The sequence below is a fragment of the Nicotiana tabacum genome, chromosome 19 (assembly GCF_000715075.1).
Source record: "Nicotiana tabacum cultivar K326 chromosome 19, ASM71507v2, whole genome shotgun sequence".
NCBI lineage: Eukaryota > Viridiplantae > Streptophyta > Magnoliopsida > Solanales > Solanaceae > Nicotiana > Nicotiana tabacum.
The window spans coordinates 11,934,539-12,006,627 of NC_134098.1; the positions used below are offsets into that span (position 1 = coordinate 11,934,539).

A 72,089-nucleotide genomic window follows, 5' to 3' on the forward strand; every position below is an offset into this window, starting at 1 on the left:
ACATAGGAGTGTTCATGGTTCGGTTTGGATCGATTTTTTTTCTATAAAGAAATCAAATCAAGTGAGTCGATTTTTAAATATTGGAATCAAACCAAACCTTTAAGTTGGTTTTTTATCGATTCGGTTTTGTCAGTTTTTCGATTATTTATCGGTTTTTCATAAATATGAGATATACACTACCAAACACATTATATTTTCAACATAACACTATCAAACCAATTGCTCTTTGAGAAATCAATCATTTACCAAGATATATTGATGATAATTGAACTAAATAGTAATGAATAATTTTAGGACTCAATTAATACTAAATTATTTTTAACATAAAATAAATTCTTGTACTTAGCAAAAGAAAACTACTGATCAAACTAGAATGTAAATATAAACGACTAATATGTACCATAACATTTTAAAAACTTTATATAAAAATATACATATATATAGGTGTAATAATAAATTTAAATACCTACTTCTATAGTCGGTTTGGTTTGGTTTTTTCGGTTATTTTTTTATTAAAACCAAAACCAAACCAAATTTGGTCGGTTTTTAAAATTCAAAATCAAAACCAAATCAAGCAAAATAAGTATTGATTTTTTTAGTCGGTTTGGTTCGATTTTTTGGGTTTCTATGAACACCCCTACTTATACAAAATAAACTTAAAGTAGTATCTTGTTATAGCCTGTTTGGCCAAGATTCTCCAAGTTGAAAATCTTTTTTTTTTCAAAATTGAAGTAGTTGGCCAAGCTTTTAGAAGAAAAAAAAGTGCTTTTGAGTAGAAGCAGAATCAGTTTTGGAGAAGTAGAAAAAAGTAGTTTCTTCCTAGAAGCACTATTTTGAGAAGCACTTTTGAGAAAAATATACTTAGAAGCATTTTATAAAAGCTTGACCAAACACTATTTGTTGCTAAGAAGTGCTTTTCAAATTAATTAGCCAAACACAAACTACTTTTCATCAAAAGTACTTTTGAAAAATGCACTTTTGAAAAAATAAATCTCAAAATTAGCGGATTTTTTCAGCTCGACCAAATAGACTATTAATTTCCAACTCCACTATCATAATGGCAGCTGGCATTTGATATGTTAAATATGAGTTTCAATGATGAAAAATAATATATCACATTTGGTGCAGGATCACAAGGGATAAAACAAAGAAATCAAGATTCCCTATCATTCAAGCATGGACTAGGAGAAACAATCTATCAACGAAAATAAAGGAAAGGAAAAGTATCAATGACTAGCTATGAAAAAGGAAGAAGCAGCAAAAATTCGGAAGAAGAATCAATCAATGATTTGATAGATAATTGACGGAAGCTAGTATAGGAAGGTCCCAAAATCAAAGGAAAATAAGAATGTAAAGTTGTACAATGAAGATCGTTAAAGCCCGAAATCAGGGATCCATCATCAATCACTCAAGTAATGGAAAGATCTGCCCAGCGGAAGAAAAGCCCGTGAAGGACACAAGTCAAGGAAGATCAACGGAAACCTAACTTTATTCTTGGAAAGAATCAATTTGTAATTCGGTTCAAGGATCAATTCCATTAGGTTTGTAATCTCTCAAGATTTGCGTCAATTAAGGGTCAAGAAGGCCTCACAAAGTATATATACATCTGTTCCAGACTTGAAGCAGATATACTTTGAACGAACCATTATCACTCTTTTTGTTCTACTCCAAACAAGCATTGTACTTCATTTTAGATCTGTTGTGTAATTAGTGAGAGAGAAAAAAAGAGATAAACACTGGTGAGGTATTGTATCAAGAAGGTAAAAGTGACATAGAAACTAAGTTGTTGGTGTAAATCTACATCAACCAACTTGTACTCGAGACACTTCAAATACTAAAAGAGATCACCCTTGCAATCCAAGGGGACTAGACGTAGGAGTCACATTGAATCCGAACCAGTATAAAAATCCTAGTGTCTTTATTTCCTGCACTTTATTTCTGCATTATTATTATTATTTTGTTCTTATCTCTAGTCGACTAATTGGTAAACTAGTCAACTATTTAGAATACTGAAAATAAAAATCGACAATTCAAAGGAATTCGCTAGTCTTATGCAAAGTGAGTTTGAAATGAGCACGATGGGAGAGCTTACGTTTTTCCTTTGACTTCAAATTCAACAATCTAAAGAAGGAACCTTTGTGTGCCAGACGAAATATACAAAGGAATTAATTCAAAAGTTTAGCATGAGCAGTGCTAAAGCAATTTGTACACCAATAGGCCCGTCAACAAGTCTCGACAAGGACGAAAAAGGAAATCCAGTTGATGAAACTAAATATCATGGAATTATTGGCTCTTTTCTTTAATTAAATGCCAGTCGACCAGATATTATGTTCAGTGTGTGTAAATGTGCCAGGTTTCAGTCAGCTCCTAAGGAATCGTATCTGACTGCAGTAAAGAGAATAATTCGTTATCTCATCGAAACTATATCATATGGACTATGATACCCACATTCTAACAATTTTAAGCTTGAAGATTTTTCAGATGCTGATCTTGCAGGTGATAAGGAAGACAGAAAGAGCACTAGCGAAGCATGTCAATTACTGGGAAAGACATTAATATCATGGAACAGTAAGAAACAAGGCTCAGTTGCATTATCCACAACTGAGGCAGAATATATTGCCATTGGGCAATGCTATGCACAGTTACTATGTATGTCTCATCAACTGGGTGACTATGAACTATTCTTTAAATCTATTCAAATATTTTGTGATAACTCTACTGCTATATGTCTCTCAAAGAATCATGTGCATGATTCTAGGGCTAAGCATATAGATATTCAACATCATTTCATTAGAGATCATGTCATTAAGGGAGATATAGAATTATCATTCGTTGGCACCACTGATCTATTAGAAAATATTTTTACAAAGCCTTTAGTTGAAGATAGATTTTGCTCCCTAAGAGAACTACTTGAAATTATTTCGCTTGATAATAAAAATTATGACCTATGTGTTAATTTTAATTCTTGCATGTCTAATGTTTTCAGTTTTATTTTCCCTGTAAGTACGCATTAATTAAGCGCCTCCAATTTCTCTCTCTTTTCCCATCAGTCGCAGCTTTCAAGAAAGGAAAATCAATCATCATGACCCTTCACTGACAACATTTCCTTTCCTGTACTCAACCGTCAAAATCCTTTCTTTTTAATCCTCTGGTCCATCATTCCTTGTCTTCATTGTTCTTATCGCTCAGAAACCCTTCTTCAAAATTCTCCAATGGCTAAACACTCCAAGAATCCTTCTTCCTCCACTAGCAAAAGTACTCGTTCTAAGAGAAAACCCTCTTCTCAGCTTCCAGAACAAGTAGACCTAGGTTCTAACCACTCAGAATGGTTTGCCTCTTCTTAGGCAGAACCATCTGACCACTCTCATCGAATAGGAGAAAAAGCTCTTGGCAAAAGGCCCATGGAAGACCCCCTTAAATCTTTTACCCCCATGAAATCCAAAGTAGACCTCTCGCGTTCTCTAGAGTCCGACCTCAATTTCTGGGATAACACAAATACGGGTTTCTTTGTTGCTCTCAAAGACAATCCCATTGCACACAACAGAGTAATCAATCTTGATGACATGGAGATCCTTAATTGTAAGGTAAATGATTTGTTTGTTTTTCAAGGATGATCTAAATTCTTCTCTGCACCCCCTCCCAAAGTTTATGAAACTTTAGTGAGAATGTTCTATGCCAATCTTTGTTCTAGCAAGCTTGATAAGTTAGAATCCCTAGTTCTAGGAAAATGCATTTTCCTTGTTTGTGCTATGTTTAACTCAATTTTTCAGTGTAAGTGCTCTGACTTTCCCATGCTTTTCAAAAATACTTGGCCTGATGACTTTGAAATTTCTTTTGATCAAGCAAAACATTATATTGCTGAGTGTCCATTTGATTTCCTTCCTAACTAGTTAGGTCCCAGTGATGTTAGTTTCGAAACCGGAGTTCTGGCCCACAGTGTTGCAACTACTCTCTTTCCTCGCACTGGCCCATTCTCTACCATCTCTCAACGAGATGCCTTTTTTGTCTACTTTTTAGTGACCAAACTTAAGGTTAAACTGTCCTCATGGGTCATAAACTTCATGATTGAAAGTGTTGATGATCGCACCAGTCTTTCCTATGGTATGGATATCACCCACATCTTGGAAGCCCACAACATCTCTATCTAAGAATACCCCTTTGTCTCTGTTTCAAAGTCCTACAATTCTAGAGCCTTTGCCAGTATGGGGTATGTGTGTACTAAGGGTTCCTGGGTGAAAAAACAGGAAGGTGAAGTCAAGAATGTTCAGCCTGATTCTAAGATCAAAGTCTCTGTTTCCCATCATAGTGTAGGTGATCCTGGTCTTGTAGAGAAATTGACTATTATTGACAACACGTTGATCATCATCAAGGACCTTCTTGCTACAACTCAATCAATGGTTCGGGACATCCATGCCATCTCCAAAGAGACTGGATCCGACGCTTCAAATATAAGGGCCAAAATTCTCAAACTTACAGAGAACTCAGTCAAAGCCTTCAAGGAAGTACATGATAGGATTGATGGGGTGACAATTTCAGCTAATGCTAGCTTTCAACGTCTAAAGGAGTCGATTTGAAATACTCTCACTTATTTCTTGCATCATTAGTTGAGGATGTTTCAGACAATTATTTGTCATTTTGCTGTTTTGGATTGGATAACCAGTCACTGGATACTTTCTTTACTTTTGCTAAACTCTACATGCCTATAGTTTGCAAATATTTGCCTATGATGTGCCTGTTTCTACTTATTTTCAACTATATATATGCATGTCCCCTCTTTGCTGATGTCAAAAAGGGGGAGAAAAGATAGTCATACATTGCATGACAAATAGAAACACTTGTTGAGGGGGAGTAGACTGAAGCATATGCAACACCTCTTGAGGGGGAGTCGACTATAGCAGAGAAAGCCAACAGGGAAGTAAACTGTTGTTTATATATATTATTTTTGTCATCATAAAAAGGGGAAAATTGTTAAATATGAGTTTCAATGATAAAAAATAATATGTCATATTTGGTGCAGGATCACAAGGGATAAAATAAAGAAATCAAGATTCCCTATCATTCAAGCATGGACTAGGGGAAACAATCCATCAACGGAAACAAAGGAAAGGAAAAGTATCAATGACTAGCTATGAAAAAGGAAGTGTCACGACCCGAAATTCTCACCTTCGGGACCGTGATGGAGCCTAACATTTCACTTGCTAGGCAAGCCAATGTTAGAATAATATTATCCAATAATTTGTGTCACAAGTGCACGAGCTTCTAGAATAATACAAATAAAGGTCTGAATAAAATAAAGTTGTCTGAAAACAAACACACAGCTAAAGTAAAGTAGACGGGGACTTCAGAACTGCGGACGCCATGCAGTTATACCTCAAGTCTCCTCTGGTAGCTGAAATCCGAGCAAGTCTATGGTACGCCGCAGAGACCAACTCCGAAATCTGCACATGAAGTGCAGAGTGTAGTATCAGTACAACCGACCCCATGTACTGGTAAGTGCCGAGTCTAATCTCGACGAAGTAGTGACGAGGCTAAGGCAGGTCACTTACATTAACCTGTACGCAATAATAGTAATAACCACAATAATAGAATTAAATCAGGTAACTCATTTCTAATAGTTGAAGCCAACTCAACAGTCATAACCAATTATTATTTCAATCAAATTCTGTTGCAGCATGCAAATCGCTCCCACAACATATCCATTTTCAATCCTCCCATATATTTATTTTAATCAAGTATATATAGACTTTTAAATAAGTCTGTTGTAGCGTGCAACCCGATCCCCCAATATGAACTTTTTAATAAGTCTGTTACGGCATGTAACTCGATCCCCCAATATAGACTTTTTAATAAGTCTGTTGCGGCGTGCAATCGGATCCCCCAATATGGACTTTTTAATAAGTCTGTTGCGGCATACAACCCAATCCCCCAATATGGACTTTTAATACATGTCTGTTACGGCGTGCAACCAACTCCTCCAATATATTCATTTACCAATTCTTATAGAAGAAATTACCCTAATAAATACAACAATTAATATAAAATTTTTAAGACAACAAGCATACAATAATTATGATTTAATTATGAAACAAACAATGACAAATAATAATTTATTATGAAAATCAGGGAGAAAATAGACAGTTTACTATTTAATATGCTAAATGTCAAGTAGCAATTAATGCACATAAATCAAATTAGCATGTAGCAATTATTGCAGGAATTCAAAAAATAATATTTAACAAAAATAGAAGAGAAACAATTATCATAACAATTAATTCGTGTATTAAAACAAATTTAGGATTTTCAAATAATTATGCAAACAATTAATTTGACGACGTATAGACACTCGTCACCTCGCCTATACGTCGTTAACATGCATTTCACATAACAAATAATTTAAGGGTTCTATTCCCTCAAGTCAAGGTTAACCACGACACTTACCTCGCTTTGCAATTTCAATCAAATACTCGACCACAACTTTTTCTTTTAAATTTGTCTCCAAAATCTTCAAATCTATTCATAAACAATTCAATATACTCAATACGAATCGTAGGGATTAATTCCATATGAATTTACTAATTTTTCGGATAAAATCTGAAATTTATTTTAAAAATCGACAGTGAGGCCCATGTCTCAAATCTCGGAAAATCTTACGAAATCCGAACACCCATTCCGAGACGAGTCCAACCATACAAAAATTATCAAATTCCGATGTCAAATGGACCTTCAAATCTTAAATTTTTGTTTTTGGAAGATTTTATAGAAATCTGATTTTTCTCCCAAAACTTCACGGATTCATGATATAACTGAGTATGAAATCATGAAATATAATCAATATAGGATAAGGAACACTTACCCCAATATTTTTCCGTAAAAATCGCCCAAGAATCGCCTTACCCGAGCTCAAATTTTTCCAATTTTTACCCTTCGCGAACGCGGTCAGTGCCTCGCGTTCGTGAAGCACAAATTTGTGCTGTCCAATTTTACCCTTCGCGAACGCGAGGGCTACCTCGCGAACGCAAAGCTTGCCTAGCTTGGCCTTCGCGAACGCGAAGACAAATTTCTCTCCGGTTATTTACCCTTCGCGAATGCAAGGCTTCAATCGCGAACGCGAAGCTTTGCACCTCGAGCCTTCGCGAACGCGTTCCCTCTTTCGTGAACGCGAAGCACAAAACGTGCCAGTCCAATTTACTCTTCGCGTTCGCGAGAGTACCTTGGCGAACGCGAAGAAAAACACATCAGAATCCTGAAGTCTGCAGCAAACACAATTTTTCTAAGTCCGAAATCATCCCGTAGCCTATCCGAAACTCACTCAAGCCCTAGGAGCTCCAAACCAAACATGCACACAAATCCTAAAATATCATACAAACTTACTCGCGCGATTAAATCGCTAAAATAATACCTAAAACTACGAATTGAACACCAAATCGAATGAAATTTTTTAAAAAAACTTTAAAACTTATATTTTCACAACCGGACATCTTAATCACGTCAAATCAACTCTGTTTCTCACCAAATTTGACAGACAAGTCATAAATATTGTAGTGGACCTATACCGGACTCCGAAACTAAAATACGGATGCGATGTCAATAAATCCAACATCAGTAAATTCTTAAAAATTATTAAGCTTTCAAACTTTTAATTTTTTATCAAAATTCCATAACTCGGGCTAGGGACCTCGGAATTCGATTCGGGGTATACTCCCAAGTCCTAAATCACGATACGGACCTACCGAAATTATCAAAATACTGATCCGAGTCCGTTTGCTCAAAATATTGACCAAAGTCAACTCAGTTGAATTTTAAAGCTCTATTTCACATTTTAATCTATTTTTTACACAAAAACTTTCTGAAAAATTATACGGACTGCGCACGCAAATCGAGAAATGATGAATAGTGCTTTTCAAGGTCTTAGAATACAAAATTAATTATTAAATATAAAGATGACATTTTGGGTCGTCACAGGAAGAGGCAGCGAAAACCCGGACATTTGATAGATATTTGAGGGATGTTAATATAGGAAGGTTCCAAAATCAAAGGAAAATAAGAGTGAAAAGTTGTACACTAGAGATCATTAAAGCCCGAAATCAGGGATCCATCATCAATCACTCAAGTAACGGAAAGATCTTCCCAGCAGAAGAAAAGTCTGTCAAGGACACAAGTCAAGGAAGATCAACGAAAACTTAACTTTATTCTTGAAAAAAATCAATTTATGATTCGGTTCAAGGATCAACTCCCTTGCGTTTGTAATCTCTCAAGATTCGCGTCAATCAAGAGTCAAGAAGGCCTCACAAAGTATATATACATCTGTTCCAGGCTTGAAGTAGATATACTTTGAATGAACCATTATATTTCCTTTAATTCTACTCCAAACAAGCATTGTACTTCTTTTTAGATGTGTTGTGTAATTAGTTAGAGAAGAAAAAGAGATAAACATTGGTGAGGCATTGTATCAAGAAGGGAAAAGTGATATAGAAACTAAGTTGTTGGTGTAAAGCTACATCAACCAACTTGTACTCAAGACACTTCAAATACTGAAAGAGATCACTCTTGCAACCCAAGGGGACTGGACGTAGGATTCACATTGAATCCGAACTAATATAAAAATCCTGGTTTCTTTACTTCCTGCACTTCATTTCTGTATTACTATTATTCTGTTCTTATCTCTAGTCGACTAATTGGTAAACTAGTCAACTACTTAGAATACTAAAAATAAAAATCGTCAATTCACCCCTCTTGCACTTTCATGATATTCTTGCAACCCAACTCCTGACAAAATGACCAAATTTTTTTTGGGTTTAATATATAGCTTCACTATGATTACTCGATATACTAGGTATATCCGGATTGCTGCAGAAAAGACTCCACTGCAGTATGCAGAAGGCTAACCAATTTTTCTTCTCCTGCTCCTCTCTCAAATGTTGCTTAGCTCAGATTACTCAAAAATGTTGTTGTGTTCGTACAGAATCCTTCAAAAATACTTTTGGCAATACACGCCGGATGATATTTTTGAAGAGTTCAAGTAATATAGACTTTTTCTCCAAAAATTATCCAAAATCGAGTATCCATTTCGTAAACCATAAAATATACTTCTTTTGTTTTAATTTATGTGTCTTATTTTGACTGGACACAAAGTTTTAAAAAGTAAAAAATACTTTTAAATCTTGTGGTGTTATACTAAAAATGTGTGTAATGTGCCAAAAAAACCCTTGAATTTTGTGGTCTTAAATAAGTTACGTGAAAATTGAAGGGTTACCGACTATAGAAAAAGACATTCTTTTTTAAACAAACTAATAGATTGAAAAGTAAGACACATAAATTGAAACTAATAGAGTAGTACTTTCTCCAAATCTACCGGTCATTTGTTTAGTACGTTCTCCCGCTCTACCCGTACTGTTTAACGAGAGATAAATCATAATTTAGATGAATTTTCTTATACATGATTAAAGCTATTATATACATTTCTTAAAGAGTATGTCCAAAATTTAAAAGACACAAAATATAGTCCGAAAAAATATATTTTTTGTGATCCATCTTCATTCATAAAGTATGTACTTCCTTCTTTATCTTATAAAAAAAATTACGTTTGTCGAGTCTCTTCTTCTCCGGCGGATCTTCTTTTCCTCTTGATCTGATACTTTTCAATCATCTTATTTTGTGAACGTCTCCTTACCAGTGTTTTAAAAGGCTTTTTTGGGACTCGCCTCAGGGCTTGCTCCGGGACGGGACACTATCAAAACGCCTTGAGACTTATGTATGGAACTTAGTTCTGTGAGACTTACGTCCTCAAGCGCTCGAATGTGTACCCTAAACACGCCTAACGCTAAACGTTCAGGACTCGCCCAATAATTCTTATGCAAATCATGTGTTGAATTTACTAATTAGCACTGTTGACTTTCAAAATTCTTTAACAAATGAATAATTAAAGTTCTTTTTATCTATTGGAATATGAAAATTGGGAATAACTCAAATAACGAACCATAGTATTGCATATTTACTAATTGAGAACATCGTAAGGGTGAATGTCATTTGAATATTTCTTCTGAAAATGGATAACCAAAATTTATATTTACTTGATAGATCTTCATGTCTTAGTTATATGTCTCTTCAAACTATCATACATTTATTATTTTACTATTTAAAAATAATTTTATATTTAATCATGAAGGAGTAATATTTTAAATTACAGCGTTAATAAATTTTATTGAGTATTTATTTTTAAGGAGGTAAAATATGCAATTTGATAATAGTTTTTAAGAAATTATTATTTTTAATTGTTTGAAAGTTAAGACGTTGTAGTTAATTATATTTCATAGTAACTTTAACAGTATTACATTATTTATACTTGTAAAACATGCGAGATGTTTTATTTTATATGAGCTTCTTTACTTCTTTTTTGTTTTCTTGATCTTTTAATGTATCTTTTATATTGTTTTGTGTTTTAATGTTATATTAATTATTAATTCATAAATTGAAAAATTTAAAGATCCATAGGGCTTACGCCCATGTCTCTAGACTTTCATCTCACCCCGTATTAAGCAAAACGCTGCGTCTTACGCCCTTGCCTTTTAAAATATTGCTCCTGACTAAGCTAGATATTATGATACGTTTGTGTGATCAAATTGATTCTTAAGTTACCATATACAATTGAGACAATAATAAGTGTAGGAAAAAAGACTAAATCTTCTCACTCAAGGGCGTGGTCTAGTGATTAAAGAAGTGGTTGAGATTTTCTATACGTAATAAATATGGGCCGGTTAACTTATATTCTATACTAATTTCGCCGGTTAATCAATTTTCTATACTAAATTCGCCGGTTAACTCATTTTTTATACGTTTTAAATATGGGCCGGTGGGATATTTTATTCGTTTTTTTTGCATTGTCCATTTTCAACCGGCTCATATTCGACCCAACCCACGAATTTGCCACTCCTATTTCTCATTGTCCGGGCCAAAATTATCTAATACTTGTGTAGATGAGAGTTAACTGGTACCTTGTGAAATTAGTTGAGATGTTCAAAAACATAATTAAGAAGCCTTTAAAATTAATTGAATTGCATGTAAACTAACTCGAATACCATATAATTATAAAAAGGGAAACGAAAACTTGATAAAATTTTATTAGGTAGACAAAGGAAAGTAATCTTGGAAGCAAGACTTACACTAGAATCCATAACAAGAATTAAAAGTTTCCAGGAGACGTAGGAGAGAACGCCGGGAAAGTGCTCATGTCGCCTCGAAATGGAGCACATGCAAAGGCTAACGTTTTTTAAGCAACTAAGCTAAAATAACAAAAAAACGCGCGTAGTGTTGGTACCAAACTTCTACCGTAAATGAATATAAGAATGCGTTTTGCATATAGACTTTTATTAGCACTTAATAATAGCAAGTGTAACGACCTGGCTGGTCGTTTTGAGAGTATTAGTCCCGAACCTTTATTTATTTCTCTCTCTATTTCATTTTGTGGTTATGTAACTTGCCGGAAAGATTTATTTTTGGTTTGAGAGTGAAATGGGACACATAGTCCCTAAAATGGAAGTTTAAGTCGTAGGAATCAACCGTAGTTTGAATTGTATGAAGAAGACTCCGGAATAGAGTTTTGACGGTTCCTATAGCCCCGTAGGGTAATTTTGGTCTTAGGAGCGTGTTCAGATGTTGAATTGGAGGTCCGTAGGTCATTTTAGCGTCAATTGGCAAAAGTTGAAAAATTGGATGATTTTTGGGAACTTTGACCGGGAGTGAATTTTTTGATATTGGGGTCTAATTCCGATTCTGAAAGTTGGAGTAAGTCTGTAATGTCAATTATGACTTGTATGCAAAATTTGAGGTCAATCGGACTTGATTTGATAGGTTTAACCGTCAGATGTAGAAGTTTAAAGTTTTAAAGTTCATTAGGCTTGAATCGATGTGCAATTCGTATTTTTAGCGTTGTTTGATGTGATTTATAGGCTCGACTAAGTTCGTATAATATTATAGGACTAATTGGTATATTTAGTCGAGGTCCCGTGGGCCTCAGATGAGTTTCGTATGGTTAACGGATCGAAATCGGACTTAGAGCAAAGCTGGAATTTTTCTGCCTTCTGGTGCAATCGCACCTGCGAAACTATTCTCATAGGTGCGCTGCCACAAGTGCGGCTGGCAAGGCGCAGAAGCGGATTTGGGGCTTGGCCTGGGGCTATGTCGCATGTGCGTGAAGGCTTCCGCATCTGCGAGCCCACAGGTGCGAGCGAGGCTCCGCAGATGCGGAGTGAAGGAAGGGCAGCCAGTGTCGCAGAAGCGAAGAAGCGACCGCAAAAGCGAGGCCACAGAAGGAAGAGGGCCGATAGGAAGTTAAAAGCAATTCTTATTTCTTCTTTCTCGAAAACCTGATGTGAGGGAGCCCACTGGGATGTTCATAATTAAAGCATTTTTCTTCATCGACTGTTGGTTTTTAATTAGGTGGCCGATGTCTTTGATGCTTTTGTTTTCGCAGGAAAGGGTAAGGGTTCCAAACTTAGTGTGGATGTACTTTCCCCTTCCCCAGCCATTACCGCTCATCCACCACTTTTTATGTTGAAATCCTGTCTTTGTCTTTCCAGGCTATCTTTTGCGTACCTCTTGTTCGCAGAAGCGGGGAGAAACTCAGATCTGTGAGACCGCAGATGCGATTAGATTTCCGTAGAAGTGGAAGTTCTAGCAGAACACTTAAATACAAGGGTTCGCGATTTTGCTTCATACATTTTGAGCTCGGGTCTTGGCAATGTTTGAGAGTATTTTCGAGAGATTTCTTGAGGTAAGTCTCTTGTACTCATTTTTTATCAATAATCTTGTTTCCTCATTGATTTTTCCACCTAGTTTGTGTGTATTTAAGGTGGAATTTGGGAGTTTGAGGCTAGGATTTGGAGAATTTAATTTGGAGATTTGAGTGGCAACTTGGTGTCAGATTTTGGTAAAATTGGTATCGTTGGACTCGTGGTCGAATGGGTGTTTGTATTTTATAATTTTTACCCGATTCCGAGATGTGGGCCCGGGTCGACTCTTTGGGGTGATTTTTAAATTCTTTGCTAAAGTCGTTATTTTATTATTTAAATTAGTTTCTTGTAGTTATATTTATAGTATGTAATTGTTTTGGATAGATTCGAGTCGATCGGTGTCGGAAAGTCGAGGGAAAGGCATTCTTATTGATTGATTGAGCGAGATTTGAGGTAAGTGACTTGTCTAACCTTGTGTGAGGGAAATCGCCTTAGGATTTAGTACTGTTCTAATAGTTTGTGATATGTGAGCGCCGTGTGCGCGAGGTGACGAATGCCTACACAGACTAATTGTGAAAAATCTGGTTCTTGCGGAGTAGGCTTCTTTTAAATTCCTTAACTAAGCTGCCTTAACATGGGACTACGAGGCTGTACCTCGGGACATCCACCTGTTGCATATTTACTTTTGAGACTACGAGACGGTATCTCGGGAGATCCTTCTGTCATGTATTTACTTTTGAAACTACAAGGCAGTACCTCGAAAGATCCTCTATTGCATATTTACTTTTGGGACTACGAGGCGGTACCTCGAGAGATCCCCCTATTGTGTATTTACATTTGAGACTACGAGGCGGGACCTCGGGAGCGCCCCTATTGTTTAGCTTTATTTGTTGTGTTGTTACCTTTCTGTAATCTCTTGTTGTTAACTTCTCAGTCATTTCATTATATTATTATATTTTCTACCTCATTTCCTTTTATTCCAGTAGGGCCCTGACCTGACCTCGTCACTACTCTACCGAGGTTAGTCTTGACACTTACTGGGTACCGTTGTGGTGTACTCATGACACTTACTGGGTACCGTTGTGGTGTACTCATACTACACTTCTGCATATCTTTTTGTGTAGATCCAGGTTCTTCCTACCAGACTAGAAACCAGTGAGCTGGACCGTACGTGGAGACTTCAAGGTATATATGCCAGCGTCCGCAGACTTCGGAGTCCCCTTCTATCCTTATTATGTTGTTTCTCTTATTCTCTTTAGACTTTGATATATTTATATACACTTAGCATTTTCTCTTAGAAGCTTGTGACTAATTTCTACAGGATTTTTAGAATTGTAATTATTTAAATCGCAGTTCTTGTTTATATTTCATATGTTGAGATTTGAGTTCAGTTTTATATTCAGTTATTTCGCAAATTATTAGGCTTACCTAGTCTTAGAGACTAGGTGCCATTATGACATTTTACGGAGGGAAACTGGAGTCGTGACACTAAGTGATATGTGTTCTCACCTTAATTTGATTTATCATATTACTAAAATATTCGATTTGATCTAAACTCAAGGCCAGATAGTATAAGAGGGTGTTTGAATTGGCTTATTTTAAGTGCTTATTGGGTTTTAAGCAGTACTTTTTAGTTTATGTTGTGTATGGTAATGATAAAAAGTGCTTAAAACACTTACTTTTAGGCATGAAAAATACAAAAATAAGCCAAAAGTCAAAAGTTGGGCATTACCAACTTATGGCTTTTGACTTTTAGCTTATAAACTACTTTTTAAAAACCAATCTAAACACCATCTAAATTACTTTCCTGCTAAAATCCCTTAAAATGTTAACTTTTAAAAATAGGGTAGTGTTAGAGGTTTAACATAGCCCGGTGCACTAAGTTCTCGCTATGCACAGGATCCGAGGAAGGGCCGGATCATAAGGGTCTATTGTACGCAGTCTTACCCTGTATTTCTGCAAGGGCCTGTTTCCACGGTTCGAATCCGTGACCTCCTGGTCACATGACAACAATTTTACCAGATACGCCAAAGCTCTTCTTCCCGAGGTTTAACATAGGAGACCGATAAATAAAATATAAAAAGTCTTTGTTGGAACATTTTGTATTATATCGTCATATGAGATTATTTTCTCATTATTTTCCATTTGCTATATCTTACACCCTTTCCCGTGGCTTCGGAGCTTTTTAAATACGAGAAATTTAAAGTATTTACTAGCGCCTACTTTAACGAGTAATCCATTTTAGATCCACAAAATTTTCTTCGAGAATAAATTTGAAGAGAATACGAGCTACTTGAAATGATTATGGCCTAAATTAAAGCATATTACCATGTAGCGGTAGTAGTTCACTGGTAGATAAAATTTGTATATTTTACCTATATGCAGGTGTTTGGTACTCGCATTGACACCCAAATTGATCTGAATTTATGTTGCATAAGATCTATTAAAGGGAAAAATGCTCCTACCAAAGTTTAACCTAAAACCTATGATTAAAGATAAAATATCATATCCATCCCACCGTAACCTTTGGTGGTGACAATTTCTTTTTTCGAAATGGTAAGAATAGGTGCTGTCCTAAATCGCACACGTAAATATACGCGGTCAATCAAATAATAAAGAGTGAGTAGAGTATCGTTCCCACTGGTACTTGTGATCAATTATCTACTAAATCAAGTAAATTCTAATTTATCGAGTTAAGAACAAGTTCAAAGTGATTATTATTTAATTAATTATACGAACTAGACTTGCGATTAAAAGAAGAACTAAATAACTAGCACACTTAGCACAAAAGGTTGAATTCAATGAGAAATAATATTTCAGGGTCATGGTTTAATAACAATCGTGTTGAATTCTTCAATCAACTCGACTTATTAATTTATCTAGGTTATTAACCTGCCAGGACAAGAATACTCGTAGAAATTTGACAACTTCTACTCGCCTATGTAATTTATTCTAACCCCTAAATTCCTAAGAGATTAGGGATAAAAAGCACGCATTAATAATTTGTTGCACAATTGGCTAAGCACGACAAATAGGTATATTTCTATCCGTATTCGCAAATCAATTTCCTTATGACTAGGTTCAAGATCACACTCTATTCAATCCTATTGCAATCAAGAATTACCTCTTTTAAGTTCAGCTCAAGATTCATATACAGTATTTCACTATTAGATAGGCAGTAAAATAATTAGGCTCAGGATATGAATAAATAACCCAATATGATAAATTAAATCGTCAAATCAATCTTCAAATATCAACATTCATGTAAAACCATAACCCTAAAATAAACGAGTTTAGTAACGCATAGTTATGGTAACAATCTCAATCAATATCCAACAATACATAAAAATCAAAAAAAGAAGGGAAAAAGAAGAACTCAAGACAAATTTCGTGGTTTCCAAACTCAGTGATGGCATTTCTCTGCTTCCAAGTGTGTTAGATGATCTAAAAGAGGCATTTTTGACATATATATTGCGTACAAAAGTTGTGGGCCAAAGTTTTTCTTTGCCTTTTCCGAGTCAGCTTCAGGGATTGATGCTAAGCTGGATGTTTCGCGTCCGCCTCAGCTTGAACTTCTCAGCATCGGATGCTAGGGTGGATGCTTCGCGTCCACCCTATGTTCCTTCAACTTTGTTGTGCCCAGGTACGAATACTGAGGTGGATGCTTTCTTGAGACTTCACTGCTAAGGGTTCTTCAAATGGTATTTTTTTCGAGGTTGGATGCGACTCCAAACGTCCTAAATCATCACACATAATTTAATTAGTCGAAAAACTAATAATTAGCACACGTTGGAAATTTTCAACACCAAATATCACCGAAAAGAAGTTAAAAATATGGGTAAAATAATATTAAAACATATAGAAATATGTCCAACATCACCACTCCACACTCAAACCTTTGTTCATCCTCGAGAAAAATAAAATCAACGTATAATAGACCGAATAAAATTAAGCTCATAACTATCAAGCCACAACTTTTCAAATAAGCTCAAGCACACCCATGACTTTGGTTGATACCAACAAAAACCCTTCACATATTCATTCTTTACTTACCTTCCCATGTTAAAAAATATTCCAAGCACAATATTAAATAGTTTAAAATAATCAAATAGCAAATTCGGGACACCTCAACCTCATAAACTGACTCCCTAGCATAACTACTTTTAGGTCAACTTACTTACTATGATTGATGTAACGATTCAACCGGTTTTTTTGAATTTAGCATTTCGTTCAGTTGCTTGAGGTCTTAAGTGGCTTCATATTGTGTATTATGACTTGCATGTATGGTCGAATTCGATTTTTGGATGTTTCGGGATTGATTAAGATATGTATTTCTCATTTTTGAAGCTTAATTTAGAAATATTAACTGAGGTTTGACTAGAAATATTGACTAAGGTTTGACTTCTGTGAAAACGACTCCGGAATGGTATTTTGATATCTCCAATAGGTTCGTAATGTGATTTTGAACTTGGGCGTATGCTCAAAATTGAATTCGAAGGTCTCTAGGTTGATTTGGCATGTTTTACCAAAGGTTGGTAATTTGAAGGTTTAGAAATTCCTTAGGATTTTCTATGGTTTGACTGTATAGCTACCGGGTTCGAATTTTGGTATTTGGGACTTGGAATAGGTCCTTTTTATTATTTGAACTTGTTTGCAAAGTTTAGTGTCATTCTGAGTTGATTTGATAGAAATCGGACGCGTGGTTGTGTTTTTAGAAGTCCTTGAGTTTCAATGTTAATTTCATGTGTTTCGATGTCCGATTTATGGTTCTAAATATTATTTTCATATTTTGATTACGAGCGAGTTTGTATGATATTTTTAGACTTGTGTGGATATTTGGCGTGGAGCCCCGAAGGCTCAGGTGAGTTTGGAATGCGTTTCGAAGTGTATGAAAGATTTTTAGTTTTGCTGGTTTTTGAACATGTGCTGCTGGTCTTGCAAATGCGAGATTTTGTTCGCATTTGCATCCTTCGCAATTGCGAGGTGGGTGTCGCATTTTGAAAGATCACTGAAGTCTATCAGGTTCGTATTTGTGATGGGGGGCTTGGGTAAGCTTGTTCGCATTTGCGATCAAAAAGGTCGCTTTTGCGATGGTTCATGGTTCGCATTTGCGACTAAAATACCACATTTGCATCTAAAATATCGCATTTGCGATCTTAGCAGGATTGTGATGGATGTCGCTTTTGCGATCAATCTTCGCATTTTGTGGAGTTTGCATTTGCGAACCCCAGGTCACATTTGCGACCCTTGCGCCTGAACATAAGGGCTGGAAGACGGAATTTTGGTCTCATTTTTCATATCTTTGAACCCTAGACTCAGTAGAAGGCGGTTTGGAGAGGGGATTTTCACACAATCATTAGGTAAGTCATTTTGACCATTTTCTAACTAAATTACATGATTATGTATGAGATTTAACATCAAATTTATGAGAATCAAAGTGAAATTTCAAGAAATTTTGTCTACGTTTTGAAAAAATAAAATTTGGGATTTAAGAATCGAATTGAACTCATTCTGTTATGAGTAGTCAAGACCTACCTTTGGACCCATGTTTTGACCAGGCGGGCCCGGGGTTGACTGTTGTTGACCTTTGGAGAATTGTATAAAGATCATAGATTTACTTATTGGAATTGATTTCTCTTGCATTATTTGATGTTATTAAGTCGATTTTGGTTAAATTTGTGTCGAGCAGAGGTGAATTGTAAAAAAAATGACTTGGCCTAGTTGAGGTAAGTATCTTGGCTAACTTTGTGTGGGGGAACTACCCCGTAGGGATTGGTTTGATTGCACTATTTGATTATGTGAAAGACATGTACATGAAGTGATGAGTGTGTCCATCTAATATGTGAGAAATTGACCAGTTTAAACTCTTAGGCTTCTTAGGTGAATTTAATTAAAGTTGTCCTATCATGTTATATCCTCTATCGATACATTTACCCTTACATGCTTTAATTGAAGTTGTTGCCTCTTTTATTGTCATGCTATCTCTTTCATAGTTGAGTCATTCTTATTTGAAGCCGTTGTTATATGTCATCTTTTTCATTGTTGACTTATTCTTATTTAAAGTCATTGTTATGTGTTATCTCTCTCATTGTTGATTTATGATTATTTGAGATCATTATAACTTGATATGTCTTTCATTGTTGAGCTTATTCTCCCATTTTATTGTGTTGTTATAATTCTTGTGTTGATTTACTTGTTGTACTCTCGTGTTATTGTTGTTCTTGTACCCAGTATTGTTGAGTTGTGGTCTATGTGTGGTTGTGGTATTGGAATTGTTGTTATAAAAATGTTGTGGCATATGGGCACATGTGGTGCAAGTTGTTATATTGTGTTGTTATGTTCTTTTTGGTACGTGTGAAATTATTGAGAGGATTGTCGGGGTGTTTGCACATGAGTTGTCCGTGCTATTGTTATTGATATTTGCACATGTGGCATGACAAAGAGGGCTATATATATTGGGTATGCACATGTGGTGAGACAATGTGGGATAATCATTATGCGCGTGTGGTGAGACAAGGTGGCAATTACTTTATTGTTGCGCACGCAGCGATACAAGGTGAGCTATGTCGGAGATGATTTGTGATGGCCTGGGGGGATTTTTATTGATAATATTTGTGTGGTGGTGTGACCTTTCTATGTGTGTCATGCATATTACAGATTGTTTTATATTATTTTCAATGTGCTACTCGGTGCCTCTGATTTTATCTGTTGACTTGAGTTGTGATAGTACACTTGCACAAGCATAAACCGAAACATGTCACCTATATCACTCCAGGAGTATGAATATTGATGTTTATTGAGCATGTACATGTATTCTTGTATACCTGTCTTCTGTGCGTGGATTGGACTATTGGCACGTGAGTTGTCCGTGCGGATATGAGATATTGTTATTGTTGGCACGTGAGTTGTCCGTGCGGATATGAAATATTATTACTATTGGCACGTGAGTTTTCTATGCGGATATGAGATATTGTTACTGTTAGCATGTGAGTTGTCCGCACATGTATGGGGTTATTGTTAATGATATTGCCACGTGAGTTGTCCATGCAGCACGTGGATTGTCCGTGCAGTTGTGATTGATAATGTGTACCCGAGATACCTTGTGATTATGGTTCGTAATTTGGGGGACTTGTGAAATATGAATGTGAGGCGTTGTACTTCAATATGATTCTTGTTGTACATTTTATGATTGAAAAGCTTGGTGATTTGAATGGTTGATGTTCTTGTTTTTCTTATTTCCTTCCATTTGTATTTTGATTATACGTGGTTACCTATTAGCCTTGTATTGATAAATTGCTTTATCGTCCTTTATCTGCCTTTATTTTCTATTGTTAGATTATATCAATACCTTGCACAGGATTCTATGTCTAGTAGGTGTCTTGACCTGACCTCGTCACTATTCTATCAAGGTTAGGCTTGATACTTACTAGGTACCATTGTGGTACACTTGTGTAACGTCCCGACCGGTCATTTTGAGCTTTAGTATTTCTGTTTGGTGGATTAAGGTCTTGAGAAGCTTCGTATTATATATTTGGACTTGCGTGTAAGGTCGGTTTGGGTTTTCAGGCAATTCGGGGTTGATATGGAAGGATGATTCTCATTTTGGAAGCTTAAGTGGTAAGGGTTGATCGAAGTTTGACTTTTGCAAACAACTCCAGAATGGTGTTTTGATGATTCTAATATCTTCATATGATGATTTAGGCGTATGTTCGGATTTGGATTTGAAGGTCCATAGGTTGATTTGATACATTTTGGCGAAAGTTGGAAAGCTGAAGGTTTGGAAGGTTGAGAGGTTTGACAGAGAGTTGACTTTATTGATATCGGGTTCAGATTGTGATTACGGGAGTTGGTATAACTCTATTGTGTTGTTTGGGACTTGCATAAAAATTTGAGATCATTCCGGGTTGATTTGATATAATTCGGCGCGAGATGCCGAAGTTGAAAGTTTATTAGTTCATTAGGCTTGAATTGAGGTGTGATTCGTAGTTTTGATGTGATTTGAGGCCTCAAGTAGGTTCGTATTATGTTATGAAACTTGTTGGTATGTTCGGACGGGGTCCCGGGGGCCTCAGGTGTATTTCGGATGGGCTACAGACTATTTTCTCCTATTTTGGATTGTTGTTATGATATCTGGTGCCTTCTTATTCACGATCGCGAGTCGAATGTCGCGTTCGCGTAAGATAATTTGGGGGCAGGCAATATTTGTTCTTCGCGTTCGTGAATATATGGCAGCATTCGCGGAGCTTGGGAAGTCACTTCTTCGCGGTCGCGAAAGGAGCTCCGCGTTTGCGTAGTGATAGAGACCGACTGTGCAACATGCAATTTAGCCTTCGCGTAGGCACAATGAGGCAAGTCTTCGTGTTCGCATCTGATCTTCCGCGTTCGCGTAGCATATTTTTGGAAGCTGATGATTTTGTTCTTCGCGATCACATAGATACTTTCGCGATCGCGATATATATTACCTGAGCAGAATATTAAAGTACCCTATGTCGAGGGTTATGATATTTTTATCACTTTTTGAGTAATAGAGCTCGGTTTTGGGCAATTTTGGAGGGGATTTTCACAATTTAGATTTGGATTCGAGCCGTCCGAAGGTTGTTTCACATGGGAAGGTCTTTTTAGAGTATTGATTTAGCTTCTTTGAGGTAAGTATCTTACCTAACTTTGTGTGGGTGAGCTACCCCATAGGATTTGGTTTAATTACACTATTTAGATTATGTGGGAGACGTGTACATGAGGTGACGAGTGTGTACACGACCTTATATATGGGAAATCACCGGATTAGACTCGTAGGCTTCTTATATGCATTTAATTGAATATGTCATTACATGTTTTACATTCCTTTGTTAAATTTATTCTTACACGATTTAATTGAAGTTGTTAGCAAGTGTTCTTTCCTTATTTGTCAAGTTTACTCTTATATGCTTTATTTGAAGTTGTTACCTTTTATCGTCACATTACCTCTTTCATTGTTAAATTATTCTTATTTGAAGTTGTTATTACATGATATTCATTCGTTGTCAAGTTATTCTCATGCATTTAAACGTAGTTGTTAGTTCATGACATCTCTTTCATTATTAGCTTATGCCATACACTAGAATTCGAAGTTGTCATTTCATGGAAATACCTTCATTATTGAGTTTATTCTTAAGCAATTCATTGAAGTTGAAGTTATTGAAAGCCATTAACCTATTTTAGTTGAAGTTGTTGTTTAATGGAGTGTTGTTCATTGTCGAATTATTTTCCCTATTTCATTTTGTTGCTATTGAGATTCTTGTACACATTGTGGTTGAGCCGTGGGCTACGTGTTATGGTAATATTGGTATTATGGGCACTTGTGGTGCGAGTTAATATGTCATGTTGTGTGGATTGATTGTTGTTATGTGGATCATAAGGGTGGCATCTCACTGTTATTAATTGTGTGGATTGATACGGATTGCTATTGTGTTCATTGTCTTGGCGGAATGATATGGGTGGCTATTATGTTATTGTCTGGTCAGAGTGATACAGATAGATATTATGTGTATTGTTTGGGCGGAGCGATAAGGGTGGCTATTATGCAGAGTGATACGGGTGGCTATTGTGATTTAGTATACGGGTGGAGCGATAAGAGTGGCTATTATGATGTTGTTAACACGGAGAGATAAGGGTGGCTATATCAGGGATGATATTTGTCGGTCTGGGGGCATAAAGTTGATGTTATTCGTGTGATGGTGTAATTTTCCTTGTGCGTGTCCCGCACCTTACGTGACTTGTTGTGTTGTTTCCAAGGAGCTACTGGATGTCTTTGATATTACTTGTTAACTTGGATTGTAATAGTACACTTGCACATGCATACAACATAGCATGTTAGTTATACCAGCTCTGAAGCATGAAACTTGACATTTGTTGATCATGCACATGTATTCTTGTAATATCCTCTTCTATTGTGATATTGAGTCTGTGACCACGCCGGACAGATTGTCATATTGAGCTTGTGACCACGCTGGGCAGATTGCAATAGTGAGCCTGTGACCATGTCGAGTGGATTGAGATATTAGCACGTGAGAGGTCCATGCGATTGTGATTTATAATGTGGGCACGAGGTGCCGTGAGCATATGATTTGTGATTTGGGACTCATGACTTATGATTAGTAGATAAGGTATCTCGAAGCAATTTTGTTGTGAAAATTATTATAGAGCGGTTGATTATTTGGTTGTCATTGATTTTCCTTATTTGGTCTCACTGATACTTTAACGGTGTTTGGATTACTTTACTATTTATATCACATATTTATTCCTTGTTGCCATTTACTGATTCTTGCTTCTATTATTAGCTTTATACAGTTATACTGCACATGTTATTATGACTAGTAGGTGTCTTGACTTATACCTCGTCACTACTCCACTGAGGTTAGTCTTGATACTTATTGGGTATCGACCGTAGTGTACTTATACAGTCATACAACACTTTTGCACATTTTTGTGCAGATCTAAGTATTGGAGATAACGGACTCAAGCAGAGTTAGCTTCTTGATCGCTAGGATTCAAGGCAGAGCTACTTCGCTGTTCAGTCCCTTGGAGTCCTTCTTCCTTTGATTGTACTGCTAAATCGTTGTCCGAACAATATTGTATTTTGAATTATTCCTAGGTATTCATTTAGAGTTCGTGACTCTATATTACCTAGTCTTGGGAGGTTGTTGTGATTATTGCCGCATAGGTTTGTTTCACCTTTATTATAGTATTTATATTAAACTCTACTTTAAAATATCATTGTTAAATTAGCTTAACTGTTGTATGTAATTGTCTTACCTAGTCTTAGAGACTATGTGCCATCACGACACCTAAGGTGATATTTTGGTTCATGATGAGTTGGTATCAGAGCTCTAAGTTCGTAAGTTCTACAAGTCACGAGCACGTTTAGTACAGTCTTTCGGATCGGTATGTAGACATTTGTACTTATCTTTGAGAGGCTACAGAACTATTATGAAAATTTCACTTATTTCATTCCTATCGTGCAGATTGAATGATTTCAAAGTTTGAGTATTTGTATCTCTATTCTCTCACAGATTGTAAGGACACGCACTACCAGATCCGTCGAGCAGATACCTGCTCCCCCTGCAAGATCCGCGAGAGGTCGAGGTCAGGGTAGAGGGCGAGGAGGGGCACGTGTCACAGCTAGAGCACCTGCCAGAGCAGCAGTTGAGGAGACCAGCAGCTCCGATTGGGGGATAAGCACCAGAGGTGCCAGTTGCTACCCCCGGACTTTAGGACACTTCAGCGTAGTTCCTGAGCATGTTTGGTACATTGGCTCAAGCGGGATTGATCCTAGTTGCACCAGCTACTTCACAGATTGGGGGAGGATCTCAGACTCCTGCCACCCGTACTCCAGAGTAGCAGGATCATGCTGGTCATACGCCAATTGTGGTGCCAGTAAAACTTGTTATTCCGGTTCAGCCTGAGGTCAGGCCAAGGGCATTAGAGGATGAGTAGAAGAGGCTTGAGAGGTTGAAGAAGTATCGTCCACCTATTTTCAGTGGAACAACTACCGAGGATGCACAAGGTTTTCTAGGGAAGTGTCAGTATATTCTCTGCACCATGGATATTGTGGAGGTGAGCGAAGTTGCTTTTACTACATTTTAGCTGTCGGGAGCAGTGTATCCCTGGTGGCAGGCTTTTCAGGAGGATAGGCCAGCTGATGCAGCACCACTCACTTGGACTCATTTTTTAAAGATGTTTTTGAGGGAGTTTGTTCCCTAGACCCTTAGGGATGTGTGGCACACGGAGTTCGAGTAGATGTGCCAGGGCACTATGACAACGTCAAAGTACGCCATCAGGTTCAGCGAGTTATCCCGACATGCACCTACCTTGATTCTTACAATTAGAGAGCGAGTCTAAAGATTTATCGAGGGGCTCAGTTATGGTCTTAGAGTCAGCATGGCTCAGGAGTTGGAGACTGATACTCCATTTTAGTAGGTTGTGGAGATTACTAGGAAGTTAGAGCGTATTTGGGGTGAGGAGAGGGAGGATTAGAAGGCCGAGAGGTCTCGAGGTTCTAGAGAATTCAGTAGATTCTACTCTTCAGCTATGACCCATCATGGCAGAGGTTCAGGAAGTCGGCCAGTCCAGTCCTCACTTTGTACTACTCGTGGTGCTTCAGCTAGTAAGGGACCTCGGGGTACTCATATGAGGTAGTCGTCTTTTAGTGCACCACCTGAATGAGGTTCCTACAGCAATTATCCCAGTCATCTAGCACAAACTCAGTACTAGTAGTCGCGCCCGCAGATGAGTTGTTATGAGTGTGGCAATACTAGGCACATCATGGGGGATTGTTCTAGACTCGGAAGAGGTAGATTTCATCATAGCACTCAGGCTATGGGCTCCATTCCAGTTGCTACTCCACATGTACAGCCAGCTAGAGGTGGAGGACGGGCTTGTAGATGGCGTCCTAAAGGGAGAGGCTCGGCCCGATCATATGCTTTCCTTGGTAAGGTTGAGGCCGCTACACAGGATAATGTCGCTATAGAGGGCATCAATCTTATTTTGTTCTGGTCTTATTTGTCGGCGTGAGTCCTTCTATCTGCCTCACATATGGGTAAGTTCTGTGATTCACGTACTCTACTTATGTGTTTACCTCTATTGAGAAATGCTATAGTGGTAGCCTATGTCTATCATTTCGGTTTGCATACTATTGAGAGCTATGAGACTAGAATGAACTTTCTGTTACTCATTACGGTAGGTTTTAATGTGATTTCTAGATAGTTTGGTTACGATTAGTGATTTAGGTGCTCTACCGGTATGGGAAGTCTGATACGTGTTGTGATTTTGTTTTGCGGAGATTGAGTTAGTGGAATGTTTTGATTGGTGTGGTGTGTATTCTATTTGTGATTCAGAGCTAAGGATGGGATCCTTGTATTTTCATGTGGATTGATATGTTCAGACCGGGCTACATGCGGCGATTGAGTTATATTAGGATCAGATCCATGTGATTAGTTTGTATGTTTTGTTTCTCCCTTGTGGAATGGATTCGTAGTATGATACCGATGGGGATTTATACATGTTGTACTTGTTCGATAATTTTCTCATGTGTTCTCTTTCCATATTCAGTCATATTCGAGTTGTGCATGTTGCGTTTAGATTGCGAGGTATGTGCCCATGTGGCATTGGGTGTGACTTGTTGGTTGGGTGAGGGGTTATGAGATCTTCATATTTCTCGCATCGTTTTCAGTGTTGTGAAGGTTTGGAATGGGATTCTAGCTGATAGTAGGATATTTATTGGTGCTGGATTTGATTATGGGCAGCTGGTGTGGTCAGAGTTGTTGCTATGGGCATATGGGCGATGTATTACATTGTGTGGTTATACCTTGTGGGTGTATGCATGAGTTGTTGCAGTTGGTTGAGGTTGATACCGTGTGTTAATGTGGGAATCGGGTCTTTGGGGGATGATCTGATGTTGAAACTTTGGTTCTAAGGCCTATCGGTATGGGTTGACGGAATAATCTTCAGTTGAGATGGTGTCTTCGGGCCTATGTGGATTGGGGTGACATGGGATCACCCGTGAGTATGTGCATTGTGAGTTCATTTAGTGATTTGATAACTTCGGAACGGTTCTTAGCATGTTCGAAGAAAAATGTTTGTTTAAGAGGGGGGAGAATGTAATGACCCGACTTGTCATTTTGAGCGTTAGCATTTCCGTTTGGTGGTTTAAGGTCTTGAGAAACTTTATATTATGTATTAGGACTTACGTGTATGGTCGGTTTCGGTTTTCGGACGATTCAGGATTGATATAGAAGGATGATACTCATTTTAGAAGTTTAAGTGGTAAGAGTTGATCGGAGATTGACTTTTATGTAGAGACTCTGGAATAGTGTTTCTATGATTCCAATAGCTTCGTATGGTAATTTTGGACTTAGGCGTATGTCCGGATTTGGATTTGGAAGTCCGTAGGTTGATTTGATGGTTTTTGGCGAAAGTGGGAGAGTTGAAGGTTTGGAAGGTTGAGAGGTTTGACCAGGAGTTTACTTTGTTGATATCGGGTTCGGATTATGATTCCGGGAGTTGGTATATATCCATTATGTCATTTGGGACTTACATGGAAAATTTGAGGTCATTCCGGATTGAATTGATATGATTCAGCGCAAGTTGTAGAAGTTGAAAGTTCATTAGCTCATTAGGCTTGAATTGAGGTTCGTTTCGTAGTTTTGATGTTGATTGATGTGATTTGACGCCTCGAGTAGGTCCGCGTTATGTTATGGAACTTGCTGATATGTTTGGACGGGGTCCAGGGGGCCTCGAGTGTATTTCAAACGGGCTACGGACTACTTTCTCCTATTTTGGATTGATGTTCTGATATCTGGTGCCTTCTTATTTGCGATAGCGAGTCGAATATTGCGTTCACTAGTAATTTGGAGGCAAGCAATATTTGTCATTCGCGTACGCGAATATGTCGCCGCATTCGTGGAGCTTGGGAAGTCACTTCTTTGCAGTCACGAAGGGAGCTCCACGTTCGCGTAGTGGAAGAGACCGGCTGGGCACCGGGCATTTTAGCCTTCGCATACGCGTGATCGAGGTCGTGTTCGTGTAGTCACAGTGAGGAAAGTCTTCGCGTTCATGTCTAATCTTCTGTGTTCGTGTAGCAGCTTTTTGGCAGCTGAAGATTTTGTTCTTCGCGATGGCGTAGATACTTTTGCCATCGCTATGTAGATTACCTGGGAAGAATATTAAAGTACTCTATTTCGAGGGTTATGATAATTTTATCAATTTTTGAGTTAGAGAGCTCGATTTTGGGTGATTTGGGAGGGGATTTTCATGATTTGGATTGGGATTCGAGCCGTCCGGAGGTTATTTCTTACTGGAAGGTCTTTTTAGAGTATTGATTTAGCTTCTTTGAAGTAAGTATCTTGCCTAACTTTGTGTGGGGGAACTACCCCATAGGATTTGGTTTAATTGCACTATTTGGATTATGTGGGAGACAATTACATAAGATGACGAGTATGTACACAGCCTTATATGTGGGAAACTGGATTAAACTCTTAGGCTTCTTATATGCATTTAATTGAATTTGTCATTACATGTTCTACATTCCTTTGTAAAATTTATTCTTACATGCTTTAATTGACGTTGTTAGTACATATTCTATCCTTATTTGCCAAGTTTACTCATATATGCTTTATTTGAAGTTCTTACCATTTATCGTCACGTTACCTCTTTCATTGTTGAATTATTCTTATTTCAAGTTGTTGTTACATGATATCCCTTCATTGTCAAGTTATTCTCGTGCATTTAGACATAGTTTCTAGTTCATGCCATCTCTTTCATTGTTAGATTATGTCATACACTAGAATTCGAAGTTGCCATTTCATGGAAATACCTTCATTATTGAGTTTATTCTTAAGCAATTAATTGAAGTTGAAGTTATTGAAAACCATTAACATGTTTTAGTTGAAGTTGTTGTTTAATGGAGTATTGTTCATTGTCGATTTATTTTCCCCGTTTCATTTTGTTGCTATTGAGATTCTTGTACACATCGTGGTTGAGTCGTGGGCTACGTGTTGTGGTAATATTGGTATTAGGGGCACTTGTGGTACGAGTTAATATGTCGTGCTATTATGATGTTAGCACATGTGAATTTGTTATGCGGATTGATTGTTGTTATGCGGATCATAAGGGTGGCATCTCACTGTTATTGATTGTGTGGATTGATACGGGTGACTATTGTGTTTATTGTCTGGGCGGAATGATACAGGTGGCTATTGTGTTATTATCTGGTCGGAGTGATACAGGTGGCTATTATGTGTATTGTTTGGGCGGTGCGATAAGGGTGTCTATTATGCGGAGTGATACGGGTGGCTATTTTGATTTATTATCTGGGCGGAACGATAAGAGTAGCTATTTTGATGTTGTTAACACGGAGAGATAAGGGTGGCTATATCAGGAATGATATTTTTTGGTCTGGGGGCATAAAGTTGATGTTATTAGTGTGATGGTGTGATTTTCCTTGTGCGTGTCCTGCACCTTACATGACTTGTTGTGTTGTTTCCAATGAGCTACTCGATGTCTTTGATATTACTTGTTGACTTGGATTGTAATAGTACACTTGCACAGGCATACACCGTAGACTGTTAGTTATACCAGCTCAGAAGCATGAAACTTGACATTTGTTGATCATGCACATGTATTCTTGGAATATCCTCTTCTATTGTGATATTGAGCATGTGACCATGCCGGACGGATTGCGATATTGAGCATGTGACCACGCCGGGCAGATTGCAATAGTGAGCCTGTGACCATACCGGGCGGATTGAGATATTGGCACGTGAGAGGTCCATGCGGTTGTGATTTATAATGTGGGCATGAGGTGCCGTGAGCATATGATTTGTGATTTGGGACTCGTGACTTATTATTAGTAGATGAGGTATCTCGGAGCAATTTTGTTGTGGAACTTGTGCTAGAACGACTTGATTATTCGGTTGTCACTTGTTTACCTTATTTGGTTTTATTGGTACTTTAACAGTGTTCTGATTACTTTGTTGTTTTTATCACATGTTTATTCCTTGTTGCCATTTACAGATTCTTGCTTCCATTATTAGCTTTATACTTATATACTGCACATGTTATTATGACTAGTATGTGTCTTGACTTGTACCTCGTCACTACTCCATCGAGGTTATTCTTGATACTTATTGGATACCGACTGTGGTGTACTCATACTACGCTTCTGCACATTTTTGTGCAGATCTAGGTATTGGAGATAACAGACTCAGGTAGAGTTATCTTCTTGATCGCAAGGATTCAAGGTAGAGCTGCTTGGTCGTCGTAGTCCCTTGGAGTCCTTTTTCCTTTGATTGTACTGTTAAATCGCTATCCGAATAGTATTGTATTTTGAGTTATTCCTAGGTATTCATTTAGAGTTTGTCACTTTGTATTACCTAGTCTTGGGAGGTTGTTGTGATCACGTAGGCTTGTTTTACCATTATTTCGGTATTTATATTAAACTCTACTTTAAAATATCATTGCTAAATTGGCTTAACTGTTGTAAGCAATCAGCTTACCTAGTCTTAGAGACTAGGTGCCATCACGACGCCTAAGGCGGGATTTTGGGTCGTGACAGCTTGCTGCACATCTTTATGCAGATCCAAGTACCTCAGAGCGTGCCAGTCGTTAGATAGCTGATTATGAGTTGATGTGGAGACTTCAAGGTATACCTGCCATCCCGTTCGCAGTCTCGGAGTCACCTTCTGATGCCCTTCTTTTCCACTATTTATTTCTATTCCGGAACAGTTTATACTTATAGATTTTCTAGTAAACTTAGTAGATCTTATGTCTTGTACTGCCGGTTTTGGGATATTGTACATTTGTTGATGGTTGTTGGCTATGTATTGCAATTACTGGTTCATGTTTAATGGTTTATTGGTTTAAATCTACTAATAACTTAGTACTTGTTAGCCTTACCTAGAGACTAGCTACTATCACGACTCCTAAGGAGGGATTTTGGGTCGTGACAAGTTAGTATCAGAGCTCTAGGTTCATAGGTGCTACGAGTCGTAAGCAAGTTTAGTAGAGTCTTGTGGATCGATACAGCGATGTCTATACTTCTCTTTGAGAGGCTACAAAACTATTAGGAAACCTCACTTCTTTGATTCCTATTGTGCGAATATATTGATTTTGGAGTTTGAGCCTTGTCATTCTCATCTCTCACATATGGTGAGTACATGAGCTGAAGTTACCGACGATGTTTCCCTCAGGGCCGGTGTTGCTAGGGGTCAGGGCAGAGGTAGAGGCAAAGTCGGAGGAGGAGCACGTGCTACAGGTAGAGCACCTGCCAGAGCAGCAGCTGAGGACCCACCAGTAGCTCCGATTAGGGAGCAGGCACCAGAGGCGCCTGTTGCTACCCCTGGACTTTAGGAGACCTTAGCCTAGTTCCTGAGCATGTATGGTACATTGGCTCAGGGGGAATTGATTCCGGTTGCACTACCTACTTCATAGACTGGGGTAGGATCTCAGACTCCCGTCGCCCGTACTCCAGAGTAGCTGGCTCACATTGGTCAGGTTTCGGGTATTATCCCGGTACAACTTGTTATTCTGGTTCAGCCTGAGGTTAAGCCAGAAGCATCAGAGGAGGAGCAGAAGAGGCTTGAGAGGTTCAAGAAATATGATCCACCTACTTTCAGTGGCACAACTACAAAGTATGCACAGGGTTTTCTAGAGAAGTGTTACTGTATTCTCCGCACCATGGGTATTGTATAGGTTAGCAGAGCTACTTTTACTACATTCCAGGTGTCAGGAGCAGCGTATCAGTGGTGGTAGGCTTACGAGGAGGGTAGGCCAGCGGATGCAGCCCCACTCACTTTGGCTCATTTTTTAGAGATATTCTTGAGAGAGGTTGTTCCTCAGACCCTTCGGGATGCATGGCGCACAGAGTTTGAGCAGTTGCACCAGGGAACTATGACAGTGTTAGAGTAAGCCACCAGATTCAGCGAGTTGTCCCGACATGCACCTACCTTGGTTCCTATAGCTAGTGAGCAAGTCCGTAAATTTATCAAGGGGCTCAGTTATGGTCTTAGATTCATCACGGCTTGAGAGTTGGAGACAGATACTCTATTTCAGCAGGTGTTAGAGATCGCTCAGAGGTTGGAGGATATGTGGGGCCAAGAAAGGGAGGACGGGGAGGCTAAGAGGCCTTGTAGACCTGGAGGATATAATGATCCCTATTTTTGGAGGCATGGCGCGTCATGGTAGAGGTTTTGTGTGTCAGCCAGTTTAGTTTGCACTTCAGGCTTTACATGTTGCTTCAGATATCCATGGGTCCAAGAGTACCCGTACCGGACAACTTCCACATCCACATCAACGGAGAGGTTGCTTTAAGTGTGGGGATACCAGGCACATGATGAGGGATTTTTGCAGACTTCGGGCATGTGTACCACAGCAGAGTATTCGGGTTATGGTTTCCGCTCCAGTTGCTGCTATACCTATACCGCTAGCTAGGGGTGGAGGTCATGTGGATAAAGGTTGTCCTAGAGGAGGAGGCCAGGCCCATTGATATGTTTTTCCTGGTTGGACTGAGACTGCTGCACCAGATGATGTCATTACAGGTATGGTTTCGGCTGGTTATAGAGATGCATTAGTATCATTTTGATTTGGTCCCATTTATTGGTAAGCTTCATCCTACCTTGCTTCATATATGGTCGCATTTTGTGATTTTGAACTCTGTTTATGTGTTCACGCCAGTTGGGGAATTCTATTGTGATAGCCCATGTCTATCATTTTGGTTTGGTCACTATTGAGCGTCATGAGGCTTGGGTGGTCTTTCTATTAGTTAATACGGCAGGTTTCGATGTGCTTCCTGGGTGGTTTGGCCACGACTTGTGATTTGGGTATTCTACAGGTATAGGAAGTTTGTTACTTGTGGTTTTGGTTCTATGAGATTGAATTAGTAGAGTGTTTTAGTTATCGAGATGTTTATCTTACTTGTGATTCCGAGTCGAGGATGGGAACCTTGTGTTCTTTACGGAAAGGTGTGTTTGTACCGGGCTAGGTGCCGCGGTAAGGTCAAGTTAGGATGATATTCATTATGGTTATTGCATATATTTTGCTTCTTCCTTATGGATGGACTTATAATTTGGTAACGATGGGGAGTTGTGCATGTTGGGCTTGTTTGATAGTTCTCTCATATGCTTCACTTTTCATGTTCAACTGTATTTGAGTTGTGCTTGTTGGGTTTGGATTGTGATGTATCTACCCAAGTGGCGTTTGATATGGCTTGTTGGTTGATTGAGTGGTTATGAATTTCACATGTTTCTTGTATCATTATAAGTGTTGGGAAGGTTTGAAACAAGATTCAAGTCAATATAAGACTAATTACCGATATCGGGTTTGGTAATAGTCGGCTACTGTGGTCAGAGTTGTTGCTATGGGAATATGGCCAATGTGTCACGTTGTGTGGTTATACCTTGTGGATGTATGCATAAGTTGTTACAGCTAGTTAAGGATTTTACAGTGTGTTTGTGTGATAATAGGACCCTTGGTGGATGTGAAAATTTGGTTCTAAGACTTATAGGCATGAATGAAAGGAACAATATTCGATTGTGATGATGTTTTTGGGCTTATGTGGATTGGAGTGATGTAGGATCACCCGTGGGCATGTGTATGGTGAGTTTATACAGTGATTTGATGGTTTGGGAAAAACTCTTGGCACGTTCGAGCACAAACGTTTATTTAAGAAAGGGAAAATATAACGATCCGACCGGTCATTCTGAGCTTTAGCATTCCGTTCAGTGGCTCGAGGTCTTGAGTGGCTTCATATTGTGTATTATGACTTTCCTGTATGGTCGGATTCTATTTTTTGGATATTTCGGGATTGATTTGGATGAGTGATTCTAATTTTTGAAGCTTAAGTTAAAAATGTTGCCCGAGGTTTAACTTTTGTGAAAATGACCCTGGAACGATGTTTTGATGGCTCTGATAGGTTCGTAATGTGATTTTGGACTTGGGCGTATGCTCGAAATTGAATTCGGAGGTCCCTAAGTTGATTTGGCATGTTTTTCCGAAAGTTGAAAATTTGAAGGTTTAGAAATTTCTTAGGTTTGTATATGGTTTGACTTTATGGCTATCAGGTTCAGATTTTGGTATTTGGGACTTGGAATAGGTCTGTTTTGTTATTTGGAACTTTTTTGCAAAGGTTGGCATCATTCCGAGTTGATTTCATAGAAATCGGACGCGTGGTTGTGTTTTTATAAGTTCTTGAGCTTCAATGTTAATTTCATGTCTTTTGATGTCAGATTCGTGGTTTCAGATGCTATTTTGATCGCGTGAGCGAGTTCGTATATTTATTTTAGACTTGTGAGGATTTTTGGTGTGGAGCCTCGAGGGCTCGGATGAGTTTCAGACGCATTTTTTGAGTGTTTGGAAGAGTTTTAGTTTTGCTGGTTTTTGAACATGTGCTACAGGTCTCGCAAATACGAGATTTTATTCGCATTTGCGACCTTCGCAATTGTGAGGAGTGTGTCGCATTTGCGAAGATCACCGGAGTCTGACAGTTTTGTATTTGCAAACAAATGTACGCTTTTGCGATGGGGGCTGGGGTAAGCTTGTTCGCATTTGCAGCTAAAAAGGTTGCTTTTGTGAAGGTTCATAGTTCATATTTGCGACTAAAATGTCGAATTTGCGAATTTAGCAGGACTGTGATGGATGTCGCTTTTGCGATCAGTCTTCGCAATTGCGAGGTTTGCATTTGCGAATCCCATATCGCATTTGCCACACCTGCGCCTGAACATAAGGGCTGGAAGATGAAACTTTCGTCTCATTTTTCATATTTTTGAACCTTCGACTCGATTGGACGCGATTTGGAGAGGTGATTTCATACATAATCATTGGGTAAGTGATTTTGACCATTTTCTAACTATATTACATGATTATATATGAGATTTAACATAAAAGTTATTAGAATCAAAGTGAAATTAGAAAAATTTGGTCTATGTTTTGAAAAAATAAAAATTTAGAATTTGAGAGTAAAATTGGACTCGGATTTTGAAACAAAATACATATATAGACTCATGGGTTATGGGTAGTCAAGACCTACCCTTGGACTCGGGTTTTGACCGAACGGGCCTTGGGTTGACTTTCATTGACTTTTGAGAAATTGTATAAAGATCATAGCTTTACTTATTGAAATTGGTTTCTCTTATATTATTTGGCGTTATTAAGTCGATTTTGATAAGATTTGTGTTGAGCGTAGGTGAATTGTAAAGGAAAAAAGCTATTATTGAGTATTGACTTGGCCTAGTTGAGGTAAGTATCTTGCCTAACTTTGTGTGGGGGGAACTACCCCGTAGGGATTTTTTTGATTGCACTATTTAATTATGTAAAAGATGTATACATGAGGTAACGAGTGTGTACACGACCTTATATATGGAAACTTGACCGGTTTAGACCCTTAGGCTTCTTAGGTACATTTAATTAAAGTTTCCCCATCATGTTATATCATCTATCGATAAATTTACCCTTACATGCTTTAATTGAAGTTGTTGCCACTTTTACTGTCATGTTATCTCTTTCTTAGTTGAGTCATTCTTATTTGAAGTCATTGTTACATATTATCTTTTCCATTGTTGACTTATTCTTATTTAAAGTCGTTACATGTTATCTCTCTCATTGTTGAGTTATACTTATTTAAGGTCATTATTACTCGTTATGTCTTTCATTGTTGAGCTTATTCTCCCATTTCATTGTGTTGTTATAATTCTTGTATTGATTTACTTGCAGTACTCTTGTGTTATTATTGTTGTTGTTGTACCTAGTGTTGTTGAGCCGTGGGTTATGTGTGGTTGTGGTATTGGAATTATTGTTATGAAAATGTTGTGGCATATGGGCATATATGGTAGAGTTATTATATTATGTTATTATATTATTTTGGGCACATGTGGAATTGTTGAGAGGATTGTCGGGGTGTCTGCACGTGAGTTATCCGTGCTATTATTATTATAGATATTTGCACATGCAACGTGACAAGGTGGGCTATATATGTTGCGTATGCGCATGTGGCGAGACAAGGTGGGATAATCATTATGTGCATGTAGCGAGACAAGATGGGCAATTACTTTATTGGTGCGCACGCGGCGAGACAAGGTGGGTTATGTCGGGGATGATTTGTGATAGCCTGGGGGTATTGTTATTGATGATATTTGTGTGGTGGTATGACCTATCTGTGCGTGTCATGCATATTACGGGTTATTTTGTGTTATTTTCAAAGTGCTACTCGGTGCCTCTGATTTTATCTGTTGACTTGTGTTGTGATAGTACACTTGCACAAGCAGACAGCGTAACATGTCACCTATATCACTCAAAAAGTATGAATCTTGATGTTTATTGAGTATGTACATGCATTTTTGTATTCTTGTTGATGTTTATTGAGTATGTACATGCATTTTTGTATACTTGTCTTCTATGCGTGGATTGGACTATTGGCACGTAAGTTATCCGCGCGAATATGAGATATTATTACTGTTGGCACGTGAGTTGTCTGTGCGAATATGAGTTATTATTTTTGTTGGCACGTGAGTTGTCCATGCAGATATGAGATATTGTTACTGTTGGCACGTGAGATGTCCGCGCATGTATGAAGTTATTGTTAATTATATTGTCACGTGAGTTATCTGTATAGCACGTGGATTGTTCGTGCAGTTGTGATTGATAATGTGGACCTAGATACCATGTGATTATGGTTCATGATTTGGGAAACTTGTGAAATGTGAATGTGAGGCGTGGTACTTCGATATGATTCTTGTTGTACATTTTATTATTGAAAGCTTGATGAGTTAAACGGTTGTTGTTCTTGTTTTCTTTATTTCCTTCCATTTGTGTTTTGATTTTACTTGGTTACATGTTGTCTTTATCACATGTACTCTCTTACAATCATTTGTTGCTTTATTATCGTTGTTAGCCTTGTATTAATAAATTGCTTTATCGTCCTTTATCTGCCTTTATTTTTCATTGTTAGATTATATCAATACCATGCATATGTTTTTATGTATAGTAGGTATCTTGACCCCACTTCTTCACTACTCTACCAAGGTTAGCCTTGATACTTACTAGGTACCGTTGTGGTATACTCATACTACACTTGCTGCGTATTTTTTGAAGATCTAGGTACCTCAAAGTGTTCCAGTCGTTAGATAGTTGATTGCGAGTTACTGTGGAGACTTCAAGGTATACCTTCCATCCCTTTCGTAGGTCTTGGATTCACCTTATGTTGTATTTCTATTCCGGAACAGTTTGTACTTAGAGATTTTTTAGTGAACTCAGTAGAGCTTATGACTTGTACTACAAATTTTGGGATATTATACATTTGTTGATGGTTGTTAGCTATGTATAACAATTACTGGTTCATGTTTAATGGTTGATTGGTTTAAATCTGTTAATAACTCAGTATGTGTTAGGCTTACCTAGTCTTAGAGACTAGGTTCCATCACGACTCCTAAGGAGGAATTTTGGGTCGTGACAACTGAAAAGCCTAATAAAGTCACCTATCTATCATGAAACATGTTCCATGACCACAAAATAAAAAGAGATAGTCCACACACTCAAATAAAATTCAAACGTAATTTAAGGACTTCAAACAATGAAAGAAATCACTCACTCTCTCAAAGAAGTTCGCATGCGCACAAAAGGTACCATAAGCTTGCCCATTAGGTAAATCTCTACTAATGTAGACCTGCTCAGTCTAAAATCAATTAGGACATTTTAAGGATTATAATGTAGGCTAAGGAACGGGTAGGATGAATATGGATCATAGTGACTAAACTTCCCCGAGCACTTACAACATAATACATAATAGCGCACTTACTGTTCTTCAAGTACCTCCCTTTTATAAATTTTTCTCAACACCCAATCTCTCCCTTTATTTGTTTTTTCTCTTCTTTCACTTTTAAGCAACAAGGACGGCCTTCTTTTATTTCTTTCTCAACACATTTTTTCGCATGCAATTTTTTTCTTTTTTTTCTTCTTTTTATTTCAAGAACTTGCTTTCTTCATTGCAAATCATTTTTTTCCTTAGCCTTCCACATTTAAATGGCTCCATTCATAGCTCAACCAGCCTTCTACTTTAACTTTAGCTATTAGCTCATTATGCATTTATAAGTTCTCAAAGAAGTAGGGTTCAAAAGATAGATAATTCAGCACAACAAAAAGCTCAAAGCTTGTAATATGGCTACAAATAAAAGGGAATTAGGCTCAACGGAGTGACTAGGGTAAAATAACACAGGATAGGCTAGAAAATCTCAAACGTGTCAAGGAAGACCTAAAACTACTTATTAAACTTAGCAAAACCTAGAATTTCACTTCAACTCACATGCATGGCAAGTTCTAGACACAAATGCACTACATGAAATAACACAAAAATCTCACCACATAATGGCACAGTATTCAATTAGGATGGCTACATTACAACTCTCAATCAAAGCAAGTACAGAGTTAAGACATAATTTTAATGCACAAGGCACAACTGTTAGCACAAGAGTAAAGAAAATGAGCTTAAGCGTCACAAAACAAGCTATTTTCATTTTTCAAGACAGTTCTCAAAAGCTCATGGGGAAAGTTCTAATACAAATGCATAGGCCTAACTCTACTGGTATCAAACAAGTCACGAAGTGTGCCGAATTCCGTCTGAGTCGTTGTATCATACATTACAATAAAAATAAAAATAAAAAAAATACCCGATTCAAGAATTCATCCCTTGGGAAAGAACCGATGCCCAAAAAAATCAAGGGGGATTATTGCCTAATAGATTAAACCTAAGCTAACTACCTAAAGCAAAAAAGAAAATATTTTTGTGCTTTTTTTTCTTTTTTTTTCCAAAATTCCTAATACTAATACTAATGCCAAGAATACAATGAAATCTTTTTGTATTTTTCTAATGACCTCAATCCCTCAAGAAAATTGTCCTGGTAGTCCGTCATTGGGAAAGTCTACTATTATCTATATTTGTTTTTCTTTTTAAGTAAGTTGAAGCTACCAACTATTATAAGACTACTTACTACAAATAGAAACAACCGGATACCGAGAATTACTACTCATAAACTAAATTATTAACTATTATAGACCATTAATTCAGTGAATATTACAGTCCCAAAAATATCAAAAGTAAGAAAGATAGTGCATTCATCTACAAAAAATGAATAACCCCCATCCCACACTTAGAATCGTGTGTTGTCCCAATGCACACAAATAAAGTAGAGTTGGGTGATAATAAACTCCCTCAAGTCGATGTGGAAGGATCCTCCGTGGTCTGTAGAGGAGCATCAAAAGCAGTGGTCTGGGAAGTTGGGCCTGCACTAGTAGAAACATACGGGATAGAAGTAGTAGCAACAATCGAGTGAGTGCTCGAAGCATCCACGACTTCTATCATGGCCCCCTAGGGAATATCAACAACACCCTCACGACTTGGGGGCTCGGTAACGGCTTTATCAACTCCAGGTGGAGCTATATCTGTAGAATGTGACACGGTGGTCTTAGTGGGTATGGTGGATACAGACCCTGGGACCATAGTAGTAGTAGAAGTAGATGGTCCAGTATTGGATGGTACAAGCAACTGCGAAATATCTATGTATGTACGCTCAAATAAAGAACGGAGGAATAGTGATACCTCCCTTATTATAGTAGCCTGCTCAGTAGCACTCAACTCTGCACGAGTCGCTTTCAACTCACCTCTAGTAGCACTCAACTCTACACGAGTTGCTATCAACTCGGCCATGTTCTCTTGCATTTCAGCTCTAATATGCTCAAATAACTATTGAGTGGTGAATTTAGAAGTTCTCCCCTTGTTTGGTTCCTGGACAACAGTAGCATCATATAGTCCTGGAGCTTTGGCCTCGATGCCATCATTCTCCTTGTCCCGTGGCACACCCATCTACGTCAAATAAGCCTATAAGGTATTTTCATAAAATAACCTCCACTTATAGTTCATCCTGGCGCGTGGCATTTGGTCGGGCACGATAGATCCTAAGTTGAGCGGGATCCCCTCCAATAAAGCATACAACACTAGTGCTCGGTATCGAGTGACATGAGTTTTGTTGGCATGGCATCAGGCGATTGCATATAAAATTCAACACCACACGTGCTAGTGCGCTCATGAACTCCTTGGCCAAAGAATGGTAATCAACACTTCCATGCGTCCATTTTGCATCTTTCCTGGTAGGACATAGGACAAACTGAACAAGTGAGTAATCGAGCTCTTTGCATATAGATTCATACATGTCCTTTGGCGTATGTGGCACCCCTAAGAACCTGTTTCGAGCCTAAGCTGAGACATTGATATCCACCCCTCGTACTCTCACAATGTTGCCCGCGAATGACGCCAATTGGCATAGAGCTCTCTGACAATAGTAAGATTGCCCTTGTCGTGGCCCTTCAAGATAGATCTCTATTGTTGCACATCTCGAAGTGATTTCAGAAAGTCTGGGTAATTTTTCTTCAGTGTTCCAAAGTTGATTGGTTTTTTTGGAATGTATTTCTTGGAATTCAGGATTTTCTCAAAAGCCCGGAATGCTTTTTCACTCATAAAATTCTCCTCCCAATAAGCTTGGTCAAGTGGCTCACCCTCATCTTCATCACTCATATTGAAATTTGTTAGCTCATAGTCCGACTCAGTCTCGGACTCATATTCTGAAGTAGCCTTCGGCTTTCCTTTATCTTTTGGATCAACTTGCTTTGCGTATTTGGATTTTGTTTGCTTCGTCATATATTCTCTAAACTATATCCCCTTACTTGGCGGCCCTTGCGATATTTTTGTGGTACCCCTATTAGCATTCCTCCTGACCAATGGTTCTTCCTCTTGTTCCTCTATTTCTTGCTCAAGATCACCAAGCAATTGCCTAGTCGGCTGTGCCTTCGGTTTCTTAGTCCTCTTCCTCTTATTATGTGGGTTTTAAACACCTGTTGCCTTTCCAGTAGGCTTTTTGGGTGGTTGCTTGTCATTATCCCTTTCTTATTGCTTAGACGTTTTGCTCGTTGCCACTATTGTGAACCTATGTACCTGCAAAATAAAGAGTTCTGGTATTAGTTCTAGGACCTTACAACTTCAGCTATAAAACATCTTTTCAAAAAGGGTTCAATCCCAATCACTCTCACAATTATATCATCAAGTATTTCATTTAAAAGTTGCCTATGATTTTCAATCGCAAGTCAGCTTTTCAAGTTTAGTTTCGCTGGACAACTTGCTTAACCAATTATTGACCCAGTATGCACAAGGATGCAATCCTATGCAGGTGCGTAAATGTACTTCCAATCACCTACAATGGTTAACATTCTTTACGAATTGATTCTTTCACAATTGCAGAAGCACGGCGCAATTGCACAAAGAGTTTAAGCCTCGAACAATATAGTTACATAATGTCATGGTGCATTAATCCTCTTAAGAACTAACTTTTGATAATCTCTTCGTCATATAACAAGTTCATCTACTTAATTGTATGAAATTCAGCCCGAAAATTGGTTACTCGAAAGCCTAACTACCATTTGATGCCTCAAACGAGAGTGGAAAGAATGGCGAGCATCTGTAACTCCAACACGCTAACACGACAGTCCAAAATCACTCAAATAGTCCCACACTTAATCACTAGCATACACTAATGTTTCTCAGTTACTCAGACTTCAACGGCGTATAAATTTACCTCGGGGGCAATTTGTCGAACATGTGGGGTGCAGTGGTATTGACTAGTTTTCTCTCACTGATAAGCATGCGCATTACCCTCCCATAATTGCTCTCAGGAATTGTAGTTTTTCATCATCATGTACTGCAAGAACCAACAACCAATACAGGCAAAGCCTCAAAGTGATTCAAAGTTTTGTTTCAATTTCACGTAGAACTCACTGAAAGTGACTTATCCTAGGGGAATTTGGGGGTGGGATTCTGCTGATCCTAAAGATAGAAGAGGGAGGAGAGAGAAGAATAGGATGAAGCACATACTTGGCTGCGTCGGAGTTGGAGGCAGTGGTGGTGTAAATTGGTGAAGTTGCGTCTGGGTTGAGAGGAAATGAGTGGGAGAAGGATTTGGATTTTGAGTGGGAGAAGGATTTGGGTTTTAAGTGTGTGAAGTGTTAAAATATAACACTTACCTGATGCACGCGAGCTTGAACCCAATGCGTCCCAGGTGGTTTCCCCAATTTTTCATGGATGCGGCCCTTTGCGCTATGGCCACACTTCACTGCCTTGAGCAGTTGGACCCTTTCATTTTTGGCAGGAAAGGAGATCCGACGCATCCACCCTGTTTTCCCATATTTGAATATTTGTTTTTATTAAACCTACAAATAAAAGATTAATTACTACAAAATAAAACAATATTAAGGAACTATGAAAACAAAATAAAATGCTTGGGTTGTCTCCCAAGAAGTGCTTGATTTAACATCGCGACACGATACCAATTTTTAGGCATCTTTCAAGGCAATTGAGGACTTGTTACGATCCACATCACCACCCCAATAGCGCTTGACTCTTTGCCCATTGACCAAGAACGTCCTTTCGGAATCTGGCGCTCTTAACTCTATAGCCCCGTATGGTATCACACGCACTATTTCAAAAGGTCCAGACCATCCCGATTTTAATTTTCAAGGACACAACTTCAACCTGGAATTGAATAGCAATACCAACTGGCCCAACTCAAAATAGTGATACTTGATATGCTTGTCATGCCACCTTTTGGTCTTTTCTTTATATAACTTGGCATTCTCAGATGCATTTAGCCTGAATTCATCTATCTCATTGAGTTTGAGCAGTCTCTTCTCACCTGCCAACTCCATATCCATATTGAGCTTTTTGATGGCCCAAAAGGCCTTGTGTTCTAGCTCAACTGGAAGGTGACATGATTTTTCGTAGTTCAACTTGTAAGGCGAGGTCCCAATAGGTGTCTTATATGCAGTCTGATGCGCCCATGGAACGTCATCAAACCTTCCAGCGCAATCTTTCATATTTGCACTGGCTGTTTTCTCCAAAGTTTGCTTTATTTATCTATTTGATACCTCTGCTTGCCCACTCGTCTGAGGGTGATATGCAGTGGCAACTTTATGCTTGACCCCATATTTATCTAGAAGGTTGTTCAAAAGTCTATTGTAAAAATGCGTACCTTCATCACTTATTAAGGCCCGAGGAGTCCTGAAACGTGAAAAAATATTCTTCTTGGAAAACTTAGCTACCACTTTCGCATCATTAGTAGATAAATCAATGGCCTCCACCTACTTAGACACGTAATCCACCGCTTACAAGATGTATTTGTTCCCTCTAGACGATGAGAATGGTCCTATAAAATTGATCCCCCAAACATCAAAAATCTCCACCTCAAGAATGTTTGTGAGCGGCATCTCATTCTTGCTAGTGATAGTTCCAGTTCTCTGACATCGATTGCACTTCTTTAAAAATGAATAGGCATCTTTAAATAGAGTATGCCAATATAAACCCGGCTGCAGAACTTTTGCGAATGTTCTATCACCACCATGATGTCCCCCATTGGGTGAGGAGTGACATTCGTACAAAATATGCTCCACCTCCTTCACCGGAATGCATCTTCTCATTAGTTGGTCAGCACATTGTCGATACAAGAACGACTCATCCTAGAAAATAATAGTTTACGTCATGTAGGAACAACTTTTTCCCTTCAGGTGGCATTTCTGGAGGAAGTACTCCGTTTACTATGAAATATACATAATCTGCATACCATGGTGGCGGATCATATGTGACTGCAAAGAGTTTCTCGTCTGGGAATGTCTTTTTAATCACTACTCTATCTTCCACATGTTCATGATTTTCTAGCCTTAAGAAGTGGTCAGCCACCTAGTTCTTTGTGCCCTTCCGATCACGAATTTTCAAGTCAAATTCCTGCAAAAGAAGTACCCATCTAATTAGTTTCGGCTTAGCATCTTTTTTTGAATATAAATACCTGATCGTCGCATGATCCATGTAAACTATCACATGTGTTCCGACTAAGTAGGACCGAAACTTGTCAAAAGCATAGACAACTGCCAACAATTCTTTTTCCATCGTGGTGTAATTGAGTTGTTCATTAGTTAGGGTCTTGATGGCATAGTAAATTGAATGAAACACTTTGTTCTTTCTATGTATAAGCAGAATCCCAATTGCTACGTCACTCGCATCGCACATCAACTTAAATGGCAGACTCCAGTCAGGTGCCACAACGACTGGTTCGGACACCAACTTCAATTTCAGCTCCTCGAATGCCTTTAAACAGGCATCATCAAAATTGAATGTGGCATTCTTTTCCAGCAACCTGCACTCAATGTCCCAATACAATACCTTCTTTAACCATAAAATGTCACTTCTCCCAATTAAGCACTAGGTTAGTGTCCTTACAGCGTGCTAGCACCAACTCCAAGTTCATCAGACAATTATCATAGGATGACCCGAAGACTGAAAAATCATCCATGAATACCTCCACGAATTTCTTCACAATGTCGGTGAAGATGGCCTTCATGCACCTTTGAAAAGTTATTGTTGCATTGCATAACCCGAATGACATCTTTTTAAAGGCGAAGGTGTCATAGGGACAAGTAAATGTAGTTTATTCCTGATCTTCTGGTGCTATCACTATCCGATTGTAACCGGAGTAACCATCAAGAAAGTAATAATATTCATGTCCCGCTAGCCTGTCCAGCATTTGATCAATGAAAGGGAGAGGAAAGTGATCCATGCACGTAGCTTTGTTGAGTTTCCTGTAATCAATGTATACTCTCCAGCCCGTCACCGTTCTGGTAGGTATCAACTCATTTTGCCCGTTTGCCACAACTATCATGGCTCCTTTTTTCGGCACGTACTGCACATGACTCTCCTAATTGTTGTCATAAATAGGAAATACGATCCTAGTGTCCAGCCACTTAATAGTCTTTTTTTTTACTACCTCCTTCATAATGGGATTTAATCGTCTTTGATGTTCCACATTGGGTCTGTGTCCATCCTCCAGGAATATTTTATGCATACAAAATGATGGACTGATCCTCTTGATATCAGCAATAGTCCAGCCGATATCCCCTTGTGTTCCCTCAGATCTCGAAGCAGCTTGTCTTCTTGCACATATGACAATGAAAATGAGATAATCACCTATAAGGATTCCGAAGCACCTAAGTAAGCATATCGCAAATGAGAAGGTAAAGGCTTGAGCTCTAATTTTGGAGACTCCATAATAAAAAACTTAGGTGGTGTCAATGTCAATGGCCTGTCAATTTCCTCAAATCTCTTCAACCCGTTGACATATTGACATGTTATGTTTAAAACTTGTACAATTTCATCCACCAGCTCATCCTCTTCTTCGTCTTCGCCAATTAAAGATCTTCCCAGGGGATCTTCAGACACCAAGTAAGGTATTGTGCTTGCTAATTCATCATCCGCAATGTAATCATGTCCAATTCTTCATAGTGTGCAGGAAATGTGAGTGCTCGGTATACATTGAAAACCTCCACTTTGTCACCCACTCTCATAGTTATTTGTTCTTCACATACGTCAACCACGGATTTATGCTCACCCCAAGAACACACAATGCTTACCCAACCACATGTTTCCCAATTGAAATTTGAATTATGAAGCTTCATGGGTCCTTCAATTTATGAGGAAACTTATTATGAATCCTGGAACTACACTCCTCAGTGAGTGTTACAGTCTCAAATTTAGTCAACTTGCACTTGTTTGCCACAATTTCGTTGATGTACTTTTCATACTTTGGCACTTCTTGCAAAATATCCACCAATGGGATGCTAATCTGCACCTGTTTCAAAATATCAAGGAACTTCTTGTACGCTGCATTATCCTTCACTTTCTGTAATCTTTGATGGAACAGAGGTGGTGGCTTTGCAATTATTGGTTGTGGTTTCTTTGCCACAGCCTCTTCAAATGGCTTCTCTGACTCTTTTGTAGTTTCTGATTCGACTTCTCTGGTGGCTTGCTTTTCACTAAAAGTCACTTGATTTCTCTTCTTCGAAGGTACATATTCTAATTCTCTCACATTCCTCAGTAACACAGCATTAATAGGAGCCTTAGGATTAGCCTCAGTATTGCTAGGTAATGCTCCCGCTGGTTTGGTGTTCTGGGAACTAGCAAGTTGCCCCATTTGTCGCTCTAAATTTTGAATAGTAGTAGCCCGATTCTGATTATCAACCATAATCTTCTTGAGCATCTCCTCAATATTACCCATCGAATTTGTAGACTGATCTGCTTGTGATGGGTGAAACTGTTGTTATTAACTTTGTAGTTTGAACTAATTCTGAGTACCCTGATTTTCACCCCAAGAGAAATTTGGGTTGTTCCTCCAATTTGGATTATAAGTATTACCATATTTATTATGATAAGCTTGGCCTCTATTAGCTTTCCCCACAAAGTAAACTGACTCTAGATTCACTGGACATACATCACTGGTATGGCCCTCGCCACAGACTTCATAGAACACTTGCACCTGTTGTACTGGTTGAACATGTTGCATTGGTTGGAACTACTGTTAGTTCTGAGCCATATTTATCTTGATGATTGGATTTGCTAAAGATGCTATTTGTGTAGATAATGATGATACAATATCCAATTCAAGTACCCCGATAGCTTTATGGACTATGTCTGCCTGTGTTCCCCTTGCCAATCTGGGTTGCTTTTGGAAAACTTGTTCAGCGGTACATAAATCTCATTAAAGCTCTTTTCCAATACTTGACCAACTGCTGCTACATCTACCACTATTTTTGTTTCAAGTTGAAGACTTTTAATAAAAGTATGAGCCAGTACCTCGTTGGTTTGGTTATGGTGTGGATAGTCTCTTAACAGGCCCTTGAATCGCCACATGCTGCATAAAGTGATTCACCTTCTCTCTATTTAAATGCAACTATCTCACTTCTTATCTTTGCGGTTTTACCAGGAGGAAAAACCTAGCCAAGCATTTGTGAGCCAAATCATTCCACGATGCAATAGAGTTAGCTGGCTCAGATTTTAACCACCTCTTGGCCGCTCCCAACAGAGAAAAAGGGAACAATGTGAGCTTGACATAATCGAACGTCACCCCATTAGTGATATAAGTATCAATAATCTTTAGAAAATTCAGAATATGTTGTTGGGGGTCCTCGTGTGGTAGTCCCATAAACTGTCCATTTGCATCAAGTAGCTGGATCATGCTCTGTTTAACCCTGAAATGCCGAGTGATCCTAGCTTTAATGATACTGGAGGTGACATTAGCAATATTGGGCATAGCCACCTCTTGTACTGCCAAAGGGTGTTCATCCGCCATTTCAACAAGAAGTCGAATAAGTACTTATAGATTATTTGTTTCTCGATCTTCTCTCAACCTTCTGCGAAATTCTCTCTCAGGTTCTAGGTCAAAATTCTATAGTCTATCCTTGCTTCTAACTCGTCGCATTCAAGCAAAGTACCTGAGATCAAACACCCAGCCAAAAAGAAGATTAAAACCTTAATACGATGAGGAGTAAAAGCTTAATCTAGTAGAACAATTAATTTCTAAGTCCTCGACAATGGTGCCAAAAACTTATTATCCTAAAGCGCACATGCAAATATACACGGTCAATCAAGTAATAAAGAGTGAGTAGAGTATTGTTCCCACGAGGATTTGTGATCAATTATCAACTAAATCTAGCAAGTTCTAATTTATAGAGTCAAGAACAAGTTCAAAGTAATTATAATTTTTATTTAACTAATTATACGAACTAGAGTTGCGATTAAAAAAAGAACTAAATAACTAGCACACTTAGCACGAAAGGTTGAATTCAATGAGAAATAATATTCCAGGGTCATAGTTAAGTAACAATCATATTGAATTTTTCAATTAACTGGATTTATTAATTTATCTGGGTTATTAACCTACAAGGACAAGAATACTCGTAGAAATTTGACAACTTCTACTCGCCTATTCAATTTATTATAACCCCTATATTCCTATGAGATTAGAGATAAAAAGAACGCATTAATAATTTCTGGTACAATTGGCTAAGCACGGCAAATAGGTATATTTTTATCTGTATTCGCAAATCAATTCCCCAATGACTAGGTTCAAGATCGCACTCTATTCAATCCTATTGCAATCAAGAATTAGCTCTTTCAAGTTCAACTCAAGATTCATATATAGTATTTCACTATTAGCTAAGCAGTAAAATAATTAGACTCAGGATATGAATAAACAACCCAATAAGATAAATTAAATTGCCAAATCAATCTCTGAATATCAACATTCATATAAAATCATAAACTTAGAATAAACGAGTTTAGCCACGCATAGTCATGGCAGTAATCTCAATCAATTCCCAAGAATACATAAAAATAATAAAAGAAGGGAAAAGACGAATTTTGTGGTTTCCGAACTCTTTGATGGCTTTTCTCTGCTTCCAAGTATGTTAGATGACCTAAAAAGGTGTTTTTGACTTATATTTTGTATACAAAAGTCGTGATTTAAAGTTTTTCTTTTTTTTTTTCCGAGTCTGCTTCAGGGATTGATGTTAAGCTGGATGCTTTGCGTCAGCCTCAGCTTGAACTTCTCAGCATCAGATGCTCTGTTCCTTCAACTTTGCTGTGCCCGGGTGCGGATGCTAAGGTAGATGCTTTCTTGAGACTTCAATGCTAAGAATGCTTCAATGCATCCAACCTCTTGTCCTATAACTGGAGCATCTTTTCTTCATATGTTTTCACTCCAAACGTCCTAAATCATCACACACAATTTAATTAGTCAAAAAATCAACAATTAACACATGTTGGATATTTTCAATACCAAATATTACCAAAAAGCAGTTAAAATATGGGTAAAGTAACATTAAAACATATAAAAATATGTCCAACATTAATGGGCGATATATTATTCTTTAAATGGCATTTTCAAATAATTTTGCAAACTCTCTAGATTATATTTCAACATTTATATTATCGATGTCACGACCCAATTTCACCTATAGGTCGTGATGGCGACCCATACTACAGCTAGGCAAGCCAATAAATAAATTAAACATATATCAATTATTTTCAGAATAATATTCTAAGAAATTTTATTATTTTACTAGCAATATTAAGAAATTAGAAAACAATATTACAATTCCAAATTCTACCAATGTGTATACCAAGACCTGGTGTCACAAGTGTATGAACATCTAATAGATTATACAAAATCTCAAATACTGTCTGAAATAAAAATAGACAGAATGAAAAATACAAGGAGCGACACTGGTAGCTGCACAACGGCTCAGAAAGGCAGCTCACCACTATGCCCCTGAATAACGTGGGTGTAAGACGATAGATCCCCCACTAGTACTTGTCTCAGGTCCTGCACAAAAAGTGCAACAAGTGTAGTATGAGTACGTAAACAACGTGTACCCAGTAAGTATCAAGCCTAATCTCGAAGTGGTAGAGACGAGATGCCCGACTTTGACACTCACTATGAGTCAATAATAATAATTGAAATAAAACTAGAATATTTAAATCAGCATGATTCACAGAATTTACAATAATTTATTTAACCAGTAGAAATAATTAAATTCCTTCAAATGCAACAATTCTCAATATATTATTTAAATTCCTTTAATTCCAATAAAATTTCCAATTTATCAATTAGTCTAATTTACAGGAATAACAATAATTCCTTAACAAGCAGGAATAATAATTCTTTAAATTTCAAAGATTTCCAATTTATCAATTAGCTTCGCAAGCTGCAATAAACTATCAAAGTATCGTGTGATTATTATTATTAAGCACGATTTCTACTGAGGTCGTACGACCCGATCCAGAGTGTCGTGTACACTGCCGAGGGACGTGCGGCATGATCCATAGATGCATCTATCCTGCCGAGGCATTCGGCCAGCTTCACATGAAAGGAGGACATTTTCTTATGTACCTCCGGAATGAGAATATATTTATTATAAGATAAATTCAGGAGGAAGAACAATTTCTCTTAACAATTAATTAATTTAAACAAAAAATTTAAGCATATGAGATTTCCATCCCATGTGAGATTTCCATCTTTTAATATTTTTATCTAACAATTCACAACATATATATAAATATATCAAATAATTTAATTAAGTAAAGACTACAATTTACACAAGTAATTCATGCTTTTGAGTCCTAAACTACCCGGACTTTAGCATTTAATAGTAGCTACGCACGGACTCTCGTCACCTCGTGCGTACGTAGCCCCCACAATTAGTACAAATTATTTAATTTAATCACCTATCGGGTAATTTCCCCATCACAAGATTAGACAAGAGACTTACCTCAATTTCCTCCAATTTAATCCACTAGAAGGCCCTTTCCTCGATTATCCAACTTTGATTGGCTCGAATCTAACCAAAAATAATTTGATACAATCACTAAAATTTTTAGGAATCAATTCTATAAGAAAATACTACATTTTCAATAAAAATTTCGAAATTAATTAAAAATTCATCTGTGGGGCCCACATCTCGGAATCCGGTAAAAGTTACAAAATCAGACAACCCATTTAATTACGAGTCCAACCATACCAATTTCACTCAAATCCGACTCCGAATCAATACCGAAATCTCGAAAATTCTTTTCTATGAGATTTCAAAAAATTCCTAAATTTTAATCTCAAAACACTAATAAAATGGTGAAAACAATAATATATTTGTGTATATAGACCAAATCCGAGTTAAAATCACTTACCCCAATATTTTTTCTTGAAAATCTGTCAAAAGTCGCCTCTACTCAAGCTCAAGTTCGTCAAAAATGGCAAATGGGACGAATGCCCCCTTGTTTTTATAACTTACAGATCTGTCGAGGTTGACCTCGATCCTGGACCTCGATCATGGAGTCCGATCATGGAGTTCGACTCATGGAGTCCGATCATGGAGTCTGATCATGGAGTCCGATCATGGAGTCCGATCATGGATTCCGACTCATGGAGTTCGATCATGGAGTCCAATCATAGGCTCGATCACAACACAGAATTTCCAGCAAAAGAGAAAAATTGCAGCAGCTGTTTTAAGTTTAACTTTTTATCCGTTAACCATCTGAAACTCACTCGAGGCCCTCGGGACCTCAACCAAATATACCAACAAATCCTAAAATATCATACGGACTTATTTGAAACCTCAATTCACATAAAACGACGTTAAAACCACGAATTATGCTCCAATTCAAACTTAATGAAACTTAAAATTTCCAACTTCTACATTCGATGTCGAAACCTATCAAATCAAGTCCGATTGACCTCAAATTTTGCACACAAGTCATAAATGATATAACGAAGCTATGAAAAGTTTCGAACCTATATTGCGACTCCGGTATCAAAAAGTTAACTCCCCGGTCAAACTTCCAAACTTAAATTCTTGTTTAGCCATTTCAAGCCTAATTTCACTACGGACTTCCAAATAAAATTTTGATCACGCTCCTAAGTCAAAAATCACCATATGGAGCTGTTGAAATCATCAAAATTCTATTCCGGGGTCGTTTGCACATAATTCGACATCCGGTCACTATTTGAACTTAAACTTTTAATTTTTTATCAAAATTCCATATCTCGGGTTAGGGACCTTGGAATTTGATTCCGGGCATACGTCCAAGTCCCAAATCACAATACGGACCTACCGGAACTATCAAAACACTGATCCGAATCCGTTTGCTCAAAATATTGACCAAAGTCAACTCAGTTGAGTTTTAAATGCTCTAATTCATATTTTAATCCATTTTTCACATAATATTTTTGCGAAAAATTTTACGGACTGCGCACGCAAGTCGAGGAATGATAAAATAGTACTTTTCGAGGTCTTAAAATATAGAATTAATTATTAAATTTAAAGTTGATATTTTGGATCATCACAATCGAGTAGGTATCTAAATTAGTTCCAAGATCGATTCCTTAAAAAACAAGGCTTCGGTAATCAAGATATTCTTTTCCTATTCAAATTTCTTTCAGATGAGGTTCAACATTGGATGCGATTAACCTAGTAATCAAGATACATTTCAAAGTGTTAATTACTAACACTAAAAATTAATCCAATTAGTCTTTCTAACAATAAATCCAATTAGTCTCGAAGTCCAAAACATCCGAGGCGATCGATGTGCATGTGGTCCTATATCTAATATTTCAATTAATATGCCATATGCAGAAAATGGAATATTAATTATGAATGTATAACATCAAAGAAAATATTAGAAGAAATATCTTCGGAGGCTAGTTGATGGATGTGGATTTTGTTGGTGATCATATCGACAATACCAGTTTATTTATTGGAAGATTCTTTCAGGAAAAAAAGTAATATTATTTAACTCTACTAGCATATGTATCAAAAAAATCAACTAGAACAAGATATTTTAGAAATCTCATAAAAATATGAGACAAGGAAATAAATATGAATACGTTTGGTGAAGTGCTAGAATAGGTGCATGGCATTGTCTTGTTTTAAGCAATACGTTTTACCAATATTCTTTTCATTCTCTTTTTTCTTCACCATTATGAAATAGTTGATTAATGTAACAGTTAAATTATTTCTAGCAATGTCTTTGAGAATTATTATACTTTCATACATGGATGTTAAATAGATGAGTTGGGCTGATTACGAGCATATTAAATTGAGCTGAGTCAATAAATAGGCAGGTCACTGAGTTACTTGGACTGAGATGAATTGAGTCAAGATGAGATAAAATTTCATAGCCCAAACCCGCTCAACTCTTACTAAGCATTAATTAATACTAGTCTCTATGTACATGTCTTGCACGTATAACAATAGGCGCACCTAATAGTTAACATAAGATATGTGAATAAACTTGTTATCGGAAATGTCACGACCCAATTTCACCTATATGTCGTGATGACGCCCAACACTACAGCTAGACAAACCAACTAATAAATTAAACATATATCGATAAAATTTATATCTAAGAAAAATAATAAGACACAAAATTCTACCAATGTGTATGCCAAGACCCGGTGTCACAAGTGTATGAGCATCTAGTAGATTATACAAAACTCCAAATACTGGCTGAAATGAAAATAGACAGAATTAAAAATACAAGAAGAGGCATTGATAGCTGCAGGACGGCTCAGAAAGGCAGCTAACCACTACGTCCCTGGATAACGAGGATGTGCGATGATAGGTCCTCCACTAGTGTCTGTCTCAGATCCTGCACAAAAAGTGCAGCAAGTGTAGCATGAGTACGTAAACAACGTGTACCCAGTAAGTATCAAGCCTAATCTCTAAGTGGTAGAGATGAGATAGCCGACTTTGACACTCACTAAGGGTCAACAATAATAAATGGAATAAATTATAATTATTCAAATCAACATGATTCACAGAGTTAACAATAATTTTATTCAATTAGCAGAAATAATAAAAATCTTTCAAATGCAACAATTCACAATCTATTAATTAAATCCTTTAATTTCAATAAAAATTTTAATTTATCAAATAGCTTTACAAGCTGTAATTCAATTTTAATCAATTTTCAATTTATCAAATAGCTTTAAGAACTACAATTCAGTTGTCCAAAAATCGTGTAATTATTATTATTATCAAGCACGATTTCTGTCGAGGTAGTACATCCCGATCCAGAATTTCGTGTATACTGCCTAGGGACGTGCGACACGCTCCATAGATGCATCTATCCTGCCGAGGCGTTCGGCCCACTCCACAAGAAAGGAGGACATTTTCTTATGTACCTCCGGAATGAGAGTATATTCATTATAAGATAAATTCGAGAGAATGAACAATTCATTTTAATAATTAATTAATTTAAACAAAAAATTTAAGCATAGGAGATTTTCATCCTTTAATATTTTTATCTTACAATTCACAACATATATATAAATATATCAAATAATTTAAATAAGTAAAGACTACTATTTACACAAGTAATTCATGCTTTTAAGTCCTAAACTACCCGAACTTTAGCATTAATAGTAGCTACGCACGGACTCTCGTCACCTCGTGCGTACGTAGCCCTCGTAATTAGCAACAATTATTTAATTTAATCACATATGGGGTAATTTCCCCCTCACAAGATTAGACAAGAGACTTACCTCGTCTTGCTCCAATTTAATTCACTAGTAGGTCTTTTTCTCGATTATCTAACCTCGATTGGCTCGAATCTAACCAAAAATAATTCGATACAATCACTAAAATTTATAGGAATCAATTCTATAAAAAAATACTATATTTTCAATAAAAATCCCGAAAGTAATTAAAAATCCGTCTGTAGGGCCCACATTTCGGAATCCGGCGAAAGTTACGAAATCCGATAGCCCATTTAATTACGAGTCCAACCATACCAGCTTCACTCAAATTCGGCTCTGAATCGACACTTTAATCTCAAAAATCAATTTCTATGAGATTTCTAAAATGTTCCCAACTTTCAATCTCAAGACACTAATTTATAGTGAAAATAATGATATACTTGTATATGTAGACCAAATCTGAGTTAGAATCACTTACCCCAATGTTTTTCCCTTAAAAATCTGTCAAAAGTCGCCTCTGCTCAAGCTCAAGTTCGTCAAAAATGGCAAATGGGACGAATGCCTTCTTTTATAAACCACCGAGGCAGCCTTCGGAATTGAGCCTCGATCGTGGCCCTCGAGCTGGACTTCGATCATGGCCTTGAGCCTGGGACTCTGTCATGGCCTCGATCATGGCATCGAGCCTGTGCCTTCGATCGTGACCCTCGATCATGGGTCTTGATCCTAGCCCTTGATTTGGACCTTCGATCATGGCCCTTGAGTTGGACCTTCGATCATGGCCCTCGAGCTGGACCTTCGATCATGGCCCTCGAGCTGGACCTCCGATCGTGGCTTCGATACACAAGCTCGAGCCTGAGCCTCGTCAACCCTGGGCTCAATATCTGGGCTCGATATTTGGCTCGATCACAGCCCAAAATGTCCAACAGAAGATGAAACATTGCAGCAGCTTTTTAAGTCCAACTTTTGATCTGTTAACCATCCGAAACTCACCCGAGGCCCTTGGGACCTCAATCAAATATACCAACAAGTCCTAAAACATCATACGAACTTATTTGAAATCTCAAATCCCATAAAACGACGCTAAAATCATGAATCATGCTCCAATTCAAGCTTAATGAAACTTAGAATTTCCAACTTCTACATTCAATGTCGAAACCTATCAAATCAACTCCGATTGACCTCAAATTTTGCACACAAGTCATAAATGACATAACAGAGCTATGAAAATTTTCAAAACTGGATTCCGACTCCGATATCAAAAAGTCAACTCCCCGGTCAAACTTCCAAACTTAAATTCCTATTTTAGCCATTTCAAGCCTAATTTAACTACGGACTTCCAAATAAAATTTTGAACACGCTCCTAAGTCTAAAATCACCATACGGAGCTGGTGGAATCGTCAGAATTCTATTCCGAGGTCGTTTTCTCAAAATGTTGACCGAAGTCAAACTTGGCCTTTTAAAGCCAACTTAAGGAACCAAGTGTTCCGATTTCAACCCAAACACTTCCAAATCCCAAACCAACCATCCCCGCAAGTCATAAATCATAAAAAACACATACGAAAAGTTTTATTTTAGGGAACGGGGTTCTAAAAGTTAAAATGATCGGTTGGGTCATTACATTCTACACCTCTTAAACAAACGTTTGTCCTCGAACGAGTTTAGAATTATACCTGAAGTGCTGAATAAGTGTGGATATCTGCTCCGCATGTTTTCCTCGGCCTCCCAAGTCGCTTCCTCGACTGGTTGGCCCCTCCACTAGACCTTTACTGCAGAAATCCTCTTGGACCTCAACTGGCGAACTTGTTTATCAACAATGGCAACTGGCTCCTCTTCATAACCCAAGCTATTATCTAGCTGAACTGTGCTGAAGTCTAACACATGTGATAGGTCGTCATGATACTTTCAGAGCATAGATACATGGAAAATCGGATGAACTCCCGATTGGATGGGAGGCAATGCAAGCTCATAAGCAACCTCCCCAACTCGTCTCAACACCTCAAATGGGCCTATAAACCTTGGGATCAATTTCCCCTTTTTCCCAAATCTCATGATTCCCTTCATCGACGAAACTTTCAAGAGAACTGTTTTAACCATCATAAATGATAAATCACGCGCTTTCTGATCTGCGTAACTCTTCTGTCTAGAGTGCGCTATACGAAGTCGCTCCTGAATCAACTTTAGCTTTTTCAAGGCATCCTTCACCAAATCAGTACCATATAACTTAGCCTCAGCGGGCTCAAACCATCCGATGGGCGAACGACATAGCCGACCAATTAAAGCCTCAAATGGAGCCATCTCGATGCTGAATTGGTAACTGTTATTATAAGCGAACTCGGCCAAAGGCAAGAAATGATCCCACTAACCTCCAAAGTCAATCACACATGCCCTAAGCATATCCTACAAAATCTGAATTGTCTGCTCTGACTGCTCGTCGGTCTGCTAATGAAAGGTTGTACTGAGCTCTACACGGGTCCCCAACTCACTCTGTACTGCTCTCCAGAAATGTGAAATAAACTGAGGGACTCTATCTTATATGATGGAAATTGGCACGCCGTGCAACCGAACTATCACCTGAATATATATTTAGGCCAACCTCTCTGAAGTATACGTAGTCACAACCGGAATGAAGTGTGCCGACTTGGTCAACCTATCAACAATGACCCAAACTGCATCAAACTTCCGCAAGGTCCGTGGCAACCCAACTACAAAGTCCATAGTGATGCGTTCCCATTTCCACTATGGTATAGTCATCTGCTAAAGTAAGCCGCCTGGCCTCTGGTTCTCATATTTAACTTGATGACAAGTTAGACACCTAGATACATACTCAACTATGTACTTTTTCATTCGTCTCCACCAATAATGCTGCCTCAAATTACGATACATCTTCGTAGCACCTGGATGAATAGAATACTGGAAACTGTGTGCTTCCTCTAGGATCTTTTTCCTCAGTCCATCCATAGTAGGAACACATAGACGATCCTGGAGTTGCAGAACGCCATCCGCTCTAATAGTAACTTCCTTGGCACCACCCCATTGTACCGTTTCTCGAAGAAGCATTAAGTGTGGATTATCATACTGGCGAGCCTTGATCTGTTCAAATAGTGAAGACTGAGCTACAACACATGCAAGAACTTGGCTGGGCTCTGAAATATCCAGCCGCACAAATCTGTTCACCAAGGACTGAATATCTGAAGCCAATGGCCTCTCCTCTGCTGAAATGAAAGCCAAACTACCCTTACTCTCCGCCTTTCTACTCAAGGCGTCTGCAACCACATTTCCCTTGCCCGGATGATACAAGATAGTAATATCATAATCATTCAGTAACTCAAGCCATCTGTGCTGGCTCAGATTTAGGTCCCTCTGCTTGAACAAATGCTGCAAGTTACGATGATCAGTGTAAACTTCACAAGACACTCCATAAAGATAATGCCTCCAAATCTTTAGAGCGTAAACAATCGCAGCTAACTCCAAATCATGTACTGGATAATTCTTCTCGTGGGGCTTCAGTTGACATGAAGCGTATGCAATAACTCACCCTTCCTACATCAATACACAACCCAAGCCAACACGTGAAGCGTCGCAATACACTGTATACATTCCCGAACCGGAAGGCAACACTAACACTGGTGCTGTAGTCAATGTTGTCTTGAGCTTCTGAAAGCTCGACTCACAATCATCGGACCATCGGAACGGAACACCCTTCTGGGTTAATTTGGTCAAAAGTACTGCAATAGATGAAAAACATTCCACAAACCGACGATAATAACCTGCTAAACCCAGAAAACTCCTGATCTCAGTCGCCTAAGTGGGACGATGCCAATTTTGAACTGCCTCAATCCTTTTGGGATCAACTTTAATGCCCTTGCCCGATACAATATGCCCCAAAAATGCTACAGACTCAAGCCAGAACTCACATTTAGAGAACTTAGCATATAATTTTTGTTCCCGTAACGTCTGAAGCACTACTCTCATATGCTGCTCATGCTCATCCTTACTGCGCGAGTAGATCAAAATATCATCAATGAAGACAATGACAAACGAATCAATATATGGCATGAATACCCTATTCATCAAATCTATAAATGATGCTGGGGCATTAGTTAAACCGAAGGATATCAACAGAAACTCATAATGACCATATCTAGTCCGAAAAGTAGTCATCGGAACATCCGAATCTCGAATCTTCAACTGATGGTACCCTGACCTCAAGTTGATCTTAGAGAATACCCTAGCACCCTGCAACTGGTCAAATAGATCATCAATACACGGCAACGGGTACTTGTTCTTAATAGTGACTTTGTTCAGTTGACGATAATCAATACATATCCGCATTGTTCCATCCTTCTTCTTCACAAATAATACCGGTGCACCCCAAGGCGATACACTCGGCCTGACGAACCCTTTGGCTAGTAACTCCTCAAGCTATTCCTTCAATTCTTTCGGAGCCATGCTATACGGTGGGATAGATATAGGCTGGGTATCTGGAGCCAAGTCAATACAGAAATCAATATCACGATCAGGTGGCATACCTGGAAGATCTGAAGGAAATACACCAGAGAACTCCCGAACTACAGGCACTGAATCAATAGCCGGAGTCTCTGCAGTAGTATCCCGAACATAGGCTAGATAAGCCAAGCAACCCTTCTCAACTATGTGTTGAGCCTTTATAAAAGAAATAACTCGATTAAATGAACTAACAGACGAACCCTTCCACTCCAGCTTAGGCAATGCTGGAATAGCCAAGGTAACGGTCTTGGCATGACAATCTAGAATAGCATGATATGGAGATAACCATTCCAAGCCCAGAATAATTACAAAATCGGTCATCTCAAGTAATAGAAGATCTGCTCTAGTTTCATAACCGCAGAATGTAATAATAAAGGACCGGTATATTTGGTTCACAATAACAGAATCGCCCACAGGAGTGAACACATAAACAGGAGTACTCAAGGACTCACAAGAAACACCTAGGAATGGAGCAAATAGAGATGACACATATAAATACGTAGATCCTGAATCAAATAATACTGAGGCATCTTTGCCGCAAATAGAAATAATACCTGTAATCACATCATCTGAGGCCTCTGCATCTGGTCTGGCCGAAAAAGCATAGAACCGAGCTGGAGCGCCAACTGTCTGGCCTCCGCCTGGCTGACCTCCACCTCTAGGACGACCCCTACTCACCTGTCCTCCACCTCTTGGTGGTCGGACTACTGGTGGAGCAACTGGTCCGGTAAGCATAGGCTGTTGACCCTGCTGCACTGGTCTACCCCGCGGTCTGGGGTAGAATCTCCGCATGTGACTGGGGTCCCCGCACCCGTAACAACTCTTCGGTGCGATGGGCTGCTGACTAAGTGCTTGGCCTTGGGGACCTAAATACCCACTGGAAGGACCCTGAATAGCTGGGGGGCGATAAGAACTCTCTGGTATAGCACTGAGATAAGGTCGCACTAGAGCACCCAGAGGAGGCGGTGGTGCTGGATATGGGGGCCTGTTGGACTGCCCTCTCACGAAATGACCTCTGCCCCCAGACGGAGCAACTCTGAACTCTCCAGAATACCTAAACCGCTTATCTCTAGTAACCTGCTCTCGGGTACGCTGACGTACACCCTCAATCCTCCAGGCTATCTCCACAACTAGCTCATAAGAAGTACCCATCTCAACCTATCAAGCCATAGTGGCCTGAATACCAGTATGTAAACCATCTACAAACCTCTGTACTCTCTCTGCCTCAGTAGGGAGTATCATAAGTGCATGGCAAGATAACTCAGAGAGCCTCGCCTCATGATCGGTCACTAACATCTGACCCTGCTGGAGCTGCTCAAACTGAAACTGCAACTCTTCCCTCTGAGAGGGTGGAATATACCTGTCCAGGAAGATACGGGTGAACCTATGCTAAGTTATGGGAGGAGAATCTGCTGGTCTTCCAAGAACATAAGACTGCCACCATCTACGGGCTCTGCCCTATAGCTGAAAAGTAGCAAAGTCTACCCCATGAGACTCCAATATCCTCATATTGTACAGTCTATCCTTGCACCGATCAATGAAATCCTGGGGATCCTCATGTCGCTCTCCCCCAAAGACAAGAGGATGTAGTCTAGTCCATTCGTCCAATAATTTTTGAGGATCAGCAGCTACAGCTGGCCTAGGCTCAGGTGTAGCTGCTGCCACTGGCTGGGCTCCACCCACGGGTAGTGCACCCTGGGTCTGATATACAACAGATGCCTATCCATGAGCCTGTGCGGTAGGGGTCTGTGCTCCCGCGCCCGCCTGAGATGTGGCTGGGTCTGCCAGAAATAAACCGGCCTGAGTCATATTGTCCATGAACCGTAGTATACGACCCATGACATCCTGCAATCCCGGTGCCGATGTGAAATCCACCCGAGCTGGCTCTGCCACATGTACCTCATCTTGTTTATCAACAATGGGGTTCTCTGCTGGACCCACTGGTGGCATAACTGGAACAGTCCTGGGATGTCATCGCCCTCTACCATGGGCTGGAGCCCTCCCTAGGCCTTTAGCAACTGGGGGAGTAGCTCTTCCCTGGTCTGGAACCTCATTAGAGCCCGTTCTCACCATCTGTGAGAGAATAAAAGAAGGATATTTAGTACTACATTAATTGCATGATGGAATATGAAGAAAGGTAGTTTCCTAACACCTTATAGCCTCTCGAAGATAAGTACAGACGTCTCCGTACCGATCCGTAGGACTCTATTAGGTCTGCTCATAACTTGTGAGACCTACGTGAACCTAGTGCTCTGATACCATGTTGTCGCGACCCAATTTCACCTATAGACCGTGATGGCGCCTAACACTACAACTAGGCAAGCCAACTAATAAATTAAATATATCGCTATAAAATTTAAATCCAAGAAAAATAATAAGACACCAAATTCTACAAATGTGTGTGCCAAGACCCGGTGTCACAAGTGTATGAGCATCTAGTAGATTATACAAAACTCCAAATACTGTCTGAAATAAAAATAGACAGAATTAAAAATACAAGAAGAGGCACAGGTAGGTGCAGGACGGCTTAGAAAGGTAGCTCACCACTACGCCCTTGGATAACGAGGATGTGCGATGATAGATCCTCCACTAGTTTCTGTATCAGATCCTACAAAAAATTTGCACTAAGTGTAGCATGAGTACGTAAACAACGTGTACCCGATAAGTATCAAGCCTAATCTCGAAGTGGTAGAGATGAGATAGCCGACTTTGACACTCACTAAGGGTCAACGATAATAAATGGAATAAATTATAATTATTCAAATCAGCATGATTCACAGAGTTAACAATAATTTTATTCAATTAGCAGAAATAATAAAAATCCTTCAAATGCAACAATTCCCAATCTATTAATTAAATCCTTCAATTTCAATAAAAAATTTTAATTTATCAAATAGCTTTACAAGCTGTAATTCAATTTCAATAAATTTCTAATTTATCAAATAGCTTTACAAGCTACAATTCAATTGTCCAAAAATCGTGTAATTATTATTATTATCAAGCACGATTTCTACTGAGGTCGTACGACCCGATCCAGAGTTTCGTGTACACTACCGAGGGACGTGCGGCACGATCCATAGATGCATCTATCCTACCGAGGCGTTTGACCCGCTCCACAAGAAAGGAAGACATTTTCTTATGTACCTCCGGAATGAGAGTATATTCATTATAAGATACATTCGGGAGAATGAACAATTTCTTTTAACAATTAATTAATTTAAATAGAAAATTCAAGCATATGAGATTTTCATCCTTTAATATTTTTATCTAACAATTCACAACATTTATATAAATATATCAAATAATTTAATTAAGTAAAGACTACCATTTACACAAGTAATTCATGCTTTTGAGTCCTAAACTACCCGGACTTTAGCATTAATAGTAGCTACGCACGGACTCTCGTCACCTCGTGCGTACGTAGCCCCCACAATTAGCAACAATTATTTAATTTAATCACCTATGGGGTAATTTCCCCCTCACAAGATTAGACAAGAGACTTACCTCGTCTTGCTCCAATTTAATCCACTAGTAGGCCTTTTCCTCGATTATCCAACCTCGATTGGCTCGAATCTAACCAAAAATAATTTGATACAATCACGAAAATTTATAGGAATCAATTCTATAAGAAAATACTACATTTTCAATAAAAATCCGGAAAGTAATTAAAAATTCATGTGTGGGGCCCATATCTCGGAATCCGATGAAAGTTACGAAATCCGATAACCCATTCAATTACTAGTCCAACCATATCAGTTTCAGTCAAATCCGACTCCGAATCGATACTAAAATCTCAAAAATCCGTTTGTATGAGATTTCTAAAAAATTTCCCAACATTCAATCTCAAAACACTAATTTATAGAGAAAACAATGATATACTTGTATATGTAGACCAAATCAAAACTTACACAAATGATCAATTTTGTCATGTTAGTTGGATAATTATGAATTATAGTTTTAAAATATTTAATGTGATGGTATCTTAACGAACACTTCTTTGTGTACAATAATTTTTTGTGTATGTTTTTGTAATGACCCAACCGGTCATTTTAACATTTAGAACCCCATTCCCTAAAATAAAACTTCCCGTAGGTGCTTGTAATGATTTATGACTTGCGGGGATGGTTGGTTCGGGATTTGGAAGTGTTTGGGATGAAACCGGAACACTTGGTTCCTTAAGTTGGCCTTAAAATGCTAAGTTTGACTTCGGTCAATATTTTGAGAAAACGACCCCAGAATAGAATTTTGATGATTCCAACAGCTCTGTATGGTGATTTTGGACTTAGGAGCGTGTTCGAAATTTTATTTGGAAGCTCGTAGCTAAATTAGGCTTGAAATGGCTAAAAACAAGAATTTAAGTTTGGAAGTTTGACCGATGAGTTGACTTATTGATACTGGAGTCGGAATCCAGTTCTGAAAATTTTCATAGCTCCGTTATGTAATTTATGACTTGTGTGTAAAATTTGAGGTCAATCGGAGTTGATTTGATAGGTTCCGACATCGAATGTAGAAGTTGAAAACTCTTAGTTTCATTAAGCTTGAATTGGGGTATGATTCATGGTTTTAGCGTTGTTTGATGTGATTTAGAGGTTCGACTAAGTTCGTATGATGTTTTAGGACTTGTTGGTATATTTGGTTGAGGTCCCAAGGGCCTCGAGTGAGTTTTAGATGGTTAACGGATCAAAAGATGGACTTAAAAACCTGCTGCAATTTTCCCTTCTGCTGTATATTCTAGGCTGTGATCGAGCCCCAGATCGAACCCAGATATCGAGCCCACGATCGAGTCCTGAGTCGAAGCCATGATCGAAGGCAAGGTTGAGGGCCAGGATCAAGACCCAAGGCTCGAGGGCCAGGATCAAGACCAAAGATCGAACTTGATCGAGATCATGACCATGTCCTAGGCTCGAGGCCTGATCGAGGCCATGACCAGCTCCCAAGATCGAGCTCCCTGAGATCGAGCTCCCTGAGATCGAGGCCATGACCAGCTCCCAAGATCGAGCTCCTTGATCGAGCTCCCTGAGATCGAGCTCCCTGAGATCGAGCTCCCGAGATCGAGCTCCCCTGATCGAGCTCCTTGATCGAACTGGACAGAGCTGTAAGTTATAAAAACAGAGGACATTCGTCCCATTTGCCATTTTTGACGAACTTGAACTTGAGCAGAGGCGACTTTTGATAGACTTTCAAGGAAAAAACATTGGGGTAAGTGATTCTAACTCGGATTTGGTCTACATATACAAGTATATCATTGTTTTCACCATAAATTAGTGTTTTGAGATTTAAATTTGGGAAATTTTTAGAAATCTTATAGAAACGAATTTTTGAGATTTCGGTATCGATTCGGAGTCGGATTTTAGTGAAACTGGTATGGTTGGACTCGTAATTGAATGGGTTATCGGATTTCGTAACTTTTGCCGGATTCCGAGATGTGGGCCCCACGGATGAAGTTTTAATTAATTTTGGGATTTTTATTGAAAATGTAGTATTTTCTTATAGAATTGATTCCTATAATTTTTAGTGATTGTATCGAATTATTTTGGCTAGATTCGAGCCAGACAGAGTTGGATAATCGTGGAAAAGGCCTTATAGTGGATTGAATTGGAGCAAGACGAGGTAAGTCTCTTGTCTAATATTGTGAGTGGAGAAATACCTCATAGGTGATTAAAATTAAATAATTGTTGCTAATTGTGGGGGCTACGTACGCACGAGGTGACGAGAGTCCGTACGTAGCTACTATTAATGCTAAAGTCTGGGTAGTTTAGGACTCAAAGCATGCATTACTTGTGTAAATAGTATTCTTTTATTTATTAATCTTAATTAATATATATGAATATAATGTGAATTATTAGATAAAGATATTAAAGGATGGAAATCTCATAGGCTTGATTTTCTGTTTAAATTAATTAATTGTTAAAAGAAATTGTTCTCCTCCCGAATTTACCTTATAATAAATATACTCTCCTTCCGGAGGCACATAAGAAAATGTCCTCCTTTCTTGTGGAGCGGGCCGAACGCCTCGGAAGGATAGATGCATCAATGGATCGCGCCGCACGTCCCTCAGCAGTGTACACGACACTCTGGATCGGACCGTACGTCCTCGGCAGAAATCGTGCTTAATAATAATAATTACACGATACATTAATAATTTATTTCAGCTTGTGAAGCTAATTCATAAATTGGAAAATCCTTGGAATTTAATGAATTATTATTGTTGCCTGTTAAGGAATTAATTGTTACTCCTATAAATGAGATTTAATTGATAAATTAGAAATTATTTGAATTGAAGGAATTTAATTAATATATTGAGAATTGTTACAGTTGAAGGAATTTGATTATTTCCGCTGATTAAATAAATTATTGTAAATCCTGTAAATCATGCTGATTTAAATATCCTAGTTTTATTTCAGTTATTATTATTTACCCATAGTGAGTGTCAAAGTCGGCCATCTCGTCTCTACCACTTCGAGATTAGGCTTGATACTTACTGGGTACACGTTGTTTACGTACTCATACTACACTTGCTGCACTTTTTGTGCATGATCTGAGACAGGTACTAGTGGAGGACCTATCATCACATACCCACGTCATCCCGAGGCATAGTGGTGAGCTGCCTTTCTGAACCGTTCTGCAGCTACCAGTGTCTCTTCTTATATTTATATTCTGTCTATTTCATTTCAGACAGTATTTGGAGTTTTGTATAATCTACTAGATGCTCATTCACTTGTGACACCAGGTCTTGGCACACACATTGGTAGAGTTTGTGTTCATATTTTCTTGGTTTTAAATTTTATCAGTGTATGCTTAATTTATTAGTTGGCTTGCCTAGCTATAGTGTTGGGCGCCATCATGACCTATAGGTGAAATTGGGTCATGACAACATGTTATCAGAGCACTAGGGTGTTGTCAAGACCCAATTTCACCTATAGGTCGTGATGGCGCCCAACACTACAGCTAGGCAAGCCAACTAATAAGTCAATCGTACATTGGTTAAACTTTTATTCCAAGAAAATAATAAAATACCAACTTCTACCAATGTGTGTGCCAAGACCCGGTGTCACAAGTGCATGAGCATCTAGTAGATTATACAAAACTCCAAATACTGTCTGAAATGAAATAGACAGAATATAAATATAAGAAGAGACACTGGTAGCTGCAGAACGGCTCAGAAAGGCAGCTCACCACTATGCCTCGGGATGACGTGGGTATGTGATGATAGGTCCTCCACTAGTTCCTGTCTCAGGTCCTGCACAAAAAGTGCAGCAAGTGTAGTATGAGTACGTAAACAACGTGTACCCAGTAACTATCAAGCCTAATCTCGAAGTGGTAGAGACGAGATGGCCGACTTTGACACTCACTATGGGTCAATAATAACTTAAATAAAACTAGGATATTTAAATCAGCATAAATTACAGAATTTATAATAATTTATTTAATCAGCGGAAATAATCAAATTCCTTTAAATGTAACAATTCTCAATATATTAATTAAATTCCTTCAATTCAAATAATTTCTAATTTATCAATTAAATCTCATTTACAGGAGTAACAATTAATTCCTTAACAAGCAAGAATAATAATTCATTAAATTCTAAAGATTTTCCAATTTATTAATTAGCTTCACAAGCTGAAATAAATTATTAAAGTATCGTGTAATTATTATTATTAAGCATGATTTCTGCCGAGGACGTACAGCCTGATCCAGAATGTCGTGTACACTGCCGAGGGACGTGCGGCGCGATCCATAGATGCATCTATCCCGCCGAGGCGTTCGGCCCGCTCTACAAGAAAGGAGGACATTTTCTTATGTGCCTTCGGAAGGAGAGTATATTTATTATAAGATAAAATTTGAGAGGAGAACAATTTCTTTTAACAATTAATTGATTTAAACAAAAATTAAGCATATGAAAATTTCATATTTTTCTACTTTTCATGACAATTCACAATATATACATCAATTATTTTAATTAATAAAGAATACAATTCACACAAGTAATTCATGCTTTGAGTCTTAAACTACTCGGACTTTAGCATTAATAGTAGCTACGCACGAACTCTCGTCACCTCGTGCGTACGTAGCCCCCGCAATTAGCAATAATTATTTAATTTTAATCACATATGAGGTAATTTTCCCCTCACAAGATTAGATAAGAGACTTACCTCGTCTTGCTCCAATTTAATCCACTATAAGGCCTTTTCCACGATTATCCAACTCCGTCTGGCTCGAATCTAGCCAAAATAATTCGATACAATCACCAAATATTATAGGAATCAATTCTATAAGAAAATACCACATTTTTAAGAAAAGATCCCGAAATTACTTAAATCTTCGCCCGCGAGGCCCACATCTCGGAATCCGGCGAATGTTATGAAATCCGACAACCCATTCAATTACGAGTCCAACCATATCAGCTTCACTCAAATCCGACTCCGAATCGATACCGAAATCTCAAAAATTCGTTTCTATGAGATTTCTAAAATTTTTCCAAATTTAAATCTCAACACACTAATTTATGGTGAAAACAATGATATACTTGTATATGTAGACCAAATCCGAGCTAGAATCACTTACCCCCAATGTTTTTCCCTTGAAAATCTGCCAAAAGTCGTCTCTGCTCAAGCTCAAGTTCGTCAAAAATGGCAAATGGGAAGAATGCCCTCTTTTTATAAAACTACCTAGCAGCCTTCGGAACTGGTCCTCGAACTGGGCCTCGATCGCGGCTTCGATCACAGGCTCGAGCCTGGACCTCGATCAGGGCATCGAGATTGGGCCTTCGATCAGGACATCGAGGTTGGGCCTTCGATCAGGGCATCGAGCATGCCTTCGATCAGGGCATCGAGCATGGGCCTTCGATAAGAGCATCGAGCATGGGCCTTCGATCAGGGCATCGAGCATGGGTCTCGATCCTAGCCCTCGAGCTTTACCTTCGATCATGTCCTCCTTAGACCTTTGATTGTGGCTTTGATCTCAAGATTGAGACTGAACCTCGTCAACCCTGGGCTCGATACCTGGGCTCGATATCAACACAGAATATCCAACAGAAGAGGAAACACTGCAGCAGCTTTTAAGTCCAATTTTTGATCCGTTAACCATCTGAAACTCACCCGAGGCCCTCGGGACCTCAACTAAATATACCAACAAGTCCTAAAACATCATACAAACTTAGTCAAACCTCTAAATCACATCAAACAACGCTAAAACCATGAATCATACCCCAATTCTAGCTTAATGAAACTAAGAGTTTTTAACTTCTACATTAAATGTCGGAACCTATCAAATCAACTCCGATAGACCTCAAATTTTACACACAAGTTATAAATTACATAGCGGAGCTATGAAAATTTCCGGAACTGGATTCCGACTCCGATATCAAAAAGTCAACTCATCGGTCAAACTTCCAAACTTAAATTCTTGTTTTTAGCCATTTCATGCCTAATTTAACTACGGACTTTCAAATAAAATTCCGAACACGCTCCTAAGTCCAAAATCACCATACGGAGCTGTTGGAATCATTGAAATTCTATTCCGGGGTCATTTTCACATAATTAGACATCCGGTCTCTATTCGAACTTAAACATTTTAATTTTTCTTCACAATTCCATATCTCGGGCTAGGGACCTCGAAATTTGATTCCGGGCATACGTCCAAGTCCCAAATCACGATACGAACCTATCGAAACTGTCAAAACACTGATCCGAGTCCATTTGCTCAAAATGTTGACCAAAGTCAACTCAATTGAGTTTTAAAGCTCTAATCCACAATTTAAATCCATTTTTCACATAAAGACTTTCCATAAAATTTTACGGATTGCGCACGCAAGTCGAGGAATGATAAATAGTACTTTTTGAGATCTTAGAACACATAATTAATTATTAAATTTAAAGATGACATTTTGGGTCATCACCGTAGGTCTCACAAGTTATGGGCAGACCTAATAGAGTCTTGTGGATCGGTACGGAGACGTCTGTACTTATCTTCGAGAGGCTATAGGGTGTTAGGAAATTACCTTTCTTCACATTCCATCGTGCAATTGATGTAGCACTAAAAATCCTTCTCTTATTTTCTCACAGATGGTGAGAACGTACTCGAATGAAGTTCCAGACTAGGGAAGAGCTACTCCCCCAGTTGCTAGAGGCCGAGGCAGAGGCCGAGGGAGGGCTCCAGCCCGTGGTAGATGGCGAGGACATCCTAAGACTATTCTAGTTATGCCGCCAGTGGGTCCAGCAGAGAATCCCATTATTGAGGAGCAGGGTGAGGTGCCTGTGGCAGAGCCAACTCCGATGGATTTTACATCTGCACCAGGATTTCAGGACGTCATAGGTCGTATACTGCGGTTCATGGACAATATGACTCAGGCCGGTTTATTTTCGGCAGACCTAGCCACATCTCAGGCGGACGGGGGAGCACAGACCCCTACCGCGCAGGCTTATGGACAGGCAGCTGTTGTATATCAGACCCAGGGTGCACTACCCGTGGGTGGAGCCCAACCAGTGCCAGCAGCTACACCTGAGCCCAGGCCAGCTGTAGCCACCGATCCTCAGAAACTATTGGACAGATGGACTAGACTACATCCTCCTGTCTTCGGGGGTGAGCAACATGAGGATCCATAGGATTTCATTGATCGTTGCAAGGATAAACTATACAATATGAGGATATTGGAATCCCATGGGGTTGATTTTGCTACTTTTCAAGTAGAGGGTAGAGCCCGTAGATGGTGGCAGTCTTACGCTCTTGGCATACCAGCAGATTCTCCTCCCATGACTTGGGACAGGTTCACCCGTATCTTCTTGGACAGGTATATTCCACCCTCCTAAAGGGAAGAGTTGAAGTTTCAGTTTGAGCAGCTCTAGCAGGGTCAGATGTTAGTGACTGATTATGAGGCGAGGTTTTCTGAATTATCTCACCATGCACTAATGATACTCCCTACTGAGGCAGGGAGAGTGCGAAGGTTTATAGCCGGTTTACATACTGGTATTCAGGCCACTATGGCTCGAGAGGTTGAGATGGGTACTTCTTATGAGCGAGTTGTGGAGATACCCCGGAGCATTGAAGGTGTACGTCAGTGGAGCCGAGAGCAGATTTTGAGAGATAAGCAGTTCAGGTACTCTGAAGAGTTCAGAGGTGCTCCGTCCGGGGGCAGGGGTCAGTTCGTGAGGGGACAGTCCAGCAGACCCCCATATCCAGCACCACCACCTCCTCGAGATGCTCCAGTGCGACCTTATCTCAGTGCTATCCCAGAGAGTTCTTACCACCCACCAGCTATTCTGGGTCCTCCCAGTGGGTATTCACGTCTCCAGGGCCAGACACTTAGTCAGCAGCCCATCGCACCGAAGAGTTGTTACGAGTGCGGGGATCCCAGTCACATGCGGAGGTTTTGCCCAAGGCTTCGGGGTAGACCAGTACAGCAGGGTCAGCAGCCTATGCTTACCGGACCAGTTGCTCCACCAGTAGTCCGACCACCCAGAGGTGGAGGACAAGTGGGTAGGGGCCATCCTAGAGGTGGAGGTCAGCCAGGCGGAGACCAGATAGTTGGCGCTCCAGCTCGGTTCTATGCTTTTCCGGCTAGACCAGATGCAGAGACCTCAGATGCTGTGATTACAGGTATTATTTCTATTTGTGGCAAAAATGCCTCAGTATTATTTGATCCATGATCTACGTATTCATATGTGTCATCTCTATTTGCTCCATTCCTGGGTGTTTCTCGTGAGTCCTTGAGTAATCTTGTTTATGTGTCCACTCCTGTGGGCGATTCTGTTGTTGTGAACCGGATCTACCGGTCATGTATTATTACATTCTATGGTTATGAAACTAGAGCAGATCTCTTATTGCTTGGGATGACAGATTTTGAAATTATTTTGGGCATGGACTGGTTATCTCCATATCATGCTATTCTAGATTGTCATGCCAAGACTGTTACCTTGGCTATTCCAGCATTGCCTAAGATGGAGTGGAATGGTTCGTCTATTAGTTCATTTAATTGAGTTATTTCTTTTATAAAGGCTCAACACATGGTTGAGAAGGGTTGTTTGGCTTATCTAGCCTATATTCGGGATACTACTGTAGAGACTCCGGCTATTGATTCAGTGCCTATAGTTCGGGAGTTCCCCGATGTATTTCTGTCAGATCTTCCAGGTATGCCACCTGATCATGATATTGATTTCTGTATTGACTTGGCTTCAGATACCCAGCCTATATCTATCCCACCATATCGCATGGCTCCGAAAGAATTGAAAGAACAGCTTGAAGAGTTACTAGCCAAAGGGTTCATCAGACCGAGTGTATCGCCTTGGGGTGCACCAGTATTATTTGTGAAAAAGAAGGATGGAACAATGCGGATGTGTATTGATTATCGCCAATTGAACAAAGTCACTATTAAGAACAAGTACTCGTTGCCGCGTATTGATGATCTATTTGATCAGTTGCAGGGTGCTAGGGTATTCTCTAAGATCGACTTGAGGTCGGGGTACCATCAGTTGAAGATTCGGGATTCGGATGTTCCTAAGACTGCTTTTTCGGACTAGATATGGTCATTATGAGTTTCTGGTAATGTCTTTCGGTTTAACTAATGCCCCGGCAGCGTTTATGGATCTGATGAACAGGATATTCATGCCATATATTGATTCGTTTGTCATTGTATTCATTGATGACATATTAATCTATTCGCACAGTAAGGAGGAACATGAGCAGCATATGAGAGTGGTGCTTCAGACATTGCGGGAACAAAAGATATATGCTAAGTTCTCTAAGTGTGAGTTTTGGATAAATTCTGTAGAATTTTTGGGACATATTGTATCAGGCGAAGGTATTAAAGTTGATCCCAAAAAGATTGAGGCAGTTCAGAATTGGCATCGTCCCACTTCGGCGACTGAGATCATGAGTTTTCTGGGTTTAGCAGGTTAGTATCGTCGGTTCGTGGAAGGTTTTTCATCTATTGCAGCACCTTTGACTAAATTAACCCAAAAGGGTGTTCAGTTCTGATGGTCCGATGATTGTGAGTCAAGCTTTCAGAAGCTCAAGACAACACTGACTACATCACCCGTGTTAGTGTTATCATCTAGTTCAGGAATATATACAGTGTATTGCGACGCGTCACGCTTTGGCTTGGGTTGTGTATTGATGCAGGAAAGGCGAGTTATTGCATATGCTTCACGTCAGCTGAAGCCCCACAAGAAGAATTATCCAGTACATGATTTGGAGTTAGCTGCGATTCTTCATGCTCTAAAGATTTGGAGGCATTATCTTTATGGGGTGTCTTGTGAAATTTACACTGATCATCGCAGTTTGCAGCATTTGTTCAAGCAGAGGGATCTAAATTTGAGGCAGTGCAGATGGCTGGAGTTACTAAAGGATTATGATATTACTATCTTGTATCATCCGGGCAAAGCAAATGTGGTTGCAGATGCCTTGAGCAGGAAGGCGGAGAGTATGGGTAGTTTGGCTTTCATTTCAGCAGAGGAAAGGCCATTAGCCTCGGATATTCAGTCCTTGGCTAACAAACTTATGAGGCTGGATATTTCAGAGCCTAGCCGAGTTCTTACATGTGTGGTGGCCCAATCTTCACTATTTGAGCAGATCAAGGCTCGCCAGTATGATGACCCATACTTGATGGTTCTTCGAGAAATGGTACTACGAGGTGGTGCCAAGGAAGTTACTATTAGAGCGGATGGTGTTCTGCGACTCCAGGATCGTCTATGTGTTCCTAATGTGGATGGACTAAGGAAAAAGATCCTGGGAGAGGCACACAGTTCTCGGTATTCTATTCATCCAGGTGCTACTAAGATGTATCGTGACTTGAGGCAACATTATTGGTGGCGATGAATGAAAAATGGCATAGTTGAGTATGTATCTAGGTGTCTAAATTGCCAGCAAGTTAAATATGAGCACCAGAGGCCAGGTGGCCTACTTCAACAGATAACTATACCAGAGTGGAAATGGGAATGAATTACTATGGACTTTGTAGTTGGGTTGCCGCGGACCTTGAGGAAGTTTGATGCAGTTTGGGTGATTGTTGACAGGTTGACTAAGTCGGCACATTTTATTCCTGTTGTGACTACATATACTTCAGAGAGGTTGGCCCAGATTTATATTCAGGAGATAGTTCGGTTGCACGGTGTGCCAATTTCCATCATATCAGATAGAGGCCCTCAGTTTACTTCACATTTCTGGAGAGCAGTACAGAGTGAGTTGGGGACCCGTGTAGAGCTCAGCACAGCCTTTCATCCGCAGACCGATGGACAGTCAGAGAGGACAATTCAGATTTTGGAGGATATGCTCAGGGCATATGTGATTGACTTTAGATGTCAGTGGGATCATTACCTACCTTTGGCCGAGTTTGCTTATAATAACAGTTACCAATCCAGCATCGAGCTGGCTCCATTTGAGGCTTTATATGATCGGCGATGTCATTCACCTATCTGATGGTTTGAGCCAGCTGAGGCTAAGTTAT

The 72,089-nt window shown here is 38.9% G+C and overlaps 1 protein-coding gene and 1 long non-coding RNA gene across 2 annotated transcripts; both read right to left on the reverse strand.

The window, feature by feature from the left end:
• Positions 1–38,268: 38,268 nt before the first annotated feature.
• On the reverse strand, positions 38,269–41,290 carry LOC142173348 (uncharacterized). Its single transcript, XR_012703113.1, has 3 exons — positions 41,167–41,290; positions 40,871–40,993; positions 38,269–40,233 (listed from the first exon to the last, which is right to left on the reverse strand). It is a non-coding gene; the product is annotated as an uncharacterized LOC142173348 (long non-coding RNA).
• Positions 41,291–41,804: 514 nt separating this feature from the next.
• On the reverse strand, positions 41,805–42,164 carry LOC107817258 (uncharacterized). The gene has a single exon (XM_016643059.2). It carries the CDS (start codon positions 42,162–42,164, stop codon positions 41,805–41,807), a length of 360 nt encoding a protein of 119 aa, XP_016498545.2.
• Positions 42,165–72,089: the final 29,925 nt, after the last annotated feature.

Bases quoted from the DNA above. Each gene is read 5' to 3' on its own strand.
- LOC107817258 (XM_016643059.2), bottom strand. From the start codon at position 42,164: ATGAAAGATTGCGCTGGAAGGTTTGATGACGTTCCATGGGCGCATCAG.